We start from the raw sequence: 60,948 nt of genomic DNA on the forward strand, positions 1-60,948 counted from the left end.
AAATAGACCTGCCCTACGACCCAGCAATTGCACTGTTGGGGATTTACCCCAAAGATTCAGATGCAATGAAACGTCGGGACACCTGCACCCCGATGTTTCTATCAGCAATGGCCACAATAGCCAAACTGTGGAAGGAGCCTCGGTGTCCATCGAAAGATGAATGGATAAAGAAGATGTGGTTTATGTATACAATGGAATATTACTCAGCAATTAGAAACGACAAATACCCACCATTTGCTTCAACGTGGATGGAACTGGAGGGTATTATGCTGAGTGAAATAAGTCAATTGGAGAAGGACAAACAGTGTATGTTCTCATTCATTTGGGGAATATAAATAATAGTGAAAGGGAATATAAAGGAAGGGAAAAGAAATGTTGGGAAATATCAGGAAGGGAGACAGAACATAAAGACTCCTAACTCGGGGAAAGGAACTAGGGGTGGTGGAAGGGGAGGAGGGCCGGTGTTGGAGGGGAATGGGTGACGGGCACTGAGGTGGACACTTGACGGGATGAGCACTGGGTGTTTTTCTGTATGTTGGTAAATTGAACACCAATAAAAATTAATTTAAAAAAATAAAAAATAAAATAAAAAATAAAAATCTGTGTATCTACCCACAAAACCCACCATGCTCATTGGAAACAACCACTGCTGCTCGGATATTTCACTCCTATAAAAGGAAATGGGTTTTAATCCCCTGGTGGGGGGAGAAAAGGGCATGACAGCGCCCCCTCCCCATACTTACCTCCCCAGCCACCTCTCCTGCGGTCCTCGCAACACTTTGCACCTTCCCTAGAGTGTGGGGTGGATTTAGTGAGTTGCTTTTAAGAGACAAAATCTAGAAATGTGATTAGGTCACAAGACTGTGGCCTCCGCCGTGCTGGGGCATGTGCTCACTATCACTCCCTTTCCCTGCCCTTTGCCTGCTCACACTGAAGAAGCAAACTGCCCTGTTGTAAGCTGTTCTATGCAGGGTCCCCTGTGGCAAGAACGGGAGGGAGGAACTGAGGGCTCAGACCAACAACCCCACAAGGAACTGAACCCTGTCAACAATCCCATGAGCTGGCAGCTGACCCTTCCTAATCTAGCCTGGGGATAGATGACTGCAGCCTGTCAGTGACCCTGGGCCAGAGGTCCCAGCAGGGACTCATCCAGACTTCTGGCACATTCCAACTGTGATAATAATGATAAATGTGCAGTTTTGAGCCACGATGTTGGGGTAATATGCTATGTAGCAGTAGATAACTAGCCCACTTCCCTTGCAGAGTGGGCATAAGGATAACGTGAGGTAATATAAAAAGTACTGAGCAAAATGCCTGAGGCCACTGCAGGCACTGTGCCGTGTTAGCTCTGCCCCCCTTCCCTGCCGTTCCACTGCCTGAGCCCTGACAGTTCTAGCCACCATCACCTCACATCTGGATCCCCATAATGGCTTTGCAACTGATTTCATTACTTCATCACTTCCAGCCAGTGATTCTCCTTAAAAAGCAAACAAATTTCAACAGCTCCTTATTTTTCAGAGGTTAAGAACCAAACTGATACTCAAGGCCTCCAGATTGTCCCCATCCTATATTTCCTAGCCTGCTTGCATCTCATCACCCTTCTATTAAAATAAATCTATTTGCTCTGCCCCAAATATACTTGGTCCATTCCCACCAGCATCCTCATGAAGGAACTGTACCCATCCAGTACATATTCCTTCCTTTCTCCTGAACTCCCAAGGCCACCCTCCCTACCCCATCACTTCAAGGACCATTCAGGACTGACCTTCTCTACTAAGCTTTTCCAAACCTCATCACCCCCATGATAACCTTCTTCCTTGTCTAATTTAATATATACTCCTTTAGTATTTAAAATCACAAAGATATAAAATCTGACAACAGGCAGAAGCAACTTTGGAAAGCATCAGGTCCAAGCATTCATTTTATGAAGAAACTAAGGCTCTAAGACGAGAGGGACAATACCTGAACAGTCATGAGGACCAGAATTCAAGCCTCGAAACTCTCACGTTATTCTATTCTAGAAACATTTACCAAGTGCCTATTATGTATATGGGACCACAAAATTTCAACAGTTTCTATCAATATGCCATTCATTTATTTAATCAACAAAAAAAATTACTGGATACTCTGCTTAGAATAAAGAGTCTGCCCACAAGAAATTTAGGGTAGTGAGAACACAAAAAGGTAAAGCAATAGTTATTTTTTTTTAATTTTATTTATTTATGATAGTCACACAGGGAGAGAGAGAGAGAGAGGCAGAGACACAGACAGAGGGAGAAGCAGGCTCCATGCACCGGGAGCCCGACGTGGGATTTGACCCCAGGTCTCCAGGATCGTGCCCTGGGCCAAAGGCAGGCGCCAAACCGCTGCGCCACCCAGGGATCCCAGCAATAGTTATTAATACAGCTCAATTGGGGTCTCTGACAGCAGGTTCTAAGAAGACATAAAAAATCACCTACAGGGGCAGCCTGGGTGGCTCAGCAGTTTAGCATTGCCTTCAGCCCAGGGCCTGATCCTGGGGATCCAGGATTGAGTCCCACATCAGGCTCCCTGCATGGAGCCTGCTTCTCCCTCTGTGTCTCTGCTTCTGTGTGTGTGTGTGTGTGTGTGTGTGTGTGTGTGTGTGTCTCATGAATAAATAAAATCTTAAAAAAAAATCACCTACATAATATCTTAACTCATTCTCTCCATTTGATAGACAGATTTCTCACTTTTCTAAGGAGAACAAGTAGAAAAAAAAAATGTTCTCTCAAAGCAATTTATGAACAGCAAACACCTGGAATTTCCATGCTACTATGAAAAATAATGTTTTCCTAATGATTTCTATATCAGATCTACAAAATTAGATCTATTAAAAAAAGTCTTTGGGGCACCTGGGTGGCTCAGTAGGTGAAGTATCTCCTTTCAGCTCAGTTCATGATCGCAGGTCCTGGGATAAAGCCCCATGTCTGGCTCCCTGCTCAGTGGGGAATCTGCTTCTCCCTCTCCCTCTGCTACTCCCTCTGCTTGTGCTGTCATATAAATAAATAAAAATCTTTTTTAAAAAAATCCTCAAATATACATACACTATCCTATTACCCTTTGTTTAGAGTCTGTGTTTAGGAGTCAGATAGACCCTGAGTGTCAAACCCTCAGTTTGCTATTTATTTGCTGGCTGATCTTAGGCAAGTGGCTTAAACCCTCTTAATTTTAATTTTCTCATCTGTAAAATGGGAATAATATGCACCTTGCATGGTATCTGTGGGAATTAAAAATCCTTTCTTTTAAGTAATCAATATAGAATAAACACGCATACATAACAAAAATTGTGTCTGACTACTAAAACACATTCAAATTTAATTAAGTGGGCATTGCACTATTACCAAAATTTATTATAAAATTCCTGCATTACTAACTCTCCAAAATATTTTTTTTAATTTTTTAAAATTTTTTTACTTATTTACTTGAAAGAGAGAAAGCACAAGTGGGGTGAAGGGCAGAGGCAAAAGCAGACTCCCTGCTAAGCAGGGAGCTAGACAACGTAGGGTTCAGAGAAGGGATGTAAGCCAGGGACTCCAGGATCATGATGAATCATTGTTGAAAACAGATGCTTAACCAACTGAGCCACCCAGGCACCCCCTAACTCTCCAAAATTACAGCACACTCCTTTGAAAAATTTTCTAGTATAGTAATCACCGCACAAGTCTTTTTACTATTTTCAGGCAGCAACATTCTGAAAATCTATTGTGTACTAGCTGCTATGTGGAGAGAAAAATAAAACCCTATGTTTAAGAAGTTTAGAATACAAATGAGTACACAGGAGAGAACAATTCTTTGGGCAAACCAAGCAAATATATTCTTGTGGATTTAGTCATGAAGAAAAGATACCAGATGCCAAGAATACAGTTCAACTTAAGCAGGTAGAAGTTTAATGATCAGAACAAAATGAGGTCAATTAGGAAAAACTGTATATAAGAGATGCATTAAAGTATAATATACCCTTTTCATGTTATTTAATAAGATTTAGTATATGTGACTATTCTTCAGTTTTCTGAATTAAAATTGTTCAGGTGGCCATAAGGTCTGGAAACATACACAAATATACATAATAGTCCAATGATATTCCAACAAATGTTCAATGAACATGCTGTTCCTCACTAGCAATTCATAGTTCAACAAGATGTGCAAAACTGCAGTCAACAATTTCACTTAAAGCAGTATTTTCATCAATCCTTGTATATCCACCTACAACACATTGCCAAGGTGATCTGTGTGTCTCATTTTCACTGAATAAACTTGTGCCCTTACATATCTGAGAAGTAATCAAGGAAGAAGTATATGTTGTCAGTTTCTGGACTCTGTGGTCACCTGTATTTTTAAGTTTCACCTACTATAAGTCTTATAAACATTTCTGCCATTTATATTACACCAAAAAAAATGAGTATTAAAAATGAGAAAACGGAAAAACAAAAATTGATCTATTTTGCTTTCAAACTCCACACCACAACATTTTACTGAAAATGAAGTGATTTTTAATCTATAGATAAAAGACTCTCTAAATGACAATCCGAATGTTTTACAAGTTTGGTTTTAAGATATATTTCAATTACAATAGGTCCTACACACAATGATATCAATCAATCGGGCACTCTAGAACACAGTGTGAAGGCATAACAAGTATGTGATGACTTCGTAATAGTCCAGGGGGATGAAGACCTTTTTCAAATATAGAAAGAAATTAGTCTTTCTACAGTATTATCTCCTAAAAGCTACTCTCCTTTATAGACAACAATATTATTGTCAGTTTCATATACTTTTACTTTATAAAGAACTCCCAGAGGAAGAAATTTCTGGAGGCTTTCCCAGATATATACAGCTACATTTTCTGTTGTGCTGTAGGAAAAAAAAGAAAGAAGATCAAAGACAAATATACAAAATTTCACGTTTGATATTTATAGAGAACAGAAATTCTAGATGTTAAAAGAGAATATTAAAACTTCAGAAATTATGCAGCAGTCAGATAAAATGTTAACAGCAATTCTTCTTTCTTACTATGTACATAAGGCAAGATGATCAGACTCACCTTACCACATCTGCAAAGTATGGTACATCCAGATCCAGATTCTTGTGATCAAGGGGCTTCATAATTGCCTCCTATAGACAAAACAAAGGAAGGATACCACTCATTCCCTTTCAGACTCAAATTCCAAAGTGTTCTATCTTCACCCCCTAAAACTTACCTCGTCAGTTAGCCACTAACTCAATACTTTTAAGAACTTCCTCCTTGTCTCAATGCTTAAAGTTGAAAAATAAAGCAAGGCCCAGATCTCCACCATGACTAGTTCTCCTTATTAATAAACACAAAGAGGTAAGAAACTAACAAGTACAGGAGGATTCACTGGAGCTTTCTTGGAACCAGCCACTATGGTTCAGAACTGAGTTTAACACCTTGTGACTGGCTGTCCCAAAAATTACCAAAAACACTTCTCCATACAGTCTTCCCTTCTGCATGCACAGAGCCACAACGTCATTAGGGTCCAGTGAGTAGTACATTTTACAAAGCAGACTAAGTGAAATTATGTAAGCAGTTCTAAACTTCTGCTATGAGGAGTAATTTAAGAATGGTCTTGGACACTTGGGAGGAAAAAAATGTGAATCTGTGGAGACCATTGTTTCCTAATGCTTATATATATTAACACAATGTTTTCCCTTGTTAGTGGCAAGGGCAGTAACTGCCTTATTCTAACTTTTTACTTTTAGCTATTGTACAAAATCTATGCATTTGAAAAACGATCTAATTTTCCAGTGGTATTGATCCCAGAATGGTACATTAATAATAATGGTAATCATTTTTTGAGCAAAACCAGAACCATATAAAAAAGTCTTTTTTTTTTTTTTTTTTTTTTTTTAAGAGTTAAGTCTTAAATAGCCTGTAAAACAAATCAAATGAAAGGCTGTTCTACATGGAAATCAAGAAAATACCTGTTTTCTCTTCAAATCCAGTTCGGGTCCCAACTTTTCTGTCAATGCTTCTTTCACAGGCTCCTTCTGATTTTACTATCTAAGCCACAATGAGCCACTGTTACTGATGGGGCTGCGTGGTGTCCCTCAGACACACAAAGTGGGGAAGAGTCCTCTCCAGAGAACCTCTCCTCTAGCACGTGGTCATATGCATGCATGGGACACCTCATACTTCCTATACTGTTGTCTTGTATTGTACAGCACTGTGTCCATATATATTTTATGTCCCCAATAAATGTAAAAATTCTGTCTTCATAGCTATCCTAAAGTACTTGGAATACACTGAATCTTTTATTCATTTGTTCTTTTTTTAAAGATTTATTTAACTATGTGAGAGAAGAGTGTGTGAGCAGGGGAAGAACCAAAGGGAGAGAGAATCCTGAAGCAGACTCTGCTGAATGCAGAATCCAATGCAGGGCCAATCCCAGCTCCCTGAGACCACGACCTGAGCTAAAATCAAGAGTCAGTTCACCCAACCGACTGAGCCACCCAGGTGCCCTCCTTATTCATTTATTCAGCCGAACCTTACTGACCATTTATTACTGTTTGCCTCTTAGAAAAAGCACTCTGCGGGGAAGGACTTTGTCACACTCATCTGTGTACTCCTGATAATTAGCCCGAAAACTGATACAGAGTGGACAAACTTGCTGAATATACAGATGATAAGTACCATGGAAGCAGTAATGATCATTAATAGCATTTTTATGAGACAAATGTCAGATTCTAAAACAAGAGTAAGGAGCAGAGGGGATGCCTGGGTGGCTCAGTCAATTCAGTGTCTGCCTTGGGCTCAGGTCATGGTCAGGGTCCTGGGATCAAGCCCTGAATCTGGCTCCCTGCCTCATGGGGGACCCTGCTTCTCCCTCTCCCTCTGCCTACTGCTCCCCCATTTGTGCTCTCTGTCATATAAAATAAATACAATCTTAAAAAAAAGAGAGAGAGAGAGAGAAAGGAGCAGAGTTTAAGTGAAGAAATGAACAAATAGGTAAAATGATGGAATCATAAAAACAGAGCTGGACGGAAGGAAGTCCACTCCCAACTTTGTAAAAGACTCACCACACAACCTAAGGCAAGTCAGTTAACTCTTCCGCCTCTCTTAGTCTTAATCTATGGAATGAAAAAGTTGGTTTAGATAATCTCTAAGGGAAAAAAAAGATAATCTCTAAGGTCTCTGACCAGGCAGGATTTCTATGATACAGTCAGCAAGTCTTTGAATTCCTTCTTCTATGTCATCCCTATGGTGAACTGCCTCAGTGAATTTAAAACTAGAGTGAATAACACAGGGTAGTGTTAAAGATCTATGATCAAAGGCATAAGGAAAATCCAGAGAAGGAAAAGAAAGCTTCAAGGGAAAAGCTGTGTCTTGAAAGAAAGGCAGAATCTGTTACGCAGAGGAAATTGAGATACGCCAGCAAGAAATACAAGATGAGCCTGTTACTGCTATTCCCATCATTGCAATACAACCGGGACTTCTTTCCTTTAAATCACCCAAACACCTTTAGAAAAACATGAGAGTGGTTCCTCCAACTACTTCCCTACTCCCATACCCAACTCCACTCACAAGGTCATGGAACCTCTGCAGATACTTGGTTGGGGAGTGATAAGGGGGCCATCCAATATACTTAGAGGACCATACATAATAATCATCCACCATGATGTTACCTCCATATATTCTTTGAGGTCGGTCAAATTCATAACCATTCCTGTAACAGGATCAATCTAAAGAATAAACAAAAGTGAATGTTAATCTAATATTATCTTCATATTTAAACCTCTGTTAAATTATTAAAGGCTATACAATGTGCAGAAATTGTGCCCACATCTGCCTTCATTCCCGGGACATTGATCTCAGTATGGAAACACCTGGTGCTCCAGGAGCCCCTTTCATGGTGCTACTCTTCAACCTGTCCACAGATAGCACATTACAGATAACCCTCCGGGAAAGGAAAGGCCTGGAATGCCAGCAGCTCACCACACACAAAGGCCAACACTGAAGCAATATTGATTTGAACAGAATTTTTCAACACAGAATCCATCACGTTGGCTGAAAGAGCCCAGCAATCTGCACAAATCACACAGCTATTTTCAGGACGTACCTCTCCATGCACTGTCACCACAACTATGGGAAAGAAAACAGAATACCAAAAAACCACATGACTTTCAACAGGAAACAGCCAAACACAAGTTAACAACATAAATTAAGTATTAGATCTCTGCCCTGCAAAGTTCTATTTATATTTTCCCTAAAACAGCAGTTCCTTTGGTTCAGATCTTTTTATCAACCAAAACAAGACTTGGCCAAGACAGAGAAGCTTAGCAGGAGCTTTGTTTAGGCAGAGGAGCCCAGCCAAAGCCAGAAAGGGTGTACACTGTGCTTATGAATTTGATGCACTACGTAGGAATGTCCACTAGATAGTGAGATGCTGCTTGATCACTGCCTGCAAAAGTAGAAAATGCACAGGAAGACATCTAGCAACACACGGAGATGGCCCAATAGTGGGCAACACCTTTCTCAGCAAGGAAAACCACGACTGACCTAAAACTCTGATCCCTTTTCTCACAGGACCTATATACCGTTCAAGGTGATGCTTTGTAAGTTAACAAAGTGCTTGTCTGAAGCACTTGAAAAATGATGATGATAGCATTTTACAAATTAGTGACCTTTATATATGCTTTTCAGCTTTATACAAACACCATTAGGTATTATGTGATAAGTGAGCAAACTAAGAATGATAAATATCATAGAAAACGTAAGAGGCAATAACTAAACTAGAAATTCTGATCTTCCTATACCTTTTGAATCTTTTTACTCTACTGAACTATACGTTGTTGATACTCTATAGCTTACAGGGCTGTTCTTTTGAGATATCAGCTTTATCTCAAAGAATCAAGTCTCTTATAGTCACATAAATTATTTTCTTGGAACACTGCCGCCAGTATTAGATCCAACCTATTTTCCTGCCATACAGCTATTCCTAGCCAATATCTCCCTTTTGTCGGTCATTATTTACTCAAAGAATACAATCTAATTTTTTTAATACAATCTAATTTTAACATTAGCCTCAGCAATACCTAATTAGAAGGAAGTACGGTGCCAAAAGAATCTCATTATGCACACTAAGGCCAAGGGGGAAGAAAAACCTGTTTAAACCATTCATTATCTCTAAGAGAGCAGATGCTTGCAAGGTAAAATTTAAGACACATCCAACCAAGGTAACAGATTTTTTTTCATTCTGGACTTCCAGGTAACTTCTCATTTAAGGCTCAAATATGCTTTGTCCGTAAAGTTTCTTACTTATTAAAACTGTATTTGCTGATCATACTTTCATCCTTATTGGAAGGGCTAAAATTCATCAGTTTTTCTCTCACCTTTATAATTGTGCCCATGGCCATTTGGATTGTTGCATTTCCCAAACAGTTTCAAGTTTTCTTCATTACTCAGAGATTTGCTGACCAAAAAAAAAAAAAAAAAAATTTACATGACACAAGTTCAGACACCTTCTCTGTTCCCTATGTTTATTTGCTCTTGCCTTTGAAAAGCTTCACAATTTATTATTACCTTAGCTCACCAAAGGGAGAGTCATAAATCAACTGGACTTCATTGTTCAGCTTTCCGTCAGGAACCAGTGTATGCCCCCTAATTGGGCTACTCTACGGCACAAATGAGCATCAACCCAGCCCACACCCTTGTTCTATGGCAAGACTCCAACTCATCTAGATGCTCAAGTCCCTCTCCTGGAAAACAGTTCCATGACCTACTCCATCTCCTCTTTAACAACCTTGCATGGAGGCACCTGGGCGGCTCAGTGGTTGAACGTCTGCCTTTGACTCAGGTCGTGATCCCGGGGTCCTGGAATCGAGTCCTGCATGGGGCTCCCTGCCGGAGGAGCCTGCTTCTCCCTCTGCCTGTGTCTCTGCCTCTCTCACGAATGAATAAAATCTTTTTTAAAAACCTCATTTCTCCTGAAAAATAATTACATGACCCACTACCTCTCCTCTTTCAGGATCTCGCACTATCAGGCCTTAACCACTGCCCGTTGGCCACTTTGCCAATCCCAAGAGCGGGATTCAAATTAGGTGAAACTTTTAAAAATCACAATACTCAGCTGTAGTTCTGGACAGAAAACAATTTTCTTTTCTTTTCTTTTTTTTTTTTTTAAAGAGATTGTATTTATTTATTCACGAGAGACACACAGAGAGAGGCAGAGACACAGGCGGAGGGAGAAGCAGGCTCCATGCAGGGAGCCCGACGCGGGACTCGTCCCGGGTGTCCAGGGTCAGGCCCCGGCTGCAGGCGGCGCTAAACCCGCGACCACCCAGGGATTCCCGTAGGAAACAATCTTCTTAATGAATGTTGCTGTGTGTACCTGTCCCGTCAACTAAGCATCCTCAGGGAAGCCTAGGTGGGAAGTGGGAACGGCCTGCTCCGGCACGCCCTCCTGGGGCTCTTTCTTCCTTCCCTCCGCTTCCCCGTGGCGCGCCCACGTCTACTTAGAGGCTTCGGCACAACGTGACTTGGCCGAACCCTTCCCAAAGCTGCGCAGGTGACGCGCCCGGGCACCGCTACCTGCCCAGGGAAGGAACGGGGCGGGGGGGGCCTTGCTGGGAATGCTCCTCGTTCTGCGACGGGGACCGACCGAGGCCACTGCGCCCTCGCAACAGCTCGTCTGGGGCTCCCTGCGTTCAGCGCTGGGACACAGACCTGGGGGCCGCAAGGTCCCGGGACGGCCGCGTGCCCCCGGGCAGCTCTGCTGAGCCCCCGCGCCCCCCGCCGCCTCCGCGCGGCCCCACAGCCGTCGCCGTCACCGCCCTCCAGGCGCCCCCGGGCCCCGCCCCCCTCCCGGGCACCCCCCACACCTGTGGAGTCGGTGGGTGGCGCTGAAGGAGACGAGGCGGGACACCCGCGCCCGGCGGCGCCCCCCGCCCCCGCCGCCGCCCTCCCCGCTCATCGCCTCGCCTGCCCGCGGCGTCAGCGGAGGGGCGGGGCGGGCGGCGCGCCCGCGGCTGCGCAGTGCGGCCGGCGCCCTGGGCCGCTCTGTCCGCTCCGCGCTGCAGCTGGCTCCCCCTGCTGGCCTGGAGGCAGTAAAGCGAGCGTCCCGGAGGGTCGGAGCCTGTTGGCTCCCTGGAGCGGGGTTCAGCCGGGCGAACCTCCCCGAGGTCAGAAGAGGTGGCAGGGATGGCTTTCCTTAGGCCTGCTCGGCTTTAGGCCACTGGGTACCCTGGACACTGGAGGGGCCTCTTCGAGGTGCTCTTGCCACTCCCTTCCAGAAAGCCCCGGTTACAGTCACCGCCACCGGCCGGGGATTCTGAGATGAGCCCCGGACGCAAACTACTCAGCATAAAGGGAGCGGGAATTTCAGGGCACATGTGGGACCCCTTGGCTTTCGGAAACGATACTACCTTTGGACTGTTTGCGAAGAGTCTTCTTACCAGGGGAAATTCTCGCGCTTTCCTGGTCATGCACACACATGAAGCCATTTGTGTGCGAACACACCCAGCATGAACACACACGCACACACCCCTAGCAGTCAGTCCTCCGTCCCCTGTGGACACCTCCGCACTGAACGGAGCTTGTCTCCTCACACTTACTTACAAGCAGCACCCACACTACCTGCAGTGGCCAGTCTTAGGCCCCCTCTTTTCTCCATTCATTCCCTCACTAAATACTTACCGAGTAGCTAACCATGCGGCTAGCAGGGCTCCAGGTACTGGGAAGGACAGATTAGACCATGAGAGTGGCAGGCGTACAGCCTCCAAAAGGTGATTTCTCCCAAATGTCTCCTGTCTGCTGCTACATACCCTGCGTTCAGGTATTACCATGGGACCCCTGGGTGGCTCCGCGGTTAAGCCTGCCTTCAGCTCAGGGCGTGATCCTGGAGTCCCTAGATGGAGTCCCACATTGGGATCCCTGCATGGAGCCCGCTTCTCCCTTTCCCTGTGTCTCTGCCTCTCTCCTTTCTCTTTCTGTGTCTCTCATGAATAAATAAATAAAATCTTTAAAAAAAGTATTGCCATGGAGCAACCTTTCTTAACACATTTTCAGATATTTTTATTCTCTCCCCCACCCCGAGTTCGCCTCGAGGGATGAACTTCGGGAATATCTGAGATAGACACTACCTAGTTCAGTCCTCTCACCAATGGGAAAACACGGGCCCAGAGAAGTGAATTACTCATCCAACATCCTACAATAAAACAGTATTTCCTGGGCGTTGACCACATCTAGGATAGAATACTTGACTCATTTTGAATGGAGTCCTAAGAATAAAAAATAACAGGGTTCCCTGGGTGGTGCAGCGGTTTGGCACCTGCCTTTGGCTCAGGGCGCGATCCTGGAGACCCGGAACCGAATCCCACATCGGGCTCCCAGTGCATGGAGCCTGCTTCTGCCTCTGCCTGTGTCTCTGCCTCTGTGTGTGTGTGTGTGTGTGTGTGTGACTATCACAAATAAATAAAAAAATTTTTAAAAAAAGAATAAAAAATACAAAGCTGAAAGAACTTATGATAAATTGCTGTTATTCAGTTACTGTAGTATGGCATTACATTTGCAGAGCTCTTTCTCTAAATGTTTTTATTAAAGGTACTAAATTCACCCTTAGTGATACTGTTATGTGCTCAGTAATTCTCCCCCCAAATTAATGTGTTGAACCTCCAGTAACTCAAAATATGACTTTATTTGGGAAAGGGTCTTTGCAGATGTAATTAGTTAACAGAAAGTCACTGGAGAGGTCCCTTTCCTTCTTCCTTGTACATCACATACTCCCTTTCCTTGAGTCTCTAGACACTGCTGAGTGATGAGAGGGGAAGAGGCCCTGCAGAGGCTTTGAAGCCTAGTCAAGTGCTCACTCAATTTACCAAAACTCTCTGCACTGGATTATCAGGCATAGGCTATTACAAAATGTCATTCATCCTTTTTTGTCTTCTCCATCAAGAACCTCATAGCTGGCAGAACCATGGCAGAATTTAGGCACCTTTGGGTCCAAACCTTATGATTGTACTGCTAACCTTTATATGCTTGAACTTCACTCCCTGTGATTAGGATGGAGTTTATAGAGGAAAGACACTTATCAGCTCCACGTACTCCCAGATGTCAACTAGAATCTCCTCCACCCTTTAGATCCAGATAAGATCTAAAACAATCTTCCACACCTTGTCTGGAAAAGTACAATGCCTTTTTGAGGATTTCTGTGAGATATGAGGGGATTTATGTTCTCTTACGGTGACTTCAGCCTCGAAGCTCCCCCATCTGCTGTATTAGCTCTACTCTGGTATCTTCTCGTCATTCTGTTACTCACTGCTTTTGTTCTGTGTTTCATCAACTCAGACACAAAACTTAGAACTTTCACTTTATTGCCACAATATAAACTCTTACACACAGCATTTGTGTACCTGTGGGAACACTTCACTGAAAAGAACAGGGTTTATGATGTCTGCAGCAACTCCTGAGGATAACTGGGAACAAACTGGCGATCCTGGTCCAGGGTTGTGCATGTATCTAACTGCAAGTTCACAGTTGCCTAGAACTACAGCTCTAGGAGGCTTCCCCAGCAACATTCAACATGTAGAGGGAGGGAGGACAGTGTAACGGGCCTGAAACTGGACTGAAGTTGAGGGAGGAAGTACAACTGAAGGAAAAAGGAACAAGGGATCTTGAAGGTATTGGCAAGAGTGTGGCTTACATGACAGACATATGGCAGATTTGGGCAGTTGTTAAAAACTGGTGGGGGGTTTAGGAATGTAGAGATTATATGGCCTCTAGTGCCACCTGTTGCCCAATTGAATGAAGAACTACCAACTCCTCTTCAATTTCTAGAGAACCATATACCTGGAGATGAGAAGAAATTTTAGTGACATCCCTCAAAACAACCCTCCCAAGACTGAGATGGGGTAGAAGGTGGCCGCTGGCAGTTCAACTGCTGTGCCCTCTGTGGACAGCGGAGAAACAGTGTGGAATAAAGCTTCTAAGCATGACATAACTGGCTTCCTGTCCTCCCTGGGCCCCTTTGAAGCTGTGCTAATAGGCAGGCTGTGATGGAAGAAACAAAGTGCTTTTTAGAGCTATATTCATATCTTACTATCTACAATTATTTGTATTTTTTTCCCAAGTGTGAGGACCTCTGTCACCCCCCTACCTGGTGGTGGTAATAACACAGCTCTACTTTTTCTTTCGTGTATTCTTATGACCTAGAGGAAGATCTAGCTAGTAAATATAAATTTAAAGCTCTCTTCAAAAGGATGTATCAACACTTGCTTCATGTTTTTAAGGATGAGCCCTAAGAAATTATAAAACCATGACTATCTCAAGAACTGTTTTTAATAGAAATTTTAAAACCAGATGTCTGTGGTTTGGAAGGGAAGGTGTTCTTTTTGTTCTCTCTTTTGTACAGAATATGTTCATCTCAGAGCTAGTTTCCAGGCATTTCCAGGTGTTCTATCAGGTGGCTACAAAGGTGCCATGGAACCCATAAGGCATTCGCACGGGCACTTCTGCTCGGCCCAGTTCTTCAAAGTTCTTGGCATCCAAGACTAGGAGAAAATTGTTTTCATTCTAGAATAGAAAGACAATACTGAAAATCCTTTTGATCATGTCTTATGCATCTTCCTATCTATCTTCAGCATCTAGCACAGTGCCTTGGCTATCTATACATTGACTAAATGTTTGCTGAATGGCTGAACTAGCCTGAAAAGGAAATCATGGCTGAAGAAGTTCACACAGAGAGTGAAGAAATTAAGTTGTCTATACCAATTACCTTCACAGAATCTCTCAGAGCTTAAGGATCTTTTTACCTGTTCCTTTTCAATCTCCTAAGAGACATAGAATTTTTTTCTTCCAAATTAGAAATGCCTCCATTTCGTGTTACTTTGGAGCTGTACAAAGGGTAGCATTACAAGGCACACTGATATTTGCCCTGGCCTAATTACAGGAGTGGTAAGTACATGGTGTGAGGACAAAGTCCTTCTAGGCCTATGGCAGATATTAGTAATTGATCATAGCACTTTCCTCACTGAACCCTTAAAAAGCCTCAGAATCCTATACCCAGGCAGTCACTAATAACTGATTTGCCACAAGACTGCCTTAGACAAGAAGTTAAAATATCATGATGACTGAGACACTAAGGCTCACCCCATTACACTTTTGGGGCACTCCGATGAAACTGGCAGTACAAATGGTGGCATGAATGTCAGACCAGACATCAGAAGACAGACTGAAACACTGTCTTTACCACTATGAGATCTGACACAAGCTGTCTCAACTTCTAAAAGTTACAAATTCCACATGCATAAAATGGTATCCAACAAAGCTGTTCTGATGAGTAAATATAGTGATATGTGTGAAAATCATTTGTAAATGTATTTCTGTGCAAATATAAATTATGACTATATAGAGACAGAGCTTTAAAGCAATAATAAAGCACAGATTATGATTTTTAAAAGGGCATGTACATGTTAATAGAGGAAGAAAAGGGAGAAAGTGCTGTATTGGAATCAAAAACTATTGACAGGGATCCCTGGGTGGCGCAGCGGTTTGGCACCTGCCTTTGGCCCAGGGCACAATCCTGGAGACCTGGGATCGAATCCCACATCGGGCTCCCAGTGCATGGAGCCTGCTTCTCCCTCTGCCTGTGTCTCTGCCTCTCTCTCTCTCTCTCTCTCTCTCTCTCTCTCTGTGTGTGTGTGTGTGTGTGTGTGACTATCATAAATAAATAAAAATTAAAAAAAAAACTATTGACAGCATCACTGAATATAATCCTCAAAAGGCTCAGTGCTACTTTTCTCTCTGACTAGTGACGGGAAGATATATCTACCTGGTCTGGGGTGATCACCACTGAGAGAATAACCCCGCCATCTTCTTCTCTGGTTCCTGGTGCTGGGACAAACACAGGTTCCGAGGGGTAAAAGCCATCTTCTCTCCAAATCTAGAAGTCCCCCAAAACAGTATTTGATTGAAGGCTAGTTATGATCAGGAAGCTTTTGATAGCTTTTATCACATGTCATGAATTTGGCTGTCAGTACAATATTCCAACAGTAAATGAATCAGGCTCACTGAGTTGAGTGGAGGAGGGGAGTGCTTTTGCAGCTGCAGACTCCATCATCATCAGACACAATTTGTGCAATTATAATTTCTCATCCACCTGAAATATAAGTGTCCCAAAAACCTGAACCCCATGATTTCTTTAAAAATAACATCAAGCGCAGACTTGTTTTTCTGGGCTTGTGATTCACTTAAAACTCCATAGATGGAATATACTCCTAAGCCTTAGTGATTCCATAGTTCTCAAACTTAAGAAAAGTAAATGGCTGAGCTGCTTATATATTAAAGGATATCAAAAGCTACTTTAACAAAACAGAAATTCAATTCAGATATCATGATGACTAAGACACTAAGTGATGTGAGTAGAGGAAGAAAAGGGAGACTCATTCAATTCACTACTCACATTCAATTCAATTCAAAGGGCAAAGCAGGTCTTTTAAAACTTCAGAAAGGGAGGGATACATGGGAGGCTCAGCTGATTAAGCATCTGCCTTAGGCTCAGGTCATGATCTCAGGGTCCTGGGATCCAGCCCAACATCATCAGGCTCTGCTCAGCGGGGAGTCTGTTTCTTCCTCTCCCTCTGCCACTCCCCACCCCACTCATGCCCTCTTGCTCTCTCTCATATAAATAAATAAATAAAATTTTAAAAATAGAGTTAAAAAAAATAGAGTTCAGAAAGGAAAAAAATATTTTCATTACTGTCAGTGTCTTGTTCACCACATCAACCTTGATCAGAGAATCCCCCACCAAATGCCGAAAGCCACAGCCGTAGAAGAAGCGATACTTTTTGCCACTGAATTGGCCATAGTTGATCTGGGGAAATTCAACACCTCCTTCCTCCTCAAGTTCCTCAGGATGTAGATTTTCATAAGAACACCAAATCTAAAAGAGATCCCAAAAAAGATTTGCAGTTGTTGCTTTCTTTCTCATTTATTTTACACAGCATAGGTCAGTGAGAGGACTGAGTTTACCACAGGGCTTGGGAATTGAGACTTTCTAAGTATTTTTATCCATTGTTCCTCTTTCCATCATATGTACGAATGCATAAAAGGTTATCGAGTTTGGGGCACCTGCGTGACTCAGTCGGTTAAGCATCCAACCTTTGATGTCAGCTCAGGTCATGATCTTGGGGTTGTGAGATCAAGCCCCACGCCAGGCTCTGCACTGTGTATGGAGCCTGCTTAAGATTCTCTCTCTCCAAGCGGAACCCCTCTTACACTATTGGAATGTAAACTGGTGCGGCTGCTCTGGAGAATAGTATGGAGGTTCCCCAGAAAGTTAAAACTAGAGCTATCCTACAACCCAGCAATTGCACTACTAGGTATTTATCCAAAGGATACAAACATAGTATTTTGAAGGGGCACATGCATCCCAATGTTTATAGCAGCAATGTCCACAATAGCCAAACTATGGAAAAAGCCCAGATATCCACTATTCATTGACAGATGAATGGATAAAGAAGATGTGGCATATTATATATATATATATATATATATATATACATATATATATATATATATATAACATATTATACACACACACACACATATATATGTATATAATGGAATATTATTCAGCCATCAAAAAGAATGAAATCTTGCCATATGCAAGGATGTGGATGGAACTGGAGGGTATTATGCTAAAGTGAAATAAGTCAGAGAAAGACAAATACTGTATGATTTCACTCATGTGTAATTTAAGAAACAAAGCAGAGGATCAGAGGGGAAGGGAAGGAAGAATAAAATAAGATGAAATCAGAAAGGGAGACTAACCATAAAAGACTCTTAACTATAGGAAACAAACTGAGGGTCACTGGAGGGAAGGTAGGTGGGAGGATGGGGTAACTGGGTAATGGGCATTAAGGAAGGCATGTGATATAATGAGCACTGAGTATTATATACAACAGATGAGTCACTAAATTCTACCTCTGAAACTAATAATACAGTATGTGTTAATTAAAAAAAAATTCTGCCCTTTTGCACACATACCCTCCTCTGCTTGCACACATATGCACATTCTCAAACGAGAAAAAAAAAGATTATCAGGTTTTGTGACTGTCACATGGCATGTGGAAGTGTGCTTTTTTACTCTACTAAAGCTGAAATATTTATAGCTACACAATGACATGCCTGTGGTAAGTGCAAACTATTTAAAAGGTGAAGATGATCAATACCAATATCAAATACTTAGATGTTCCATAACGATTAGAGAATTGCGTGTTTCAAAATACAAAAAGTAAACAGAGTGCTGACTCCTACTCAGAATTCTGCTGTTCCTGTGACCTTAACCCTGCTCAGTCGAATGTTATCAGACTTATTGGGCACCAAATATTGTGTAGAACAGCCAAGGAATAAAGCAATATGACTAAAATTCAAAGTCTTCGTCTAATGTCCTTTCATAGCGTACCTTTCCATCAGCGTGTTTCACAGCACTAGCTGAAGAATAGGACAATGGGCTGAGGTTCTCTCCCTCGGGGTCATTCACACTGACATGTAAGGGCAAAACAAACCTTCGAGGGAAAGATCTGCCCACTGAATTATAGACCTGTTCAGGAGAGACAAACAGATAAGAAAATGTCATTCGTGGGATAACAGCACATCCCAATAATTTATACCCAGGGAATATTGTTGGCATTCATAAGTAATTGCCTAAGTGATGATTTTCATTCATTCATTTATTCCTCAAATATCTGCTGAGGATATCTGTCTACCTCCTATAGGCCAAGCACTGTTTTAGACCTTGGGAATGCAATGGTGAACCAAGTCTCTGGCCTCATGGAATTCACATTCTAATGGAGAAAGGATGATAATAAATAAGAATTAAAACACAGGTTATTGAATTAATGTCTAATAAACAAATGATTACATAGCTCAAGGTCTGATAGTGATAAGTGCCATTAAGAAACATACTGCAGGGTGAGAGCCTACAGAGTAACAGGGTGCCTCCTTCCTCATGTTTGGTCAGAATGGGCCTCTGCATTAGAAAAGCATTAACATAGTAGACTTGGGCTGCTGAAACCTGGCACATTGTCAAGAACGGTCTATTTTCACTAGTCAGTCCTTGGCTGGCACCTGGAAATTAAGCTCTTAGAATGTTTTGTCTGACAAGAGTGGTTTTGCAGACCTGAGGTCTTAAGCCACATTGTACTAGCTTCTCCAGATACTAACAATGTGATTTATAATGAACACCTGCTTCCTATGGGCATATGGAGGCTCACTAACCCAGGTTGTGTAGAGGCTATGGGCCCCTGCGCCAATCCCCAACAAAATCCGGGACAACCAGCTTGGGCAAGCTTCCCTGCCATGTAACATTTCACACACGTTGTCACAACAAAGTTGCTGAAGAGTTCAGGCCTGTCCTGTGTGACTCCACCAGAGAGGACTTGGAAATGTGTACCTGTCAGTTTTCTCCAGGCATCATCCCATGCACCTTTTCATGTGCTGATTTTCCTGAGATCTGTGAGCCCTCCTAGTGAATCATCAAACCAAGGGGGTTTGTGACTTTGGGGACCCCCAACACAGATTATGTTTAAGCAGAAGACGCTAACAAAATAAATGTTTTTTTTTTCTGACAATAAAAATGCTTTCAGCACATTTTCTTCTCTTGAACTATTGTTAAGATGGAGGGCAAACTGCCATTTCCCTTCATACACTTGGTTCTTATCATCTCCATCTCACACAGAAATGTTTTTACCAAGTAAAGATTTAGTGCTATTTTTAAACTTCACAAAGAGATTTCTAAAAATTAATTTTAAATTTATTTAAACATTTCTTTTCTTTTGCAAAACCATAGCTGAACAAAAGTGCTTCCAGTACTGATGGATTAGGTAATGTCGATCAACTGTCCCACTGAAAACAGCTAAAGAAGCTGGACAAGATTTTTTAAATAGCTGTGTGTAGGCACTGGTGAGCTAAAAAGGCAGTGAAAATCAACAGGGCAGAGATTTGAAGAGAGAAGGAAACCCACAGGTAAATAAGATACTGGGGGGCAATTTGTCCCCTCAGGATATCAGCTGCTTCTCAAAAAAGGCAGGTGGAAGGCTGAGAAAATGAGAGAATTTCTTTATTAGACTTTTTAATCCTGAGATCATTGCAGATTGGCATTGAATAATGCAGAAAGATAAACAACTGATTAAAAATAGGCAAGAGACTAGAATAAACATTTCGTCAAAAATATACAAATGGCCAATAGGTACTTGAAAAGATGCTCAACATCATTAGTCCTTAAGGAAATACAAAATTAAAACCACAATGAGACACTACTTCACACTCACTAGGGTGGCTATTGTCAAAAAATAAAAACAAAAACAAAATAACAAGTGCTGTGAAAATGGAGAAATTGGTCCCCTGTACATGGTGCAGCCACTGTGGACAATAGTCTGGTAGTTCCTCAAACAGATATAGAATTATCATAGGATCCAGCAATTCCACTTCCAGGTGTATACAAAAGGAATTTAAAACAGGCTCAAATAGATACTTGTATCCTGATGTTCAGCATTATTCGCATTAGCCAAAAGGTAAAAAACAATCCACCCAAATGTCCACCAACAAATAAGCAGACAAAAAAATGTAGTATAGACATACAAGGAAATAGTTAACCTATAACAGGAATGAGATTTTGATATATATTACAATATGGATGACCCTTGAAAGGATTATATTTAAAAAAATAAGCCAAACACATACACACAAAATCTTTGGGGCACCTGGGTGCCTCGGTGCATCTGCCTTCAGCTCAGGTCATGATCTCAGGGTCCTGGGATGAAGTCCTGCATTGGGCTCCCTGATCAGTGGAGAGTCTGCTTCTCCCTCTCCTATTGATTCTCTTTCTACTCATGCTCTCTATCTCTCTATTAAATAAATAAAATATTTAAAAATAAATAAACAAATAAATAAATCTTGTCTGATTCCACTTATATTAGGTACCCAGAGTAGGTAAATGCATAGAAACAGAAAGTAGAGTAGAGGCTCCCAAAGGCTGCAGAGAGTGGGGAATAGGAACTTGTTATATAATGGGTAGAGTTTCTGTTAAGGATGGTAAAAAAAAGTCTGGAAATGTACAGTGGTTATGGCTGTACAACACTGTTCATGTACTTAATGCCACTGAACTAAACACCTAAAAATGGTTAAAATGGTAAATTTTATGTTATGTATATTTTATCACATAAAAAAATAATGCAGAGGGATCACATGTATCCTTCATCCAGATTCACCAATGATAACATCTTGCATAACTAGAGTACAATATCACAATTGAAAAATTTACATTGATATTAATCCACCAACTTTATTCAGATTTTACCAATTCAACATGCGTTCATTTGTGTGTGTATTTAATTCCATGCAATTTTATCACGTGTAAATTCATGTAGTCACCACCACACTCAAGATATAAAATCACAAGAATCCTTAATGTTACCTTTATAAAGATATAGCCACATCAACTCCCTAACCACTTGACCCTAGTGAGTAGAGATTTTGATAGTTTTGAGGAACTAACGGGACAAAAGTTGGAATTCAATAACTGCCAAAAAAGGAGAAGCCCTGATAAACCCCTAGTTCTTTGGGTCAAGACCCTGCAGGTCAACACCTAAGAGTAAGAATAAACAAGAAATAGTCCAACTCTTTCAGGGACTGCATCCTTCTTCAAAATATCTCAATCCCTATAATTAGATTAAGAATATCTGGGACTCCTCATGTACCCTAGCAATCTGCCAGAAGAAAATAAATTTTTCTCTGGAGGAACATATCGTCCTGGGTCTCAAAATATCTCTACAATTTTTCAAACACAATATTTTGTATACAACAAAAATTAGAGAACACATGAGAAGACAAGAATTAGAGAACACATGAAAAGACAAGAGAGCATGATTAAAAAACAAAACAAGATAACAAACAACAGAAACAGGGCCACAAGGGATCCAGATATTAGAAACTATCAGACTTTAAGTATTCTGAATATGTTGGAGGAAATTCTTTTAACTTGAGCATTGTAGCAGAGAACTAGAAATTATAAAAGAGAACCAAATTAAAATTCTAGAACTGAAAAATGCAATGAGATTAAGAACCTAGTGGCAAGGTTTAACAGCAGAATAGACGCAGCTGAAAAAAATAAAAAATAAACAGTAAGACAAATAAGAAGAAAATATCCCAAACGAGATGCTTCAAGAGAGACAAGGAAGGTAAACTCTAAAGAGAACATAAGCAACAAATGGACAGAGTGAAAAGGAGTGACGTATGTATTGCAGTCTCAGCAGAAGAGAAAGAAAGGATTTACCAGAGGCAATATTTGAAGAAACAATAGGTGACATTTTTCAAAATTAATGAAAGACATCAAACCATAGATTCAAGTATCCCTAAAAACACCCATGTAAAATAAATAAAAAGAAAACTATATTGAGAGATACCATAGGACTAACTACAGAAAACCAAAGAGAAGATTTTAAAATGAGAGGAGGAAAAATTATCAACTTCAAAGGAGCAAAGCTTAGACTACTGATTTCTCAACAGAAATCAGAACACGATCAAATATCTTTAGAATGTCAAAAGAAAATAGCTAATAACATAGAAGTCTTTATCTAATGAAAGTATCCTTCAAGAAAGAAGGTAAGATAAAGACACTTTCCTGACAGGCAAAAATAGGGATTTCACCACCAGTATATCTGAACTGTAAGGAGCACAAAAAGATGGTCTTCTGTCAGAAAGAAATGATTCCACACGGAAGTTCAGACAGACTGAGAGGAATTAAGAGCAATTGAAAGGTACAGATGTGGGTAAATGGGTAGTATGCGGTAACTATGATTACATAAAGCAATATTAGTAATAATGCCTTATAGGCTTTAATATAGAAAGAAAATAAATACACAACAACAGCAGTGTATAAACCAGGAGTAGAATAAATAGAGTTAAAGCATTCCAGAGTTCTTACACTGTATGCAAAGAATTAAAAGAATCAATTTATGATACATTGTGTTAAATCAAGGATCTATATTTTATTTTATTTTTTTAGATTTTATTCATTTATTCAGGAGACACACACACACACACAAGAGAGAGAGGCAGAGACACAGGCAGAGGGCAAAGCGAGCTCCATGCAGTGAGCCCGATGCCAGACTCGATCCCGGGTCTCCAGGATCATGCCCTGGGCTGAAGGCAGCACTAAACCGCTGAGCCACCTGGGCTTCCCAAGGATCTATGTTTTAATCTCTAAAATAACTACCAAAAGAATGTATACCAAGCTAATGGGCAGAGGGTGAAACAAGGTTTGGAGGAAGGGAGAGAGAAATGAAACAATAAAATATACTCAACCAATCCAGAGAAGGCAAGAAAGGAGAGAAAGAATCAATGACACAAATAGGTAGTGAATAGTAAGATGGGATTTTTAAACCTCGATATATTGGTGATTATTCCAACTAAAGGCTCAAATAAAAGTCAAGATTTAGGCACCCAGTGGCTCAGTCAGTTAAGTGGCTGACTCCTGATTTCAGTTCAGGTCATGATCCTGGGATCATGGGTCCTGGGATGGAGCTCTACTGCAGGATCCGGGCTCAGTGCGGAGTCTGCTTGAGGATTCTCTGTCTCTCCCTCTGCCCATCTTCCCCCACGGCACATGCGCACAACCCTCTGTCTCAAACAAATAAATCTTTTTTAAAAACATCAAGAATTAGTACAATGGATTTTTAAAATATATGTTGCTTACAAGGTACACATTTAGAAAGATTAAAACTAAAAGAGTAGAAAAGTTAGAGCAGGCAAGCACTATGCAAAAAAGTAGACTTTAAGGCAAAAACCATTACTCAGAAATAAATGTTCAATAAGTTATCAAGGTAAAACAATTCTAAATTTGTATATACATAATAACAAAGCACCAAAATGTATAAAGTAAAAATTAACATAATTAAAGGGGTGTCTGGCTGTCTTAGTTGGTAGAGCATGTAACTCTCGATCTTTGGGTGGGTCATGAGTTCGAGCCCTACATTGGCGGTTGAGTTTACTTTAAAAAATAATATTAAAGGGCAGCCCAGTGGCTCAGCTGTTTAGCGCTGCTACAGCCCAGGGCCTGATCCTGGAGACCCAGGACCGAGTCCCATGTCGGGCTCCCTGCGAAGAGCCTGCTTCTCCCTCTGCCTGTGTCTCTGCCTCTCTCTCTCTCTGTGTCTCTCATGAACAAATAAATAAAATCTTTTAAAAATAATATTAAATAAAACTAACATAAGTATAAAAAGAAACAGAAAAGTCTATAGTCTAAGTAAGAGTTTTAATATGCCTCTCATGTTATATCGGAACCTTATATAATAAGTAGCAATCAATAAAAACAAGCATGATTTGGATATATATAAACAAATATGACCTAATTGACATATATTAAAACACTACATGCAAAATTCAGAATATATACTATTTCTAACATACATGAAGCATTTAAAAATGATCTTGTGGGCAGCCCAGGTGGCTTGGCGGTTTAGAGCCACCTTCACCCCAGAGCATGATCCTGGAGACCCAGGATCGAGTCCCGCATTGGGCTTCCTACATGGAGCCTGCTTCTCCCTTTGCCTGCGTCTCTGCCTCTCTCTTTTTCTGTGTCTCTCATGAATAAAAAAATAAAATCTTTAAAAAAATAAAATAAAAATTATCTTGTTCTGGGTCATAAAGCAAATCTCAATAAATTTTATAAATTTAAAATCATACAGTAATATTAAGCTGAAAATTAATGGCAGAAAATAACTAGAAAAATCCCAATGTATTTGGAATTTTAAAAATATGTTTCAAAGAAGATACCTCAATGAGAGAAAATTCTTTAACTGAAAGGTAATAAAAATAAAACATATCAAAACTCGTGGGATGCAGCCAAAGAGAAATTTATCATCTCAAAGACATATGTTGTGGGGGAAAGTATAAAAAAATAACAAACTGGGCAGCCCAGGTGGTTCGGCGGTTTAGTGCTGCCTTCTGCCCAGGATGTGATCCTGGAGACCCAGGATCGAGTCCCACATCAGGGTCCCTGCATGGAGCCTGCTTCTCCCTCTGCCTGTGTCTTTGCCTCCCTCCCTCTCTCTCTTTCTCTCTCTCTCTCATGAGTGAATAAATAAATAAAATCTTTTAAAAAAAGAAAAAAAAATAACAAACTAAGGATCCATATCCTTAGTTAGAAACAGGACACATTAAGCACAGAGACAGTAGAAAGTGTCAGAGAAAGACAAATACCATATGATTTCACTTAGATGTGGAATTTAAGGAAAAAAAAGAGGATGATAGGAGAGAAAAGAAAAAAAGAGGGAGGCAAACCATAAAACAGATTCTTAGCAATAGAGAACACAGGGTCACTGGAGAGACATGGGTGGGGGATGGGCTAGATGGAGGATGGGGATGAAGGAGGGCACTTGTGATGTGATGAGCCCTGGCTGTTGTACGCATCTGATGAATCATTAAATTCTATTTCTGAAACTACACTGTATGTTAACTAACTGGAATTTAAATAAAAACCTAAAAAAGAAAAAAACAAAGTAGAAAAGGAAATAATAAAAATAAGAACAGAAATTGATGAAATGGAAAACAAACACACATTAAAAAGCACCAGCAAAGGAAAAAAGATAGTCCTTTTTGAAAAGCTTCATTAAATTGATAAGACACTGGCAAGCCTTAGCAAGCAAATGAACAAAAAAGACAGGAAAAATAACTATATTAGAATAAAAACAGGTGGTATCAATTAACCCTAGGTACATTTTTTTAAAACATAGAATGATATTATGAATAACATCCAGTAAATAAATTTGAAATATTAGATGTCATGGATAAATTTATAGAAAAACTCAATTTACCAAATTTGACACAATTAAAAACAGAAAATCAGAATAATCCTATATTATTAAAGAAACAGAATTCATAATTTAAGATCTAACTATAAAGAAATTTACAGGCCCAGATGGCTAACTTCTTGAATTATTCCAAACATTTAAGAAACAATGCCAATCTGATACATTTTCATGCAGAGAATAGAGAACAATTTCCAACCCACTGTATGAGATCACCAAACCTTAATACCAAAACTTAACAAGGTCGTTATAAGAAAAAAATTATAGACCAATTTTATTCAGAAAATACATGCAAAAATATCCTAAACAAAATATTAACAAAGTAAATTTAACAATATTAAAAGAAAAATATGTTGCAATCAGTTGGGATTTGGTTCAGGAATGGAAGGTTAAGCTTCACATTAAAAAATCAATAAGTAAAAAAAAATCAATAAGTAGCTATTATAAACATTTTTTTAAATCAATCAATATACTTCACCACATTGATTACATAAAGGATAAGTCATATGATTATCTCAATAGTACAGAAAAAAAAACAATAAATCCAACACCCATCCATGATAATAATTCTAGTAAACTATAAGTAAGAAAGAACTTTCCTAAGCAAATAAAAAGCATCTTTAAAAAAAATCTAGCAATAATTTTCTCTCTTTCTCTCTCAAATAAATAAATCTTTAAAAGAAAGCTAGTCTGAAAAAGCTACATACTCTAGGAGTCCAATAATATGACATCTTGGAAAAGGAAAAACTATAGAGACAGTAAAAAGATTGCTAGTTGCCAGGTGTTGAGAGAAGTGGGGAGGGAAGAATAGGTGGAACATGGTATTTTAGGGCAGGGAAACTATTCTACATGACCTAATGCATTTGTCAAAATCCATAGAATTGTATAACACAAAGAATAAAAGCTAATGTAAATTATAGATTTTACTTAGTAATAATGTATAAATATTGGCTCATCAACTATAACAAGTATACCACACCAAGGCAAGATGTAAATAATAGGGAACCTGGAGAGAGAGGGGTAAAAGAATATACATGGGCGTTCTCTGTATGTTCTGCTTGATTTTGCTTTAAACCTAAAACTTCTTTAAAAAAACAAAGTCTACTAGTTTGTTCATTTGTTTAAATCTATAGCAAACAGCATATTTAATAGTAAAATTAAGAAAACTTTTCCTCTCAGATCAGGCATCAGATAAGGATAGCAACTATCACCACTTACATCCAACACTGTACTGGAGATCCAGTAAAGTAGGGCAAGAGAAAGAAAACGAATAACTAGTTTGGAAAGGAAGAAAAAAAATCATTATTTGCATAAGATACAATTATAGATGTACAGAATCTTAAAGAATCTATAAATTATTAGAATCACTGAATTGCTACATTCATTACTGAATATAAGATCAATAAATAAAAATCATCATATTGCTATACAGCAGTATTCACATAAATGAAAGTGAAGATAAATAACATCTAAATTAATATAAAATAATATTAAATACCTGGGGCACCTGAATGGCTCAGTCAGTTAAGAGTCCGACTCTTGATTTTGGCTCAGGTCATGATCTCAGGGTTATGAGATGGAGCCCCATCTTGAGCTCTGAGCTGAACATGGGGTCTGCTTAAGATTCTCTCTCTCTCTCTCTCTCTCTCTCTCTTTCTCTTTCTCCTTATGCATCCCCCATTCATGCACACTCTTTCAAAATATATATATGTGTATATATATACATATATGTATATACACATATATATTACCTAGAAATAAATACCTAGGTAATACCCAGGAGGAAAACTAAACTTATTCTAGAAGAAAAAAATTAGGAGGACATGATCTACTAAACATAAAGATTTTTTTATACAGAGATAGTAATCAGAACAATGGGATACTGGTACAAGAATGCATAAGTAGACCAGTGGAAGAGAATACAGAGTTCAGAAATAGAACTATATATATGTATACTTAATTTTTATAATTAAAAATTCTTCTAGAGGTAAATGAGAAAATATTTCCATGACCTTATGATGGGACGATATCTGAAATAGGATGTACAATGTATTACTCATAAAAAAATTGATATCTTGGAAACTTATTCATCAAAAGCACCACTAACATAGGTCAGCTCTGTAAGTATAAAGAACTTTAAAATTAATGTTTTAAAAAGATTTAAAAATAAAACTACAAGGGCATCTGGGTGACTCAGTCAGTTAAGCATCCAACTTTTATCTCAGCTCTGGTTTTGATCTCAGGGTTGTGAGTTCAAGCCCCACATCAGCTCCACACTGGATATGGAGCTTACTTCATTTTTTTTTAAAGATTTTATTTATTTATTCATGAGAGAGAGAGAGAGAGAGGCAGAGACACAGGCAGAGGGAGAAGCAGGCTCCATGAAGGGAGCCCGACGTGGGACTTGATCCCGGGACTCCAGGATCACGTCCTGGTCCAAAGGCAGGCACTAAACCACTGAGCCAACCCAGGGATCCCTGGAACTTACTTTAAAAAAAAATTTTTTTTTAATAAATATTTTAAAAAACTACAGCTCAAACCAATTTATATTGCATAATCTAAAGGGAAAACTTTACCTGGGATTCAGTATCAGGAAAATGTGAATCCCTTCAGCTAGATGAACTGAAACACTTTCTTTTATCAGAGAATTAAGATATTATATAGTCCATTTTGTTACCCTTTCCAGGAAACGTAAGTGTATTTAGTGTTCAAGTATAATAAAGAACTAATCACAAGAGCTCCAAAACACATCTCTTGGTTTTCCTTAATATGCTTTTTATTTATTAGGTATGAAGTAAGTACTTTGAATTATTTTTAAGTATTAAATAAGTAAAATATTAAGCTGTGTTTTCAATGCTTCAAAACCATTCTCCTTCTTTATTTGCCAAAGAAGCAAGAGAAACAGCTAAAACCAGAACCTGACTAGTTCAAAATTATGTTGACAACTCCTGACAAATCAGTTATTTACCTGATCAAGCCCTTCTCCAGCTTTCCTGAGATTCTGTAGCTGGTAAACTTCCAGGCTTCTTCCATCATCTTGACAGCACAAATCAATTACAACACAGCCCTGGTCCTCAAAGGCATTGATTTGATGAAAAGTAACAAAAGGTTTAGTGTAGTACATTCCTGGAAGAAGCTGCAGGGGAAATACAACAATGAAAAGAGATATTTTATTTTTTGTTTCATTTTTTTTCTCTAGGGAACAGAACCACGAAGTTTAAATTAAAAAGGTGCCCTCCCCTTTAAATGACAAGCCTAGCAAGTGTAAAAAGTAGAAGCAAACATTTTGATTTGAGCATTGCTTGTTTAAGCCATCACATCTCATATTAAACAATGAACTGGGGCTATCTGATACAAACCAGTCAACTGTTACAACGAACTTAAAAGTCCTGATGAAATATGGTCCAATATTTTGAGGAATAAATAAATCCTGGACTCTACATGATTAAATAGAAAATACTGCCATTAAGTAACTTATGATTAATTCTTTGAAAAATGCACTCATTACCAAAAATAGGATTCTTTTGTGTAATGAAATTAGGATAGAATAAATTTAGGATATTATCTCTTTAAAGAGGCTAAAAAAAGGACAAACATACCAGTGCCACTAATCAGGAATATAGAAAGATATTTAACCAACATACTTTGGACTTTGGTAGGATTATCATATTTACGTATCAAAAAGTCACAGAAGTAAGCAATTAAAGTATGAGTGCAAAAGTTACAGAACACCTCTGCACGAACAACGTTCTCTTTAGCAAATAGTATGATATGGACAAATCCATGCTAAGATGCTAAGAAGGTTTCCTAGATGCCATTATAGTTGGGTCAGATAATTAAAAGTGTAAAGCCATTTCTTACCATTTTCTAATATGCAAAACCCACTGTATTAATAAATAAGTGAGCTTCTACCTATGGAAGAAGGTAATATCCTTGATTAAGAGTGTCTTATGCAAGCAATGCCCAGAGAAGGTAAAAATCAACCACAGGAAAATATGCCTTTATGTCCAATCATTTTAGTGTACTCCAAATACTCCACCTGTCCAGTGTGCTTATCCACTACATGAAATCGCGTATTATACTGGGGTTCCCAGCTTATTCCATCTGAAAAGGCCTTTCCCCGAATTCTAGAAGTGACAATTTTCCACAAATTCATCTTTAGAGGCTGTTCAATGAAGATTATATAGTTCCTTGTCATTCCTAAAAGGTTCCAGCAAATAATAAAATGTTACTTGGCAAATTAGAGTTGTCTGAAATGTAACAGTTATGGGGACTCATCCAAATGCCTGGACACGGTACTGCTGACCTAAGCAAAAGCCAGCCACAAAATAATTCTTCACTGTTTCCCAGCTTTGCTTAACATACTTTCTGTTCCTACATAAAAAAGGGAATTTCTTTAGAACAGCTGGGGTTTGAATGCCCTCAGCTTGCTTTTTGAGATCATGACTTGAGCTGAAGGCAGATGCTTAAACTAACCATCTGAGCCACCAGGCACCCCTAAATTGTTTGTTTTAGGAACAAAGTAAAGAAGCATAATATTAAAATGTCATTTGTGATCGAGATGTTTATTCTGTATTCCATTTGCTATTTACATTGAAGGTAAGGATTCAGGAGCAGATTAGCTATAAAGGTTTAGAACACAGAAAATAAATATTCTGAGAAAGATCTGAAGCAATCAAACAAAATATGAATTTCCCCCCAAAATATAGTCAAGATCTTTTCATGTCTGATCATTACCTATGGCTTTAAAGTTACCTAAAATTTTGAGTTCTGTCAATTTTTTATGGTCAAATGATTTTTTTATTAAGCCTTTACTTTTTTAGAGCAGTTTCAGGTTTGTAACAAAATTAAAGGGAAGGTACAGAGACTTGCCATATACCCCTTGCCCCCTTACATGCATAGCCTCCTTATTATCAACACCCACACTAGAGTGATCAGCATGTTTACTACACCTGATGAATTTACATAGATACATCAAAAGCATCCAAAGTCCATAACTTATATTATGGTTCACTTTGATGTTGTCAATTTTTTAAATATGTCTTTTTCAGCAGTCATTTGGCCAGGGTAAGAAATATGTGACTAAACAGAATAAATTTAACTAGCATTACAATGCAACTTTGATCTCATTATCAGCATACTTTGAGAAGGTGTATTGACACAGCATTTGCCCAAACTAGTTCCTCTGCTGCAGGGACGTTAATTGACCTTATCTCTGGGCTTACCAAAGCTATGATAGTAAGAAGGTTTCATCCTCTCTGCAGAGGCAATAGAACATATCACCTGGGCTCCGTGAACTGTATCCCCAAGATCCACCTTCTCTGGAGGAATCTGAATAACATTATAGCAAGAACCTGGAAAACAAAATCCTGTCTTATATTATACACATTCTAGAATAAAAGACAATCCTTTTAACTCGTGAACTACACAAAAGCAGTGAAAAGACTTATGCAATATATGCATGACATCCATATTTCATAAAGGGCTATTTCAAATGAAGACTTGGATTTAAAAAATATGAACTTTACAAAAATCATTAGCTAAGGTTTTCAAACAATACAAAGTAATCGATCAACAGTTTATTGTGGTTTTTTTTTCATGATTTGTAGCTAAGTTTATTGCATTTTAATGATCTCGAAAAGTTATCCACCCTTTCACTCCCTGAAGATGATCTCACTCTCTACTTTATAGGAAAAGATTAGGTACCAGTCAGTATTATCCTCAAATTCTTACTTTTTTTAATATCCTCAAATTCTATTTGTCCCTCTTCCTACTCCCTACAACTATAGTCTCCACATGCCCCAACATCCACTCTTGTCCAATCCTCTGAATCCCAGGGGGCGCTCTGAGTCCCATAGTCCCATCTCATCCTTTCTCATCAATGCATTCATGCAGTCACCTTCATTCATGCAATCATTCATCTTACCACTTCTTCAGAAATCAGCTCAGGTAACCACTCCTCAAGTAGCAACCCTGACTCTTCCCTACCCCAAATGTAATTGGTGCCCCTCCTCTAATGCCCTGATTATATCCTATACAGTTATAGCACTTATTACACTATGATTGTGACTTATTTATCTGCTTCCCAGTAGACTGGTAAGCTCTTTAAGGGCAGGAATTGTGTCTGATTCATCTTTGCATCCTCAGTACCAAGCAAGGACTTAGTATTCAGTAGGCACAGTACAAATAGCTATTGACCAATTAATTAACATATTTGTTAAATTATATGTTATGTTAAATCATGCGTTATAATAAATATTGAGGTCATATCAAATTATATTTCTGGTATTAGAATTGTCAATGCTGGTCCTGAAAAACTGGGGTAACTTACAAAATTTTGTAATTACTGAGCTTCTTTTGGAACAAGATAACCATACAGTTCTCTATTCATTTATTCAGCAATTACTTATTGAGTGCCAACTATATTCCAGGTATTCTTCTGAGTATCCTAAGTTTATCTTCCAGATACTTGTATACAGTGGTGTGCAATATACAAAAGGCTCTTTCTTCTTTGATAAAGCTCAAGTTCTAATAAGTACCCATAAGTAAAAACATAAAGCATGAGATGATGGTAAGACCTATAAAGAAAAAATAAAACAGGGAACGGGGATCAAGAGTAAGTGTATATGGATGGAGGCCACTATTTGCAATTTCAGATATGGTGATCTGAGAAGGCTTCTCTAAAAAGGTGACATTTGAGCAAAGATCTAAAGATGGTGAGGAAAAGAGCCTTGAGGATACTCAAGAGAAACAATTCCAGGCAGAAAGAAGAGCAAATGCAAAGATTCTTAACCAAGAGTTAAGTCTGGAGTGTTCAAATAAAACCAAGAAGGCCAGTGTGGCCCTATCACAGTGAACAAGGGGAAGAGTCTAGAGAGATAAGGTGGGTGGGTTCAAAGGATAAGTGGCTGATATGTTGAGAATGAAATGAAGTGGGACTGAAACATGGAGACCATTAAAAAGCCATTATAATAATTCACATGAGAGAGGATTGTTGGCTCAAACCAGAGTGCTGGCAGTAGAAGTAATATGAGGTAGCTGGATTTTTTATTTATTTTGAAGGCATTGCTGCCATTTGCTTTTTAACCAATTGGATATGGATGTGACAGAGGTGGGAAGGATGATTCCAAAATTGTCGCCTTGTGCAGTTGGAAGGATGAAATTAGCATCAACTGAGATGGGGATTATTTTAAGCAGAAAAAAATCAGGGGAAATCTTCAGGAGTTTGGTTTTTAGATAAGTTAATTTTGTAATGCCTATTAGACATCCTAGTAAAAACACTGAGTAAGCAATTGGATATAAAATACTGGAGAGGTCTGAGTTAGGGATATAGATGTGTTCTGAGCACCCATTATATATAAAGATGAGTTATAAAGCAATAAAAGACAAGCTCTATAGTTCAAGAGTATCATATTACCATCTAAATGATTACATATATTTAATTAACACTAAAAGTTAGCTGGCTTGATTAATATTTAGAGGATTTTTGTTCATTTTTAAAGGTCTCTTAAAGATACCTGGAAAGGCTAAAACAACTAAAAGCTTTTTAATTCTTAAAGATAAAAATTATTGGCAAGCACTTTATTATGAGAATCACTAAATTCCCCCAAACACATCTTAGGTAGTCGAGCTCCCTGCAGCTACATGTACATTTGAGTTTCAGTTCAAAAACTCCCCACCAGACTAAATCATCAAGTAAAAAGAAGGAAGAGGAAGAAAGAAAATTCAGTTTTAGTTGAGATTAGCAGAAGATAAAGAGAAGAACTGCCCATCTCAGCAGTTGGATTAAGTGACAATATTCAATTCATTAAACTTAACCATTAGTTAATGAACTATTTTTTTGTTTTCCTGGAAGATTTTTATTTATTTATTTGAAAAAGAGAGAGAGAGCACGAGCAAGGAGCAAGGGAAGGGGCAGAGAGAGAGGTAAAAACAGACTCTTCACTGAGTAGGAAGCCAGATTTGGGGCTTGATCTCATGACCCCAGGATCACAACCTGAGCCAAAGGCAGACACTTAACCAACTGAGCCACCCAGGCTCCCCATTAATGAACTGTTCTAACCACAAGTTGTAAAGGCCTGAGCAATCCAGACATGCCCAGGAAACATCCAGCAAAGGAATGCCCAGAATGACCTGCCCATACTACAAGTCTTAACTGTGGGAGACTCTTCAGGACTTTGTATAATAGCAAATTGAGGCAAAGTAACAAGATAGCCTTTGATGACTTGCGGCAGGGGGGCAGGGTTTCTCAAAGATCCAGGAGTCACTTATACCAAAATCACCTGGGGACTGCTCAAATGTCCCAAGATAAGGGCCTTGTAAGGGGGTGGTTAAAATGCAGATTCTTGGCCCCTTTTCAGGTCTATTGAACCAAAATCTCTGAAGACAATGCCCAGTAATCTACATTGCTAAAAAGCATTCCAGAACATTCTTAGGCACATTAAAGGCTGAGAACCACTAATCCAATGACTATTTATTTTAGAATATATAATTCAGACTGGTTAAACAGTATTTATCATATTATGAACTAATTACAAAGTTATCTACTTGATTAATATTTTTTTTAAAGATTTTATTTACTTATTTATGAGAGACACAGAGAGAACAGATAAATAGGCAGAGGGAGAAGGTGGCTCCCTGCAGGGAGCCCAATGCAGAACTCCATCCCAGAACCCCAGGATCATGACCTGAGTCAAAGGCACTCAACCACTGAGCAACCCAGGTGCCCCTAGAATTAATTTATTAGTAAATGTATTTTTTGTCAACCATATTTTAATCAACATGAAAATAGCTTTTAAAAAAAGAGGTACATCTACTTAGGAGAATTCTATGCAGCCTGGTTCTGCAAAACGAGTAATTAATTACACTAATATGTTACTAAGGGAAGAAAAAACAGACCAAAAAAAATATATAGACATCATTTTTTAAAATGAATCTTTTTTTAATGATGAAAAAAGATGGATAGCCAAAACCAAAACAAAACCACTGAGTCAGTTTACCTATTTGCTGAAACATTTTACCTAAAAGAATGTTTGCTGTGTCCTGTAACAGCTTTGAAGGATTCATCCCTATCCTAGATCAAGTAGTAAAGAAGAGGAGAGAGACATGGGTGATAAAGTGTCGGAATACCCTATCTTTACCTGAGCCATATAAAAACCCTGCAGTATTCATTTTAATATACACCCACATTTGTAAATATAGAGGTAAAGACCAACAACCTGCAAAACCAATTACTCACTCCCAACATATACATTAACCTACACAACAGTTAAACTCTACAAAGCTTTCACAGGTTACAGATGATAGATTGACAGCAAAGAGAGACAGCAATATCTTAACACCTACCCATTTCTTTTCAGAGGGATACATACTCAAGCTACAAGAACATGAATTTGCATGGTCTGAGAGTCTTCTGTTCTCAGTAATGAAAAATTACTAAGATTGTCCAACAAAGTGACTTTGGGTATGATTCAGGCTCAAGACTGGTTTTATACACTTAGAAGCTTGCTTAAGCAAGTATCCTAAACCTTCTTAGGTTCACTCCTTTCATCTGTAAAACGGGGGCAGTTTATTAGTACCTTTCCCAGAGAGTTGTTAGAAGGATTAAATGAGAAAATATATGTGAAAATGCTTAACATCAGCATGTACTAGGCACTTGTGCTCAATAAAAGTTAGCTATCACTATTAGCTATTAGAACTTTCTAGAGCAGATTGGTAGGCAGTTGAAAAAATATGTGGATGACCAGGAAAAAGATGTGATATAAACAGCTGTAAATACAACCACACTATAACCTTAACTTACCTCAGTATGTTATTCCATTGATAAATTCCTTCCCATGTGATAAACAATATACCTTCCCTGCCCCCCATATCTCTTTGTGGTAGCATTCTACATTTTTGTACTTGCAATATGATACTTTTAAGAAATTCAAGTTTGTGAAATACATATTAAAAATCCCTACAATGCCTGTGAGCCAAAAAAAAAAAAAAGGATGATAGAATATAAAAATGTAAGTCATGCTGAAAAGGTCAAATAGCAAATCAGTTGCTAAGCGTATGTGCAGAAGGACCACAGAACACAGTAAATTGTATACTCCTCCCTCTTCTTTTTGGCTTATAATCTTTTTTCAAATTATAACTTGCATGGAATCACGATATGGAAATAGACATCCTATGGGCTTACAACCTTAATCATAATGGAATCCTGGAAAGATAGTTAACTCCTAATTATTTTTAAAAAGACCTCCATCTCAACTTTACCATGTGGCCCATAGGAGTTCCCCATGTTGTATGCTGTTCCATCTGGGTCATAATGAGGATGTGCAGTTGCTCCATTCACAGCAATAAATTTGCTCCAGTCTACCTGCAAATTTAAGACCATCAGGGATTTTTAATGTTACATAGGCAGATCCCTACTTGCAGCATAGACAGTAGGAACGTGTTAAACATTTTTAAAATAGAATAGAAAAACTATAGTATAAGCCCCAGTATCTCACCCCCAAGGAATCAAATTTATTTTTCCTACTAAGGAAACTGAGAATAAATAATAAACAAAAACTGCAACACCATTAACAACAAATGGACAAAAACAATTATCCAGTAAGGACTTTTCCCCCAAGATCACAGGCAAGTGCAAAAAATAAGAATTAAAATTAAAATTCTGGTCCAAAATCCTATTTATTTTTAATTAATGTGTTAAGTGAAAGCAGTATGGGTCTAGACAATCTCTAGTCCAATTCTACCTGTAGCTAGGAAGAACATGAAACAGCCAATGTAAATCTATACTATTCTATTTCTCCTTTGCCATAGCCTTCGGATATTAGGACTAAGAAGTCTAGAATTGTCTTTCTTTTTTTTTTAAGATCTTATTTATTTTAGAGAGGGAAGAGTAGAGGGAGAGAGAGAATCCTGAAGCAGACTCCCTGCAGAACGCTGAGAAAGACTTGGGGCTATATCCCAGGAGACTGAGATGAGATCATGACCTGAGTTGAAATCAAGAGTCTGCTACTCAACTGCCTGAGTCACCCAGGTGCCCCCTCAATTTCTTCTTCAGATATCTACTACAGTAAAAAGTATTTTGAAAGGAAAAAAAATTGTAGGATCTATTTTATTCATTTTTTACCTATATTTTACCTTTTCTGTTTTTTCCAGAGTTTTAATGTCCACTTTATTCATAAAGTTGGTCTCAGTACTAACATAGTAGTCACCTTTGTACTGCACGTAGTTGACGTTGGTATTGTCAGTTATTGCTGAAACCAAACCCCAGAGTTAATTAAATATCACAACTTACTGTAGCACACAATCAGAGCAACAGCACAGTTTAAACATCCTCTCATACCTAGATATATGTATTTCAAAGTATATATTTATATAGATTGATACATATCATAATGAAATAATCATCACTATCACCCACAAATTCTGAGTACAGTAAAGGCTGCTTACCAGGCAGCTCAAATTTTGACATGAAACGTTCAAAAACATTCTTGCATGGATCAGGGAGAGCCAGTGTTCCAAATTCTGAGATCACAATTCGATCATGGGCACTATTGGCCTTATAGGTATCACTCTGTAGGAACTTGCTTCTATAGGTCACTGTGCCCTTCTCCATCCTGAACTGGTGAAGCAAAGCCATTCCATCAAACCAGTGACTGTACCTTCAAACAGGAGCAAAAAGAGAAAAACAGTTATCAGTAGGAAAAACATGGTGTCAAAATGAGAGCCTTCAAATATAGAGATAAGGAATCAGAATGGGTTCCTAGCACAACTTGATTAATTAGAAAACTTGAAATTAAGGGATGATATCTTTTGAGTATATCCTGGAATATAACGGGAAAGAGCAACCTACATTCTCCTGACCCCTACCCCATCAAAAAACTCACACTTAGAAAGCTAAAAAGAATCTCCAAATTGCTGACTCCAAAGATAATTCTGATTTTTTAGCCTATGGCCAAGAGAATAACATGCAAGGATACAGAATACTTTACATTTTCTCAATTAAAATGGGTTCCTAAATTTTTAGAAAGTTATCTTCATATCTTATATCTTCCATTGACTTTAAAATTTTTCAAATTGTCAGAATTTTGCTAAACTAAATAAATAAGATGACTGTCCTTATTGGCTAATCATTTTTATATATATAATTACAGTAGAAATGATCTATTTAAATGACAGAACAGGGGATCCCTGGGTGGCTCAGCAGTTTAGTGCTGCCTTTGGCCCAGGGCGTGGTTCTGGAGTCCCGGGATCAAGTCCCACATCAGGCTCCCTGCATGGAGCCTGCTTCTCCCTCTGCCTGTATCTCTGCCTCTCTCTCTCTCTCTCTCTCTCTCTGTGTGTGTCTGTCATGAATAAATAATAAAAAAATAAAATCTTAAATAAATAAATAAATGACATAACATCAAAAAACCATAAGGAAAAGTTGTGGCTTTGCTTTCTAAATGGTTTCACACCTTACAGTCTTTTCATTAACGTGCTTGATTGAATGCTTAATGTCCTCAGCATGGATAAGCCAGGCTAATACCACTGCCTCAAGGCAATGGTCCAGAAAGCAGGGGATCAAAGAGATATTCGTACACCCTTGTTTATAGCAGTATTATTTACAATAATCAAAAAATAAGCAACCCAGTATGCAATGAGCAGGAAGGAAATTCTGTCATATGCTACAACATAGAATTTGAGGGACACTGTTATAAATGAGATAATCTAGTCACACACACACACACACAAAAGGTATAGTTCAATTTTACATGATGAAAAAATTCTGAAAATCTATTTCACAATGTGAATAAACTTCACTAACCTTTACCCTTTAAAATAGCTAAGATGGTAACTTTTATGTTATAGGTTTCTTTTTAAGATTTTATTTATTTATTTATTTGAGAGAGAGAGAGACAGCACCAGCAAGGTGAAGGGCAGAGGGAGAGGGAGAAGCAGACTGCAGAGTACAGAGCTGAAAGTGGGGTTAGGTCCCAGGACACTGAGATCCTGACCTGAGCCGAAACCAAGAGTCAGATACTTAAATGACTGAGCCACTTAGACACCTCATAGTATATTTTAATGTCTAGAAGGGCGTGTCTCTTCACTGAAAAATCTTTTTTAGTGTTTTCTTGACTATTCTTGCATATTTATTTTTCCATATAAACTTTATATTGATTTAACTTCATTTTTTTATTTGTTTTGTTTAACTTCCTTTAAAAACGTGTTAGAATTTTTATTAAGATTGTATTAAATTTAAAAAAATTTTACCAAAAAAATAAAAATAAAAAATTTTTAAAGATTTTATTTATTCATGATAGACACAGAGAGAGAGGCAGAGGCACAGGCAGAGGGAGAAGCAGGCTCCATGCAAGGAGCCCGACATGGGACTCAATCCTGGGACTCCAGGATCAGGCCCTGGGCCGAAGGCAGGCATTAAACCACTGAGCTACCTGGGCTGCTTAAGGAGTACTAACATCTTTATGTTGTTGAATTATCCTATTCAAGAACACAGGATGTTTTTTCATTTAATTGGGTCTTTCAGGAGTATTCTAAAGTTCACACATTTCTTGTTAAGTTCCTAAATATTTAATCTTTTTTGCTACTGTAAAGGTTTTTTTCTACTATTATTGTTCCCTAACTGGTTATTTGTGTATATGAAGGCTATTATTTCAGTAGGTTAATTTTACACCCTGTTACCTTACCTTCTATTGCTTGAATTGGTTTTGTCATTGATTCTGCCTGGTTTTCCAGGTTTACTAAGATATCATCTACAAACAGAGTTTTACTGTACTAATCCTCGTGCCTCTAGTCAATTTCTTTAGTTTAACTGTATTGGTTACATCTGGTTGAAAGCTGTGGAATAGTGGCCATTCTCCCCTGCTCCTGTCTTAAAGAAATGAATTGTAGTATTTCCCAATTTAATATTACTGGTTTTAAGACTAAGATTAAAATATCTTATGTGTGTATACATATATACACATATACATACAAACTATATAATGTGTATATACATACATATATCAATATAAATACACACGTGTATATATACATATACACATATACACATCTATTTACATATATATGTATAAATTATGTATACATATATTTATACTTGTGTGTACATATATATAAATATATAAAATATCACATTAAGAAAGTATCCATCAGGTCCTGTTTTCTTGAGTATTTCCATGAAGAATGGATGTTGAATTTTGACAAAAGTTTTGTCAGCATTTATGGAGATAATCCTATGATTATTTATCCTAAAACCTATTAATATGGTATATGATATTGGTGGATTTCCAAATAATGAACTTACTTTGCATTCTTGGAATTAATCTTATCATAGTTATTTTTTTTTGTTATTTATATTTTAAAATAGTGTTGGATTCTATTTGTTAATAAAATATTTGTCTTGTATTAACACTATATATATTTTTTCATGGATATTCAGAAATAATATGAATACTAGTTTTCTGTACTATCTGTATCATGTATAGTCAAAATTGCACTTGTTTCATTAAAAAAGGTGGAAAGTTTCCCTTCATTTCCAATTCTCTGAAATAATGTATAGAGAACATATTTGATATTTGAAGGTTTGGTAGCATTTCTCTGTGAAGAAATCTGGGCCTAGTGTTTTTTTTGAGAGGTGGATACTTAATACATATCTCTTCTTTCCTCTGTAGAAATTGTTGTGTTCACATCTGCTATCTCTATCAATTGTGGTAATCTGTGCTTTCCCAGGAAACCATCTGTTTCACAAGGTCCTCAAATGTATTTGCTGAGAGGTGTGCAAAGTTTCCTGTACATTCTTATGTTTCGATGGTTTCCTTTCCTCCTGCCATTTCTTGTTTTGCACATTTGTGCTTCTGTCCTTTTTCTTCTTGATTGTATTAGCTAGTAGTTTCTCTGTTTGGGTAATTTTCTTCCAAAAACATTATAAAGAAAATAATTTCAATAATTATTGCTATTATAATCTAAGTATCTCTAAACCACAATACAAAAAAAAATTTTTTTAAATAAAATAAAATAAAACCACAACACAGAGTCCCAAACACAATACTCTGGGTATAACAGCAGACACTCAAGTTTCTTCATTTAAGAAACTTCATATTTTTTTTCTTTCCTACTTATTTTTTTGTTACCACCTCATAGTATTGACTCACACTGAGCTGTCAACCAAAACGCTTAAGTAATTTTTAACACATTATGCTGTTACATTCTGAATTACTTGTGCTTGTGAAATCTCTCTTCATCTCATCTACCTTTAAAAATATTCAACTTGTTGGGAAATATCAGGAAGGGAGACAGAACATAAAGACTCCTAACTCTGGGAAACGAACTAGGGGTGGTGGAAGGGGAGGAGGGCGGGTGTTGGAGGGGAATGGGTGACGGGCACTGAGGTGGACACTTGACGGGATGAGCACTGGGTGTTTTTCTGTATGTTGGTAAATTGAACACCAAAATTAATTAAAATTAATTTAAAAATTAATTTTAATTAATTAAATTAAATTAAATTAATTTTAATTAAATTAATTAAATTAAATTAATTTTAATTAATTAAAAAAATAATAAATAAAAATATTCAACTTGTTAGATTCCATCTCATAAAATCCTTCTAGATCCTATCATTCCATGCATCCATTTACTCAAACCAGCCAACTTTTCTTGACACTTGACGGGATGAGCACTGGGTGTTTTTCTGTATGTTGGTAAATTGAACACCAAAATTAATTAAAATTAATTAAAAAATTAATTTTAATTAATTAAATTAAATTAAATTAATTTTAATTAAATTAATTAAATTAAATTAAATTAATTTTAATTAATTAAAAAATAATAATAAATAAAAATATTCAACTTGTTAGATTCCATCTCATAAAATCCTTCTAGATCCTATCATTCCATGCATCCATTTACTCAAACCAGCCAACTTTTCTTGAGCCCCTACTACTCTGCCAGGCTCGTGCCAAGATGAGTACTTACAGGCACATTACTATGTCATAAAGTTGTTCTCTGAGACAACAGAAAGGTGTTAACTAATACTATCTGTGCACAGAAGGAGCAACAGAATGGAAGGATGTGGGGATCGCGGAAGGGTCTAGAGGAGAGAAGACTTTGTCTGATTCCCTAAGGATGTTTGCCAACTAAAGATGGCAGAGGGGTACTCTAGGGAGAGGTGGTGACAAAGAGAAAAGAAAAAGAAAGAAAGAAAGAAAGAAAGAAAGAAAGAAAGAAAGAAAGAAAGAAAGAAAGAAAGAAAGAGAAAAAGAAAAAGAATTGAAAGCATGTGGTGATCCTGGAGAAACATCCAGTTAACAAATCCGTATGTGGGCAGCTGTCAGTGGCTGGTGATGGTGGAGAAATCAGTCAGCACAAGATCTATCCACACTTAGAGCTCAAAGACTTCTTTTTTTTTAAAGATTTTATTCATTTATTCATGAGTACACAGAGAGAGAGAGAGAGAGAGAGAGAGAGAGAGGCAGAGACACAGGCAGAGGGGAAGCAGGCTCCATGCAGGGAGCCTGATGTGGAACATGACCCTGGGACTCCAGGATCATGCCCTGGGCCAAAGGCAGGCACCAAACCACTGAGCCACCCAGGGATCCCCAAGCTCAGACTTTTAACAGCAATGTATGGAGTTCTGAAACAGGAAGAGTGAAACAGGCAGATGTGCATTTTAGAAAGGTCACTTGGGACACACAGTAGAATGCAGGACAGAATGAGGAGCATCCAGATTCGGAGAAACCAATAAGGAGACCAGGCAACAATTCAAGTGAGAGATTATGAGAACCTGAACTGACATAGTATAATTAGAAAAGGACAAATTCCAGAAACAAATGAGATGACTGATAGGATAAAAGCAGTGACAAAAACAGAAAGTACAGTCATACCTGAGAGATGAGATGGAGAACATGTGAAGAGCACAGAGTTCCATTTTGAACAAGAGTCAAGCTATTTGAAGCCATCAGAGTAAAGATGTTCTACAGCCCATTGGCAAAGTTACAGGTGCTAGAGCACAAGAGATGGCGGCTGGGTGGGAGCCGCATGTGTGAGAGTATCTGTGTGTGACAGGTACAGGTGAGGTGCAAATAAGACAGTAACTACCATGTACTGAGTGCTTAGCACCCGCTGGGACTGTGCTAAGCATGTTACCACATCCTTTCCTACATATATAAAAATAAATCTATAACATATTTTAACTCATATATAAACATAAAATATTATTTTAATATTTATCTCACACATGCATTGATCCTGTGAATAGATATTATTACCATTTTAAGGATGTAGAAACCAATGTACAGAATAAAAACACGCCAGGGTCACAGGGCTGGTAAATGGCAGGAAAGGGATTTGAATTCAGTGCTGACCCCAAATCGTGGGATCTTACAACACCCCAAAAATTAAGGTGAACTATAAAAAGTAATTTGGCAGGAAAGGGAGTGGGGAGAGAAGGCACGGAAGGGAAAGAAGAAAATGAAAATGTACTGACTGCCAATTCTTGTTAGCCACTGACTGAGGTACTTTTTATGCATTGTCTCCTTTAATTCTCATGCCCAATCACTAAAATCTGTATTATTAGCCCCATTTCTCATGGGAAAACTTGCTCAAGACCACAGCACTGATAAATGGCAAAATGGGATCCGAATCCACTCCATCTACTCCAAAGAATGTATTATTTCTACTACATCAAAGAAAGCATATGATGAGAGAAGAGGAATACTCAGGGCACAGGCTGGTATGTATCAATACCAAAGGCACAAGTGAAGTGAGATGAAGAACAAAAAATTTATTTAAGAATGAGAAATCTGATGGGTAGAAAAAAATCAGGAGAGGACACCTGGGTGGCACAGTTGGTTAAGCGTCTGCCTTTGGTTCAGGTCCTGATCTTAGGATCCTGGGATCAAGTACCAGGTCAGGCTTCTTGCTCAGCAGAGTCTGCTTCTCCTTTCCCCTGTGCCCTTCCCCTCCCCACACTCATGCTCTCTCTCAAATAAATAAATCTTTAAAAAAATAAAAAGGGGGGCAGCCTGGGTGGCTCAGTGGTTTAGTGCCGCCTTCAGCCCAGGGCATGATCCTGGAGACCCAGGATCGAGTCCCACGTCGGGCTCCCTGCATGAAGCCTGCTTCTCCCTCTGCCTGTGTCTCTGCCTCTCTCTCTGTCTCTCATGAATAAATAAATAAAATCTTTAAAAAATAATAAAAGAAAAGAAAAAGAAAAAAGAATCAGGAGAAATTGGTATGGAGGAGTTTAGGGATGAGAGAATTTTAAGACAGGCAGTCGATAATGTTAAACACTATTGAAAAGTCAGGCTAAGCGGGGTGTGATCCTGGAGTCCCGGGATCGAGTCCCACGTCAGGCTTCCTGCATGGAGCCTGCTTCTCCCTCTGCCTGTGTCTCTGCCTCTCTCTCTCTCTCTGAATAAATAAATCTTAAAAAAAAAAAAAAAAAAAAAAAAAAGAAAAGTCAGGCTAAGGACTGGAAAGCTCATTTCATTTAATAATTACACAGGCTTGGTGACCTTTTTGAGAACAGATACTGTAGAGTGGGGCGTTAGAAGTCAGAGGGCCGTGAACCAAGAAGACATGAGGAAGCAGGTAAACAGAGGCAGTGAGGGAGGAGAATGGATATTAGCTGCAGGGGAAGGTACAACAGCCAACGAAGGTGTTTTGGCGTGAGAGAGCATCTGGAGGCTGAGATGAGGAGTTGGTGAAGGAGAAACAGACACAAAGGAGGGTGTGAATGATGTGGCAAGGTTTCAGAGGAGAAGACAAGGGTCATTTGCTCCTCTGATCACGAGAAGGCAGGAAGAGGCACTTTTGTGGAGAAGTTTGGGAAGAGGGTAGTGGACAAAGCTCAAGTCTGATGGCCCTCTTCACTATGAAGTTGGCTTTACTGTGCCTGTGACATTGAGAGGGACAGACGGAGTAAAGGAGGCTTCAGGAAGGGATGCTGTGAGAAGCTGGGAAGAACAGTGAATGCTAACCATGCCCGGCAATACCAGATTCAGCTGGGGCTGCCAAACATGCTGCTGTTCTTGAACCTGCCAGCGGGTTATGTGGTCTCCCCTGGAACTGCTGGGCAGGCCTGCACTGAGGGAAGAGGGGATGGGTGCATTCAGGACTGGTAGTGGTCAGAGGGGATGTGGGGATCCCCAAGTAGAGGAAGCATGGACAGTGGTGAGAGTGGGTTTGAAGTAACAGACGGTGGGATCTGTACCAGGGACAAGTCAGAGGAGCATTGATAAATTGAGAGGACAGAGAAGACAGAGGACGGGAGACCCTGAGGAGATTGAAATTACGTGGGGGACAAGCAGACTCTGCTAAGCACAGAGCCTGACACAGGGGTCAATCTCATGACCCTGAATTCATTGACCTGAGCCAGAATCAAGAGTTGGATGCCTAACCCACTGAGCCACCCAGGTGTCTCAACACTGAAAACAAGTTTGATGGGAATGAAGGAGTAGGGACACTGGAGTGCTGAACGGAGAGCAGAGTCTCAGAGTTCAAGATATCAAGGGCAGGACGATTCTGTGGCATAAGTTCCATGATGTAGATGTAGCTTTGTCATTGTGGCACAGAGGGGAGAGTCACTGCAGTGGGGATGGGAGGTCCTGAAGTCAGTCCAGGACAGTGGTAGGTATGAAAATGCTAAGCATAGTTCCCATTCCACCCAAATTCATGTCATTTTAAAAACTCATAAGCATGGAATCATTGATATCATTGCTTAAATCACTGATGAAATCAGTGAAATATTTTTGATTGAAAAAGGGCTCTTAATTGAAGAAGACTACTATGTCTGCATGTTGACAGACTCCTGAATGGCATCTCACAAAGGGACCAACACTCATGACTGAGTGGGGCTACTCCTCATCCATAGGTTGGGGTCCCCCGGCTTTAGTTCTCCACCCACCCAGGAAGTCTGATCAGGGGGGCCAATCACTAAACCAAACCTCTTCTTTGACCTGAAGGCATATGTACCTCATACCCAAGGGGAAGGCTAGATCCTGTCCTTCTGTAAATGCCTACTGCCGGCTCTGAAAAAAAATGGACCAGCCACATTACCACTTCCCCCACAAAGATGTTTATCTTTAAAGAGGCATGTAAAAAAAAAAAAAAAAAAGAGGCATGTAGTACAAGCCTAGGCCATGAGCAGCCCTGCTGCTTAGTTTTAAAATTTATTAGAGCTACTTTTGCAGCAGATGAAAGACCATATGCTTTTGCAAGAGACTGTTACTCTCTCAGGGTTGGACTAGTAGTTTTATTTTTCTCTTCTTCCTCCCTCTTCTTTTTGGCTTAAAATCTTTTTTCAAATTATAACTTGCATGGAATCAAAATATGGAAATAGACAAAAGCTCAACTCTGCTGATTAGGGCCAGGGGGATCCACAGGCCAGCTCATTCACCTTCTTTTTCTCTGCCTCCAAACCACCTACCATCCAGCCATAAAATTAATGGTCATTCAGATTTCATAGCAACATGGGTTAAAAGGCTTATGATAGCGTGAAACTTTTTAAATAAGGGCAAAAAAAAATCAACTACTATCCAAGATATAAAGAACCCACACAGCTCAATAGTAAAAAAAATTTTTTTAATTAATTAATAAACAATTCAATTAAAAAATGGAGAGATCTGAGTAGATGTTTTCCCAAAGAAGACATTCAGATGTCCCAGAGGCACACGAAAAGATGCTCAAAATCACTAATCATGATGGAAATGAAAATAAAAAAAAAAAAAGAAAATAAAATAAAAACCACAATGAGATAGCACCTCACAGTTAGGATGGGTAATATCAAAGAGATGACAAGTAGCAAGTGTTGGTGAGCTGTTGAGAAAAGAGAACCCTCATGTACTGTTAGTGGGAATGTAAATGGTGCATCCACTGTGGAAAACAGTATGGAGGTTCCTCAAAAATTAAAAACAGAATTACCATATGATCCAGTAATTCTACTTCTGGGTATTTATCTGAAGAAAATAAAACACTAGCCCCAAAAGATATCTGCATCCCTCATTCATTGTAGCATGATTTACAATAGCAAAGACACAGAAACAATCTGTGCATCAGTGGGTAAACCCATAAAGAAGATAAAGTATAGATATATACAATGGAATATTATTCCATCCTAAAAAAGAAGGATATCCACCATTTGTGACAGTATGGTAAAGGCATTTTGCTAAATAAAAAAAAATCAGGTGTTAAAAGACAAATACCACCTGATCTCATTAATACAAAGAATCTTTAAAAACAAAACAAAAAACAAGAAACCCCAAGTTCATAGAACAAGACAGGTGGTTGCAAGAGATGAAGAGGAGGGGTAAGTTAGGTGAAATGGGTGAAGGAAGTCGAAAAGTACAAAAATAAGTAATGGGAATGTAATATACAGCATGGTGACTATAGTCAATAATCTATATTGCATATTTAAAATTACTAAGAGAAAAAAACCTTAAAAGTCTTCATAACAAGAAAACACTATGTGTGGACAGATGTTAACTAGACTTACTCTGATGATCATTTTGCAACACATACAAATATAAAATCATTAGGTTGTACACCTGAACCTAATGTTATGTTAATTATACTTCAATAAAAAAATTCTACACACAATACGATTATAATTATTTAAAACCAATCTATACAAATGGGGCAAAGCCTAGCAGGAAATACACCAAAGTGCTACCAGGATATGGTCCACATTACCCCCAACCACCATCTCTGCTCTGTTCGATATTTTTTTTTAATAATAATTTTTTTTTATTGGTGTTCATTGCCAACATACAGAATAACACCCAGTGCTCATCCCGTCAAGGGCCCCCCTCAGTGCCTGTCACCCATTCACCCCCACCCCTAGCCCTTCCTCCACTTCCACCACCCCCAGTTCGTCTCCCAGAGCTAGGAGTCTTCATGTTCTGTCTCCCTTTCTGACATTTCCTACCCATTTCTTCTCCCTTCCCTTCTATTTCCTTTCACTATTATTTATATTCCCCAAATCAATGAGACCATATAATGTTTGTCCTTCTCCAATTGACTTATTTCACTCAGCATAATACCCTCCAGTTCCATCCACGTTGAAGCAAATGGTGGGTCTTTGTCGTTTCTAATGGCTGAGTAATATTCCATTGTATACATAAACCACATCTTCTTTATCCATTCATCTTTTGATGGACACCGAGGCTCCTTCCACAGTTTGACTATTGTGGACATTGCTGCTATAAACATTGGGGTGCAGGTGTCCCAGCGTTTCATTGCATCTGTATCTTTGGGGTAAATCCCCAGCAGTGCAATTGCTGGGTCGTAGGGCAGGTCTATTTTTAACTCTTTGAGGAACCTCCACAGTTTTCCAGACTGGCTGCACCAGTTCACATTCCCACCAACACTGTAAGAGGGTTCCATTTTCTCCGCATCCTCTCCAACATTTGTGGTTTTCTGCCTTGTTAATCTTCCCCATTCTCACTGGTGTGAGGTGGTATCTCATTGTGGTTTTGAATTGGATTTCCCTGATGGCAAGTGATGCAGAGCATTTTCTCATGTGCATGTTGGCCATGTCTGTGTCTTCCTCTGTGAGATTTCTCTTCATGTCTTTTGCCCATTTCATAATTGGATTGTTTGTTTCTTTGCTGTTGAGTTTAATAAGTTCTTTATAGATCTTGGAAACTAGCCCTTTATCTGATACGTCATTTGCAAATATTTTCTCCCATTCTGTAGGTTGTCTTTTAGTTTTGTTGACTGTATCCTTTGCTGTGCAAAAGCTTCTTATCTTGATGAAGTCCCAATAGTTCATTTTTGCTTTTGTTTCTTTTGCCTTCCTGGATGTATCTTGCAAGAAGTTACTGTGGCCGAGTTCAAAAAGGGTGTTGCAAAAAAAAAAAAAAGGGGGGGGTGTTGCCTGTGTTCTCCTCCAGAATTTTGATGGAATCTTGTCTCACATTTAGATCTCTCATCCATTTTGAGTTTATCTTTGTGTATGGTGAAAGAGAGTGGTCTAGTTTCATTCTTCTGCATGTGGATGTCCAATTTTCCCAGCACCATTTATTGAAGAGACTGTCTTTCTTCCAATGGATAGTCTTTCCTCCTTTGTCAAATATTAGTTCACCATAAAGTTGAGGGTCCACTTCTGGATTCTCTATTCTGTTCCATTGATCTATGTGTCTGTTTTTGTGCCAGTACCACACTGTCTTGATGACCACAGCTCTGTAGTACAACCTGAAATCTGGCATTGTGATGCCCCCTGCTATGGTTTTCTTTTTAAAATTCCCCTGGCTATTCTGGGTCTTTTCTGATTCCACACAAATCTTAAAATAATTTGTTCTAACTCTCTGAAGAAAGTCCATGGTATTTTGATAGGGATTGCATTAAACATGTAAATTGCCCTGGGTAACATTGACATCTTCACTATATTAATTCTGCCAATCCAAGAGCATGGAATATTTTTCCATCTCTTTGTGTCTTCCTCAATTTCTTTCAGAAGTGTTCTATAGTTTTTAGGGATAGATCCTTTACCTCTTTGGTTAGGTTTATTCCTAGGTATCTTATGCTTTTGGGTGCAATTGTAAATGGGATTGACTCCTTAATTTCTCTTTCTTCAGTCTCATTGTTAGTGTATAGAAATGCCACTGACTTCTGGGCATTGATTTTGTATCCTGCCACACTGCCAAATTGCTGTATGAGTTCTAGCAATCTTGGGGTGGAGGCTTTTGGGTTTTCTATGTAGAGTATCATGTCATCGGCAAAGAGGGAGAGTTTGACTTCTTCTTTGCCAATTTGAATGACTTTAATGTCTTTTTGTTGTCTGATTACTGAGGCTAGGACTTCCAGTACTATGTTGAATAGCAGTGGTGAGAGTGGACATTCCTGTCTTATTCCCAATCTTAGGGGAAAGGCTCCCAGTGCTTCCCCATTGAGAATGATATTTGCTGTGGGTTTTTTGTAGATGTCTTTTAAGATGTTGAGGAATGTTCCCTCTATCCCTCCACTCTGAAGGGTTTTGATCAGGAATGGATGCTGTATTATGTCAAATGCTTTCTCTGCATCTAATGAGAGGATCATATGGTTCTTGGTTTTTCTCTTGCTGATATGATGAATGACATTGATTGTTTTACGAGTGTTGAACCAGCCTTGTGTCCCGGGGATAAATCCTACTTGGTCATGGTGAATAATTTTCTTAATGTGTTGTTGGATCCTATTGGCTAGTATCTTGTTGAGAATTTTTGCATTCATGTTCATCAAGGATATTGGTCTATAATTCTCCTTTTTGGTGGGGTCTTTGGTTTTGGAATTAAGGTGATGCTGGCCTCATAGAACGAATTTGGAAGTACTCCATCTCTTTCTATATTTCCAAACAGCTTTAGTAGAATAGGTATGGTTTCTTCTTTAAACGTTTGACAGAATTCCCAGGGAAGCCATCTGGCCCTGGACTTTTGTGTCTTGGGAGGTTTTTGATGACTGCTTCAATTTCCTCCCTGGTTATTGGCCTGTTCAGGTTTTCTATTTCTTCCTGTTCCAGTTTTGGTAATTTGTGGCTTTCCAGAAATGTGTCCATTTCTTCTAGATTGCCTAATTTATTGGCATATAGCTGTTCATAATATGTTCTTAAAATCGTTTGTATTTCCTTGGTGTTAGTAGTGATCTCTCCTTTCTCATTCATGGTTTTATTAATTTGAGTCTTCTCTCTCTTCTTTTTAATAAGGCTGGCTAATGGCTTATCTATCTTATTAATTCTTTCAAAGAACCAACTCCTGGTTTCGTTGATCTGTTCCACAGTTCTTCTGGTCTCAATTTCATTGAGTTCTACTTGAATCTTTATTAACTCTCTTCTTCTGCTGGGTGTAGGATCTATCTGCTGTTTTTTCTCTAGCTCCTTTATGTGTAAGGTTAGATTTGTATTTGAGTTCTTTCCAGTTTTTGGATGGATGCTTGTATTGCAATGTATTTCCCCCTCAGGACTGCTTTTGCTGCATCCCAAAGATTTTGAACAGTTGTATCTTCATTCTCATTAGTTTCCATGAATCTTTTTAATTCTTCCTTAATTTCCTGGTTGACCCTTTCATCTTTTGGCAAGATGGTCCTTAACCTCCACGTGTTTGAAGTCCTTCCAAACTTCTTGTTGTGATTTAATTCTAATTTCAAGGCATTATGGTCTGAGAATACGCAGGGGACGATCCCAATTTTTGGTATTGGTTCAGACCTGATTTGTGACCCAGTATGTGGTCTATTCTGGAGAAAGTTCCATGTGCACTTGAGAAGAATGTGTATTCAGTTGAGTTTAGATGTAAAGTTCTGTAAATATCTGTGAAATCCATCTGGTCCAGTGTATCATTTAAAGCTCTCGTTTCTTTGGAAATGTTGTGTTTAGAAGACCTATCGAGTGTAGAAAGCGCTAGATTGAAGTCACCAAGTATAAGTGTATTATTATCTAAGTATGTCTTAATTTTAGTTATTAATTGATATATTTGGCAGCTCCCACATTCGGGGCATATATATTGATGATTGTTAAGTCCTCCTGTTGGATAGATCCTTTAAGTATGATATAGTGTCCCTCTTCATCTCTCACTACAGTCTTTGGGGTAAATTTTAGTTTATCTGATATAAGGATGGCTACCCCTGCTTTCTTTTGAGGACCATTTGAATGGTAAATGGTTCTCCAACCTTTTATTTTCAGGCTGTAGGTGTCCTTCTGTCTAAAATGAGTCTCTTATAGACAGCAAATAGATGGGTCCTGCTTTTTTATCAGTCTGACACCCTGCGCCTTTTGATGGTGTCATTAAGACCATTCACGTTCAGAGTTACTATTGAAAGATAGGAGTTTAGTGTCATCATGATATCTATTCAGTCCCTGTTTTTGTGGATTGTTCCATTGGACTTCTTCTTAAAGGGGAATTTTGAGAGTCCCCCTTAAAATTTCTTGCAGAGCTGGTTTGGAGGTCACATATTCTTTCAGTTCCTGCCTGTCTTGGAAGCTCTTTATCTCTCCTTCCTTTCTGAATGAGAGCTTTGCTGGATAAAGTATTCTTGATTACATGTTTTCCTCATTTAGGACCCTGAATATATCCTGCCAGACCTTTCTGGCCTGCCAGGTCTCTGTGGAGAGGTCTGCTGTTACCTTAATACTTCTCCCCATAAAAGTCAGGGATTTCTTATCTCTTGCTGCTTTAAGGATCTTCTCTTTATCTTTGGAATTTGCAAGCTTAACTATTAAATGTCGAGGTGTTGAACAGTTTTTATTGATTTTAGGGGGGATCTCTCTATTTCCTGGACCTGAATGCCTGTTTCCCTTCCCAGATTAGGAAAGTTTTCAGCTAGGACTTGTTCAAATACATATTCTGGACCCCTGTCCCTTTCGGCGCCTTCGGGAACCCCAATTAAACGTAGGTTTTTCTTCCTCAGGCTGTCATTTATTTCCCTTAATCTATCCTCATGGTCTTTTAATTGTTTGTCTCTTTTTTCCTCAGTTTCCCTCTTTGCCATCAACTTGTCTTCTATGTCACTCACTCGTTCTTCCACCTCGTTAACCCTCATCGTTAGGACTTCTAGTTTGGATTGCATCTCATTCAATTGATTTTTAATTTCTGCCTGTTTGGATCTAAATTCTGCAGTCATAAAGTCCCTTGAGTCCTTTATGCTTTTTTCTAGAGCCACCAGAAGCTTTATAATAGTGCTTCTGAATTGGCTTTCTGACATTGAATTGTAATCCAGATTTTGTAACTCTGTGGGAGAGAGGACTGTTTCTGATTCTTTCTTTGGAGGTGAGGTTTTCCTTCTAGTCATTTTGCTCAGTGCAGAGTGGCCAAAAACAAGTTTCATTGGGAAAAGGAGAAAAAGAGAGAAGAGAAAGAAGGAAAGAAAAGAAAAAAAAGGAAAAAGGAAGAGAAAAAGAAAAAAAAGAGAAGAAAAAGAGGAAAAAAAGAAAGAAAGGAAAATAAAGGGGTGGGGGAAGCAAACAGAAATCAAAAACCAAAAAAAAAAAAAAAAAACCCCAAAAAAACCAAGGGGGAATATCCTCTGATTCTGTATACTGTAAGTCCCTTGACTTCCCCCTGGAACTTTCCAGTGCTGCTTGGTCAATAATTTGTTTTTTCCCTGTCCGTCTAGCTGGTCTTCTGGGGGGAGGGGCCTGTTGTGATTTTCAGGTGTTAGGACTTGGGGGAGTTGCTCTGCCCCCTGCCTAGTGCAGGGCTCAGTAAGTGATGTTTATCCTGTTTATCTGGTGAGGCCACTGTGAGACTCAGTGGGGGTTGTTTACCCTGTGAGGCCCCAGGAGGAACAACCACAGTGGCAGCGGCCAGCCCTGGAGCCCTGGATTCAGCTCCCACAGTAGCTACAGAGCTCTCAGTCTGCAGGGGCCTGGATGCTCTGGGGGCGGAGCCGCTGATCTGCTCAGCTTGGGGGCAGGAGCGTCCTTGCTGTCCTGTGCCCTCCTGGCCTCTGCCTGTCCCGGGGAGAGGCCAGATCCTAGGCTGTGTCCCCGGTGTCCTGTGCTCCTGGCCGGGCAGCCCGTTCTCCGCGGAGCCACAGCCTGAGCCCCTCCAAGCTGCTCCTGGGTCCAGCCGGCCGTGGGCTGAAGCCCTTTAGGGAGCTCCGCGCACTCTCCCCTGGGCGCAGGTGTCTGTTAGTGTCCCAGGGAGCCTGAGGGCATCCCCACCCCTCCTGGGGTCCTGCTCTAACTCCCTGCCAGCGCCTTTCCTCCGGGAAGATTGGTGAAGCCCCTGCTTCTCCAGGAAGATTGGTGAAGCCCCTGCTTCTCCGGGATGGTGCTTTCCTGTCCTGGGGGCACTCGCCCTGGCCTTAGCCTGGCTCCTCACGGGGCCATTCCCCCTTGGATGCCTTTTGTTTCATTTCTTTTTTCCCCCGTCTTTCTACCTAGATAGAAGCGTGAACTCTTCTCACTGTAGCATTCCAGCTGTTCTCTCTTTAAATCTCAGGCCGAATTCATAGATTTTCAGGATGATTTGAAGGTTATCTAGGTAATTTGGTAGGGACAAGTGACATGGGGACCCTACTCTTCCGCCATCTTGCCCCTCCCCCACTCTGTTCTATATTTCAAAAAGTTTTATATAAGTAAAAACTTTTATAACAAAAAAAAGTTTCTAATATTCAAAAATGTTTAAAGGAACACTTAATTGGCTCAGTGGTTGAGCATCTGCCTTTGGCTCAGGTTGTGATCCCCAGGTCCTGGAATCGAGTCCTGCATCAGGCTCCTTGTGGGGAGCCTGCTTCTCCCTCTGCCTGTGTCTCTGCCTCTCTGTATGTCACTCATGAATAAATAAAATCTTTTTTTAAAAAAGTTTAAGGCAAAGAAGATCCCTTCCTTACCATAGGGGTTTCTTTAATCATTTCATGTCCCTACTAAACATACAAAGTAATAAAATACTAAAGAATCACTGGTGTTTTTCATTTATTTATATGTATTTATTGAGAGCTATTTAAGAACAGGCCAAAAAAAGAACAGGTTACTGTCCTGGATACTGGGGATATAGGGTGAATAAGAAAAAACTTTCTGCCCTCATGGAATTTATATTCTAGTGGAAGAACACAGCCAATAAAACAACAAATAAACAACAACAACAACAAATACTAGGCACTGACAGCACTATGCATAGAATTAAAATAGGTAACACCATTTTTAAAAAAGATTTTATTCATCTAGTTGGGGGGAGGGGCACATGAGCAAGGGGAGGAGCAGAGGAAAGGGACAAACAGACCCTGAGCCAAGTGCCAAGCCCATCACTGGGCTCCATCACATGACCCTGAGATCATGACTGAACCGAAGCCAAGAAACCAAGAGTCAGGCACTCAAACAACTAAGCCACACAGATGCCCTAATAGGTAATATAATTAATAATAGCATTTTTAGATTAGGAGATCAGGAAAGCCTCAAAGGACATTTGAGCTGATATCTGAATGACAAGAATCAGACTTGGGAAGACAGATAAGGGCCAATGCCAAGACCCTGAGCAAAAATAAATGTGTCCAGTTTGAGGAACTGAAAAAGTCATGGTGTCTGGCGAGCACTGAGTAGGGGAGCTGTCTGAGGTGAAGACATTGCCTCTTCCTTCAGGAACTTGTGGTGAAACAGAGCTTGGTAGTCATACAGGCACTTCTCTTTTGGCATAAGCCTTCAGAGGACTCTGAATTCATAATATTCTGCAAAGCAGAAAAGTCTGAACTTTCTTTTCTTTTTTTAAAGATTTATTTATTTTTATTTATGATAGATACAGAGAGAGAGAGAGAGAGAAAGAGGCAGAGACACAGGAGGAGGGAGAAGCAGGCTCCATGCCAGGAGCCCAACGTGGGACCCAATCCCGCGACTCCAGGATCGTGCCCTGGGCCAAAGGCAGGTGCCAAACTGCTGAGCCACCCAGGGATCCCCCTTTCTTTCTTTCTTTTTTTTTTTTTTTTTTAAGAATTAAGTGTCTTTTCTTTTCTGTAGACTACGGTTTTCTCACCTGTAATCAAAGGGACTGCATGCAACATTAGCCTCAGAGAGAAAACAGACTTAATGCACATTAATGCAGAACCAGTCACACTAAAAAAATCTAAATTGTTCTCCAAAATCAAGACTTACTCATCCTTCCCAAACTCGAATTTCCCAGGCCCAATTCGAAGTAGATAGCCACTGAGCCACTCAGGAAACTGTCCTCGGACTTGGGCAGAAACCATCTGTGGCGTCTCCTCCACCGTGGTTAGTAGTGGTGCAATACACGGGAGCCTTTCACGCTTATGGAAGACTGCCTTCTTCTGATGAGTACCTTCCATGTATTTCTTCAAAACTGTGAAGAGGAAATCAAGAGTCAAAAAATTGTACAAGATACCTGTTTCTCCAGAGACAATACTCCTACCTACTAGTAAGGGAAAAGTAAACCCAATACTAAATATCATCTCCAAATCCCTCTACCTCCTCATTTTCAAATGTCACCTCTCTGTTTTGTTTTGTTTTTTAAGATTTTATTTATGTATTCATGAGCAACACAAAGAGAGAGGCAGAGACATAGGCAGAGGGAGAAGCAGGCTCCCTGAGTCTGATGCGGAACTCTATTCCAGGACCTCAGGATCACGCCCTGAGCCAAAGGCAGATGCTCAACCACTGAGCCACCCAGGCATCCCGGTTCTCCATTTTTGAACTAAAACAATCCTTTTTTTGTAGTCTTGCAGTACAAATCTGCCTAAGAATTAACTCAAGATTTTATTACTACTATCATTTCTCACAGTTGAACAATGGTCCTCTTTTCACAAGACTGAGTCTACATATTAACCTCAGATGTTCTAAAAGCAACCTCATTGTTAGAATGAAAAATGACCAGTATTCATTACTATCCTAATTACATCTATGTCAGTACTTTTGATACACCAAAGTGGGATGCCAAGGATTTCATAGCAATTTATGAGAATTTAGTAGGATCTGTAATTCAATTTCTTCCATTTTAGTGGCATACACATGAATGTGCATGGCATTTTCTAAAAGAAGGGTGTCATTAAAAAAAAAAAGAAGGATGTCATGAATTAAATTATGCAGTGATACATGGTCTGAAATTATCTGGGCTTCAAAAGTCACGAGAAGAAAAAAATCATTACTATATAATAAGCTGGAAATTATCCCTATTATTTCATATTTATTTGATGTTCACAAGATAGTGTTGCCTAATACAGAGAGGTGGTGAGATATATAATTAGACTGTGCTTTATTTCACAGATCTTGAACAGTAAAATAGAAATCTAAACCAGAAAAACTAACACAGAGAGATACTATTCCTCCAAAGAAGTGAGATTTGCATGATTTTAGCAAAATATTTTACAATGTTATATCTATTATCCCATTTCTTCCAAATCTTTATAAAATTGTTTAGAGTACATGATTCCTTCTACTTTCCTATAAATAACAATTCAAACTCAACTATTTCCTAATTTCCCAAATAAAATTGACTCATCTATCCCTAAGGAAATGCTAGTATTGTTCAAATTCTATCTCAAGTGCTACCTCCTTTAAGAGGAAGTCTAGTGTAATATTTGATAAAAGTACTGGCCCAGGTTCTTCTGCTGGGCTCCGGATTACTTAGGTTCAAATCCTGGCCTCCCATTTTTCAAATAAATAGCCTTGAACAAGACAACCTCTCGTGCTCTGTTTCCTCCGTTCTAAGATGGAGATAATAATAATTCTTATTACTTCTAGGGCTATAAAAAATAAATGAGTTAGGTTATGTATAGGTTTTAGAACAAGGTTTTAGAAAAAAGGTTACCTATCATTATTTATATAGCTTTCAATGATCAACCCAACAAGACCTAACATCATTTTCCTTCAAATTATTTATTCATTCTATAAAGTGGTAACTGGTAAGGGATAAAAGGCATTTGAATTCGATGTAAAGGAACTTGTTCCCTAGTAAATGGACATACAAACAGACCATTTGTACTGTAATCAGTGTTTTGTTTGAGCACTATTTCTCAAGGTATGATCTGAGGACCACTTGGAACAGAAATACACGGTATTACTGCTAAAATGCAGATTAATGGTCTCCAGACTGGACCTAAGCAGAATCAGATACAGCAAGCAAGTATTCTTAGCCATACCAAAATTTGAGAACCCCAATATTAGAGGTATAAAGAGGATACTTTGAAAACTTGGAGGAGGAAACCCTTAGGTATTTATCTTATTACTTTCATTTATATTATGCATATTCATCTCACTCTCTTAACATTAAAATAAATGTCCCGAGGTCAGTGATTTTTAGTCCTCACACTTAAATACCCAGATTGGACATTTGTCTGAATAGAGATTCATGAATTTAAAACACCTTGCATTTTAGAAAAAAATGTGTATGTCCACATGTTTTGTACACCATAGCATGTTATTGGCAGTTTTTTGTACACTCTTCAAATTTTCCATGGCACTTGATATTGTGATCTATACCTCTTTAAACCCTTTTCTATTCTTGGTTCCTGAAAACACTGCATTTTTCTAACTTCCCTATTCCCTCTTTGTTTGCTTTACGCTAGCTTCACTTACTAGCTGACAACCTTGGGTAAGTTACCAATCACTCTGAGCCTCAAGTTTTTCAATGGTAATATGGGGATCATGGAGTGAAAGGAGGATAATATTTCCCATTTGTATTTGTTGTCATAATTAAATATAGTAAGAGTAGATAGTTTCCCTTAATTGGCTCCTCTTCTTATCACCTCTTGAGTCTGACTTTGGACCTTTACTCTTTATAATCTCAGCACACCCTCCCTGGTAGTCTCACCAAGTCCCTTAATTTTACTAAGTACTTCTTGCAGGTAACTCTCAACACGCCAAAAGAGAATTGTTCATTTTCCCCTTTCCAAATCCATTTCCTCCACCTGCTAAATCATCTAGCTTCAAAATCTCTGTGGGCCTTGAATTCGTCTTCTCCACTGGTCCCTCACATTCACTAAGTGGTTAAATTCTGACTATCCCCAGACAGGACCAGGAAGAGAATGCTAAGGGGATGATATGGGGTGGCCAGTATAAACTATTAGGGCTGAGAAGTTTACAAAGTTGCCTGGGGAAATCCTTTGTAGAGATTTTTGCTAGTCCACCCCACCTGGGCAGCGCCACCCCCCCTCCCCCCATTTTTCTGCCTGAACCTGTCCTCCTCAATCTCTCTTACCTATCCAGTCACTTCCTTTCTACTGTCCTAATTTAGGCCCTCACATCCTCTTAGAAGATGTTAGCATAGCCTCTTACTTGGAAGGAGAAACTAGATAGGGAAGCTATCTACCACGCAGAGCCTCTGACTGGGTGGGCCTCGTGATCGCTTGATCCCTTGGGATGGCCAGAGGCCACAGGCCAATTGTCTCCAGCTCTAAAAGATCCCATCCAATTTACGCCAATGTAAGGTAAAAATATTATCATTTTCTTTTTTTTTTAATTTTTATTTATTTATGATAGTCACACAGAGACAGAGAGAGAGAGGCAGAGACACAGGCAGAGGGAGAAGCAGGCTCCAAGCACCGGGAGCCCGACGTGGGATTCGATCCCGGGTCTCCAGGATCGTGCCCTGGGCCAAAGGCAGGCGCTAAACCACTGCGCCACCCAGGGATCCCAATATTGTCATTTTCTATGTGTGCTATGATGTGAAAAATTTCGGGAAGCACTGCTACAAAATTAATCTTCTTAAGTACAGATCTGATTGTATTAAATAATCCTCCAAAAGCCTTCACATATAACTCCTCGCTTCTACCAAGTAAAGTCTAAACTTCTTGGCAGGCACTGAAGGCACTGTACGATCTCACGCCAACCTACCTGTCCAGGTGCCCCCTCACTAATGCCTTCCACTGCAGCCAAACTAAACCATTCCCCATTCTCTTCTCATCATAATTACAACCTTCTCTTCACCTAGGATATTTCCCATTTCTTCCAGGTGAAATTCACTTACCCTACTCATCCTTCAAGATCCAGTGCCCATAGCAGGTGCTTCTCAAACACAGCATTCCCATTTTTCTATAGCAAGAACTGATTCTCATTAGTGTGAACTCACACAGCATCTATTTCAGCTCTGTTAAGACACTCATCTTACTCTCTTCTGCGATAAAGATGAATACAATTTATAACCTCTACTACTGGTATTTCTTGAATAAAGGATCACTTGTTTTTACCCCCACTCCAGGGGTAAAAACACACTATGTTGCATACTACAAGCACTAAATTATTAAACAATTTTGAAGTTTATAATGCATATTAGTATGATTTCTGGTAGTTCAACATCAGCCAATTTCAAGAAATAAAATCTTGTAATGATAGTACCTATAATAAAAAGCTAGAAAACAACCACCAGATGTTTTAAAGCAGTCCCCCAGAACGCAAATAGAATAACCAAACATTTACATTAGGACGAGTAGCAGTGATTTGCAATTGAGAAGGGTCTAAATAGTGAATATTCTTCATATTGCAGATTCAAGAGAATCCCTAAACCCTGAATCCTGCCCTGTATGTTATACAAAATATACAAATGGAAAGACTGTTTCCCTGACAAGTAAACAGATCCTGACTCAAGTCTTCCTTAACTCCCAGCTCCATGGTGTTGCTGCCTGCACCTGCTACACACAGAGTGAAAAGCTTCATAAGCCCCCAGAACTTTTCAGGAAGGAGACACAGAATTGGAAGCCTAAGGTGCTACGTAGGAAGAGGAGGAAGGGGAGGAGCAAGGGGCAAATCCCCTACCTGGGATCCAGTGTACTACCACAGAAAGGAACCTCACTGCAATGGTAGAAAGGCTGCTGACAAAATGGAGAAAGGTCTGAGAAAACATTCTGGTACTGAATTTAGTAGCAGCAGATCCTGTGATTTCCAAAACCTCACACTCACTTCCTGGGCTGTCCTTGGCTCACTGACAGAATAGGAGGGAATGGGGGAGGGAGTCAGGGAGGGCAGACAAGGGGCAGGGCTTCCAGACACCTGCAATCTCTTAGTCTCATTTTCAGGAGAAGTATCCTAACTACCTAACCTATCATAAATAGCTGTTTCAAATTCTGAAATTAGACCACTAATAGAGGTCTCCCTTCCTAAACTTTCTTCTTTCAAACCTCTTCTCACAGTACAATTAAGCCCCTTGATCCATCGGCTCAGTTTCATTATGCCACTTCTCTCAAAGATCCACATCTCTTTCCTTAGAGAATATAGTCCAACGTAGTCTAGCAACAAAGGACTCTACCTTTTTTGGCCACACCTACCTTTCCATCTTTTGTCCCTCTGCTTTCTAATATTTCATCCCTCCTTTTCTTTTCCATTTATTTAATTTACAAAACATTTTCTGACAAGCTAGTACGAATAAGGCTCTGTGAAGGTATGCTCTTAAAAAACATATAACCCTGTATATTTTTATTAAACAAACACTCTTGAACACCAATATATCAAATACTGTGCTACAAATTAGGAATATAAGGAAACAAGATTCAGTCCCTGCTCTCTAGCAGTTTAGATGATGCACTATTCCCTTGTGAATTCTCAGCTCCAGAGAAAGTCTATCCAACATACCACATGATTTTGTTCTTTGGTGCCATTTTAGCAAGACTTCCCCTGCCTGAAATATCCACTTCTTTCCTTTCCAAAACTCGTTTCACTACTTTTCTGACCCCTTTGCCAACACCCACTAAAGAGTTAACTAGCACTGCATA

At 39.1% G+C, this 60,948-nt stretch overlaps 2 protein-coding genes across 2 annotated transcripts; both read right to left on the reverse strand.

The window, feature by feature from the left end:
- Positions 1-3,880: 3,880 nt before the first annotated feature.
- PTS (6-pyruvoyltetrahydropterin synthase) lies at positions 3,881-10,994 on the reverse strand. The gene is made up of 6 exons (XM_041772030.1): positions 10,858-10,994; positions 9,370-9,449; positions 8,097-8,119; positions 7,663-7,719; positions 5,063-5,133; positions 3,881-4,872 (listed from the first exon to the last, which is right to left on the reverse strand). Exons 1-6 carry the CDS (start codon positions 10,947-10,949, stop codon positions 4,749-4,751), a joined length of 447 nt encoding a protein of 148 aa, XP_041627964.1. The 5' UTR covers positions 10,950-10,994; the 3' UTR covers positions 3,881-4,748.
- Positions 10,995-14,295: 3,301 nt separating this feature from the next.
- On the reverse strand, positions 14,296-60,120 carry BCO2 (beta-carotene oxygenase 2). The gene is made up of 12 exons (XM_041772798.1): positions 59,996-60,120; positions 55,385-55,589; positions 37,288-37,499; positions 36,976-37,091; positions 36,103-36,205; positions 31,068-31,196; positions 29,882-30,042; positions 28,811-28,978; positions 18,438-18,575; positions 16,731-16,913; positions 15,804-15,914; positions 14,296-14,545 (listed from the first exon to the last, which is right to left on the reverse strand). The coding sequence occupies exons 1-12, from the start codon at positions 60,081-60,083 to the stop codon at positions 14,432-14,434; spliced, it is 1,728 nt and encodes a 575-aa protein (XP_041628732.1). The 5' UTR covers positions 60,084-60,120; the 3' UTR covers positions 14,296-14,431.
- Positions 60,121-60,948: the final 828 nt, after the last annotated feature.

This window comes from Vulpes lagopus, chromosome 10 (genome assembly GCF_018345385.1).
Source record: "Vulpes lagopus strain Blue_001 chromosome 10, ASM1834538v1, whole genome shotgun sequence".
Classification (NCBI taxonomy): Eukaryota; Metazoa; Chordata; class Mammalia; order Carnivora; family Canidae; genus Vulpes; species Vulpes lagopus.

What these genes read in the sequence shown, in the direction of transcription:
- PTS (XM_041772030.1), bottom strand. Translation starts at nt 10,949, where the DNA reads ATGAGCGGGGAGGGCGGCGGCGGGGGCGGGGGGCGCCGCCGGGCGCGG. An exon ending in TGGTGACAGTGCATGGAGAG is followed by an intron (nt 7,720 to 8,096) that starts GTACGTCCTGAA and finishes TTTATTCTTTAG; the next exon opens with ATTGATCCTGTTACAGGAAT. An exon ending in ACCTCAAAGAATATATGGAG is followed by an intron (nt 5,134 to 7,662) that starts GTAACATCATGG and finishes TTTTGTCTATAG; the next exon opens with GAGGCAATTATGAAGCCCCT.
- BCO2 (XM_041772798.1), bottom strand. Translation starts at nt 60,083, where the DNA reads ATGTTTTCTCAGACCTTTCTCCATTTTGTCAGCAGCCTTTCTACCATT. An exon ending in TTCTTACTATCATAGCTTTG is followed by an intron (nt 30,043 to 31,067) that starts GTAAGCCCAGAG and finishes GGAACCTTTTAG; the next exon opens with GAATGACAAGGAACTATATA. An exon ending in TGGTGATCACCCCAGACCAG is followed by an intron (nt 14,546 to 15,803) that starts GTAGATATATCT and finishes TTTCTATTCTAG; the next exon opens with AATGAAAACAATTTTCTCCT.